At 43.4% G+C, this 72089-nt stretch overlaps 1 protein-coding gene across 1 annotated transcript; it reads left to right on the forward strand.

Annotated features, from left to right (window-relative positions):
• The first annotated feature begins 7030 nt into the window (after positions 1 to 7030).
• On the forward strand, positions 7031 to 20794 carry LOC141128321 (cbp/p300-interacting transactivator 3-like). The gene is made up of 2 exons (XM_073615538.1): positions 7031 to 7185; positions 19460 to 20794. The coding sequence occupies exon 2, from the start codon at positions 19470 to 19472 to the stop codon at positions 20010 to 20012; it is 543 nt and encodes a 180-aa protein (XP_073471639.1). The 5' UTR covers positions 7031 to 7185; positions 19460 to 19469; the 3' UTR covers positions 20013 to 20794.
• Positions 20795 to 72089: the final 51295 nt, after the last annotated feature.

The raw sequence follows: 72089 nt of genomic DNA on the forward strand, positions 1-72089 counted from the left end.
TGGCTTCAGGTATACTTACAGTAGTATTAAATCCTCAGCTCTTTTAGCTTAAAATGTTGACCACAATAAAAAAAAAAATTAATCCCCAGTTAACAGTTTGGTAAAAATCATACCCCAGCACTTGCAGTTTGCCACATTTAATGCTGCTGGCTCCTGTTCTGTTAGTGCTGCTTCCCTGGACTTCTGGTCTTCATAGAAAAGAATTAACTGTGGACAGTACAGACTCCATTCAATCAGTTAGTTTAGAGAAGGGTGGGTTGAGGAGGAGGGAGGAGCATGGGAGTGCCTTGTCATCCTAGGATATGGGGCTGTGTATTTCTATTGATGCACAGTGTAGGGAGACAGGGCTTTAGTCCCTGCATACACAGTTGGCTCCATAGGATGCTGCAAGAGAAAGGAGTCAATGAAACAGGAAACCTGGGGCAGCAGTCATGGCACCAACTTAGACAGATTTAAAGAGGTAGATAAAAGAGGTAGAAGTTAATGTAAATATGAGTAAAAAGCTTGCTGATTAATAATGGATGATGATAACTCACGTAACTCGCGTTTAGCCGCATTTCGTTTACAGGCGTTTTTCATTTTTAGCTATTTTGAAAAGAAATATATTTTTTTCAAATGCTTCTAAAATGCAAACGCAGCAAAACGCAGCTAAACGCGGCATGTAAATGCGGCATGTAAAAGCGGCATGTAAATGCGCTACGTTTTGAATGTGGGTTACTATCTGTCAAGTTAAATTGTTCAGGAGAGGTTGTAAAAATGTCCTGTGTACATTAAAGTGACACTAAAGGTACAGTTTTTTTACAAAAAAAATAACAAACGTGACATACTTACCTCCACTGTGCAGTTAATTTTGCACAGAGAGGCCCCGATCCACCTGTTCTGGGGTCCCCCGGCGGCTCTCACGGCTCCTCCCCGCAATAGGTAACCTACACTTGGCGTATGTATGACTCAGCCCTGCCCCCCCGGCGCCCGCGTCATTGGATTTGATTGACAGCAGCAGGAGCCAATGGCTGCGCTGCTATCAATCTATCCAATGAAGAGCTGAGAAGCCATGGAAAGAGCGACGCGGGATCGCGCACACGGACATTCGGGGCTCAGGTAAGTAAAACGAGGGGCTAGGGGACCGGACACTGCAAGGTGTTTTTTCCCCTTAATGCATAGGATAAATTAAGGGGAAAAAAACACGAACCTTTACAACCCCTTTAAGCCTAAGGGAGCTGTCTCCATGTGCTAATCATACAAGATCTCGGATCATTTATGGACATTATGTTTTAACAAATGTTTTAACATTATGTGTGCTTACTCACACACACATTTTATGTATACCTATATTCCAGTTGCTATATAATTTTATGTTATCACCATATCTAGTGCTGCTGTTCACCCCTGTTTTTAAAGGATTAAAAAATGAAGAAGCTTTCATATGGACAGACCGATTGGGTCTGCCTGTCAGTTTTTTAGGACCATCCATTTCTCTCTATGGAGTGGTGGATGTCAATGGACATGTACCTGTTGACACCCGCCGACATCTAATCTGATCCCGTCCTAAAAACAGACAGATGGGGATCCGTTCCCCATCCCTCTGGTGGATTGAATCGGATGGAAATGGACAGGCGGCCATTTTCATCCAACCGCCCCATAGAGGAAAGCTGCTATGTCCGCTCTGCTTGACACGGACCTGTCATCCGCCTGCTCTGCGGGGATCAGCGGACAGATTCCCTGGTGAGTAGGTGGATACACTGCCGGATCTCACTCGCCTGAAAGGGGCCTATGCACGGAGAATTCCAGTGGTACCAATTTTCATATACTCTCTACTGCTGTTCAGATCTTAGATTTTATATCTTGATGCTTTAGCAAACAAGTGAAGAATTTGGAAGCCTTCTGTATTACCTTATCAGATATCTAAATCATGTATAAGAGCCAAAGACATAGCGTTGTTTTCTATGTGCAGTTTTGTTGGTCATGAGCTGCGGTCAAAAAGATTTTCTAGCTCAGACATGGCTGTGGACACATGCAAGGGCTAAATTATTCATGTACAAAAGGTCATTTCTCAGCTGTATATCTAAACAAAATTGGCATTTTACTGGATCTGGATACATTGAATTGAACATTGAATACATTGAAACCTGATCCATTGCTAAGGGTTACAGCACTTTACAAATCATTGTGGCCCTTTGTGTTGCCTTATTTATAAGACCAACAATGCTCTCTATTCATGAGAGCAAAGTAATGGGGAAGGGCTGCTTTATAAATAAAATAACAATTAAACAGCATGCTGTATTTCTACCAGTTGTCCTAGCTTTGCTGTTTGCTTTCTGTAGCTATGAAAACGATTGCTTTGTCTTCACCATGCAGTCTACAATCCCTAGCGCCAAAAATAAACCCGTATAAACATACGAGTGCAGATGAATCAGATAAGAGCTGTAATTAGGGATCAGAACATACAGTACATTCCTGTTTTGGAATGTAAAGGACTTATGATTCGTAAACATGGCACTGAACGTAAAGGAGTTTTTGGAATCAAGCATTTAAACGCTAAATGTACTCATTACAAATAGTTCTTGGCTTAGTGAGGGTAGACAATGGTGTCATAGCTCTAAATGTATACCTAAAGCAGACCTTCAGTCACGTTTTGCCATTAAAAGGTAAGTTCACATAAAAAAAAAGTCAGGTCACCCCCCCCCCCCCCCCCCCCCCCTTTTTGCACATTTGTCAATTTTTTTTTTTTCCTTTGGGTAGCTTTCAAACTCCTGTGCTCCCACTAGGGTTGCCACCTTTTCTTCAAGCCAAACCCGAACACTTTAGCGGTCTGGGAGGACACCTTTGGGTGCCCCAAGGAGAGTAGAAATGCAGTGGGCATAGCGTGCCACAGCAAACAGTGGGTATTGCTAAATTGCTCTTGCTGACATCATCGTCCTGCCCCCAGACAGCTGCCCACAGCTCCTGGACGGCAACAGATTTTGTGTCACATGTCCCAGAAGGCTGCAGGAGTGCTTTCCCTTCGCCATGCATGTGCAGTAGGGAGCTGGTTACAAGTCATCAGGAAGTCACAGCAGGCTCCCAAATCCAATATTTTTGTCAAAATGGGTAAAGGGGCAGTTTGCAACTTATTCATTATAATCCTTTTCCCATTATAAACTCGTGCACAATGACATATGCTGTACATGTACACAAATATAGGAAGAAGAGTTGCATTTTATAGCCCCAATTCACAAAGTTTACCCACCAGAAAAAGAATTCCTATTTTCAAAAAGTTATTTTTAAGATTGGTCCAATAAAAGTTGAAAATGACAGTCACATAAATAAAAAATGAGGATACTAATCCTTGTGTTAGGGCCCTTTCATACTGGGGCGGCGGCGTTGTCGGTGGTAAAGCGCTGTAAGAGGCGCTTTACCGTCGGTATTCGGCCGCTAGCGGAGCCGTTTTTCCCCCCTGCTAGCGGCCAAGAAAGGGTTAAAACCAACGCAAAGCGCCTCCATAGAGGCGCTTTGCCGGCAGTATAGCCGCGCCGTCCCATTGATTTCAATGGGCAGGAGCGGTGAAGGAGCGGAATACACTCCGCTCCTTCACTGCTCCGAAGATGCTGCTAGCAGGACTTTTTTTCCCGTCCTGCTAGCGCACCGCTCCAGTGTGAAAGCCCTCGGGGCTTTCACACTGGAATTAAAGCAGCAGCACTTTCGGGTCGGTTTGCAGGCGCTATTATTAGCGCAATAGCGCCTGCAAACCCCCCCAGTGTGAAAGGACCCTTAAAGCTTTGTGAATTGAGCCTTAGGCCTCATGCACACTGGACGTTAAAATAACATTATAAAAACGTCAGTAGCTTTGCAGTGAGATTTTCAACTTTTTTTCAACGTTTTTGCAATAGCGTTTTTTAGCGGTTTTTTTTTTTTAATGGATCAAAAACGTTAAACGCTGATGAGCGTCGTTTTTGAGCGTTTATCAGCGTTTATCAGCATTAGAGCGTTTTTACAACTGAAAAACGTCTCTCCGAACCCACTAGTTTTAGGGGTTTTTTTTACTGCTAAAAAACGCCACTGCCCAAAACGGCTGATAACAGCCTATGTGTGCATAGACACATAGGATAACATGGAGAGTTTAATGACTGTAGAAAAAACCGTCTACAGCCAAAAACAGCTGCTGTAAGTGAACTTTTTTTTTGGAGGGGGGATTTATGCTAGGAGGGTGGAGAATTTATGCTGGGAGGGGGGATTTGCAGTGGGGGGAAAGGATGTGTACTGGGAGGGAAAATTTTAGGGGTAGAGGAGTGATTTTATTGGTGGGTTGATTTGTGCGGTGGGGGGGTTGGCTGAGATAGAGGATTTGAGCTGGGAGGGGAGAATGAGGAGGCCAAAGATTTGCGCTGGGAGAGTGGATATCAGCAGAGGGTGTATTTGTCCTAGGAGGAGAGGGAATTTATGTTTAGGGAGTAAGCATGCAGGTCCCCAATTTTTTTGGGGGGGGGGTAATTTTTGCTGATATATAATGCTCATACATCTTGGGGGGGGCACAGTTTGACATGTTTGCCCTGGGCTCTAGATGACCTCGTCCCGATACTGGCTCTGGCTAAAATCACACCTCCCCAGGGATTGGTTAGGCCCTACAAAATATTTAGGCCAGGAATCTGAATCCTCCTGCCCCTTGCTCTTCTAGAGGCAGGGGGAGGTAATCAAACTCCCAGCCTGTGAAACCGCAAACAGACTGTACTAAACAATTACTGTTTCAGTAACTGCAGCAGAAGCCAATACTAGATTTTCCTAACAGCTATCAGGGTGTTACATCTGTTATTAGAACTGAGAAAGAATTTAACCAGACAGTTCACTAAACAACGTTAGAACAAGGCTGGTTAGGATTTTAAAAAAGGGAACATTTATCAAGCAAAAGACTGCATAAATGTGTTGAAGATTTGTTGGCTAACAATGACCTTCAGACATGAGCCGTCGCTTAAAGGGAACCTGACATGAGAATAATATTACTGCTGTCATTCCTGACTAAGCAAACAATGCTGTTTTTTTTACGATTTGTAAAGTACATTCAGTCCTACAGAAAAGCTCAATAAAAATACCATTGGGGCCATGTGACACCAGCAATGTTGTAGTAGCTACAAGTCTCTGCCTATTTTCTCTGGTCACTGGTAGATGACTGCAGAGGGGTTGCCCTAACAGGCTACAATCCTCGTTCATATATCTGTAAATTGCTGGTTTACTATGGTCATCAGCAGGTTCATTGGGTTACACAAGCAGCTATTAAAGCAGGTGATTGAGTAGCTAGCTCTAAACACTGCAAAAAGCCCATCACTTAATCAATGAATCACTAGAATCGCTGTGATACAGACTGAAATTCATTTTTTCCCTAGAAACCAATGCTATACCTTGAAGTTAACAAGTGCATGTGCGCCATGAACCTAAATATAGCTTTGAGAGGTAATAAATACCTAAGAGTGTTTCACTTAAAGTGTATGTCTGGGCGAAAAAAAATAAATACAAAATTCAGTACTTCTCCTTTAAGGAGTCTATTTCAAAGTGTCACAGCTCTTACTGTGAAGAACCTTTTCTGAATGTGAAGGTTAAATCTCTGTAAATGTAAAGAGTGCCCCCTTGTCCTCTGAATGACATGAAAGTGAATAACTATACACGAAGTTCGCTATATGGACTACTTATGTATTTATACAGGTTGTTCTGTTACCCCACTTTGTAGAAATTTCCTGTCACTTCTTGGGACCGGAAGTGAAGGGAAATCTCCCCCATTGGACACAGATGGCAAAAAAAAGTGACAGGGGCTATAACCCACCCTTACTATATCTAAAATGAAAAAAAAAGTTTTACCTATAGTTTCACTTTAGGAAGTTATTAAAAATACAGAGGAACAGAGGGGAGAAAGGTTCCCTTTTCACATATGCGTTTATGGGCAGCAGAGGTTGCTGTGCTGAGAATGTGCTCCCTGCAGACAGCTTCCTGTCTTTGTGACAGCCAATCACAGTGGTCACGTGATCAGGCAGACCTTCCTGCCCCCCTGGCTTAAAGTGATTGTAAAGTCTCAGTTTTGTTTTTCTATTAAAATAACAAACATATTATACTTACCTCCTCTGTGCAGTGGTTTTGCACAGGGCAGCCCAGATCCTCCTCTTCTTGGGTTCCCCAGCTGGTGCTCCTTGCCCCTCCATCCTGCTGAGTGCCCCCACAGCAAGCAGATTGCTACGGGGGCACCCGAGCCGAGCTGCAGCTTCGTGTATCCATTCAGACACAGAGCTGCTGTTTCGTCCCCGCCCCCACTCTCTTCTGATTGGCTAACTGAGTTTGATTGACAGCAGTGGGAACCAATGAAGCCACTGCTATGTCTTAGCCAATCAGGAGAGCGAGTCCTGTATGGCTGAGGCAATCGTGGACATCGCTGGATAGAGAGGAGGCTCAGGTAAGTATTAGGGGGGCTGCTGCACACAGAAGGTTTTTAGAATGCATTAAGATGAAAAACTTTCTGCCTTTACAACCCCTTTAAAGAAGTATTTAACTATTAAAAAAAAAAAAAAAAAACCTCTCACAAGGGGTTCTTTAAGACAGAAGAGACTTTATTGGTAAGTCTATCATAAAGTACTGATAAGCTGTGCATACTAGCACATTATGGCATAAACCTCCCAGGGGCACATTAAAAAAAAAAACCTTTAGTGGCGTTTAATACCACTTTAATTGCCCAGGTAAAAGGACGTGGTTAAATATTACTTACAATTCCTCCACTGAAAAAATATATCTCATTAATCTTTGAATACGTTACATAAGGTTCAAGTCTCTCAACAATTAAAAAAAAAACTTTAAATAAGAATTGTTATTTTTAGCCACGTGACCGTCTCTTTTAGCTCAGGTCGCTGAAAACAACGTCTGTTTTCGGAAAATAACAATTGTTATCGCTTAGTAAATTGAGCCCTATGTGTCAGAGTTGCAACCCTTTGAAAAGCAGCAGTTGATCACATCTATACACACGTTTAGGGACATCTGTGTGGCTTCATGCCAACCAATTAGGAGTGACGGGAGGGACTAGGAAGCCACCGCCTCCCTACATTCTCTTTCTATAGATTCCTATTCAGCACACTAGCTGTTGTAAGGACTAGGGTGGATTGTTTTCTGAATTTCTGGATGCTTTGCTGTATGCCTTGACAGTCCAGACACAAGACAAACCGACTGAGCCAATTTCTGGTGAGTATTGGTGTGTGTGTGTGTGTTGTTTTTGGGTATATGTTGTTGTTGTTTTTTTTTTTTAATTTATATACTATAAATGAATGACTGAGCTATAACAATAAAAGCTATAAATATTATTCTGTTTTATTATGCAGCACTAGAGTTTACTATAAGCATGAGTAGCGTCTGTGCGATCGATCGGTTTAGATTTGGCGTTGGTCAGCCATGTAAGGGGTTAAACTTCTGTTTAACGTCTTTGTTTTCATTTAAATCCCATGTGAACCATTATTGCAGCTCAGTAAGGTGTGAAATGCGCACACATTCCAAATGCATGCTGATCCACAAAGCTTTGTGGAGCCTGACCAATGGATATTTGTTTTTTTTTGTTTTTTATATACAGTCCCAGATCTTATTTATTTTTTATTTATTTATTTCAGGTACTTCTATAGCGCCGTCAATTTATGCAGTGCTTTACATATATATTGTTCATTCACATCAGTCCCTGCCCTCAAAGAGCTTACAATCTTTTCTGTGCATGTATGGTGTAGATCTCCCATAAGGCTCGCTACACAAAGCTTTACACAATGATAACCATCTTTATTTTTCTAGCCATGTGACTGTCATTTTCAAATCTCATTGGACTCAGCAGTTTTTTATATAAATACAACTGTCATTTAAATTTTTTTTTCAAAAATCTAAGGATCCTTATCTTGGTGTTTGAGCTTTTGTAAATCGAGCCTATAGGCAGTTAATTGTTCCAGTCTCAGCAGTAAGCTGGGAAGTGCAGCTTTGTTTAACCCTGAGCAGCAAATCCCTTTATTATGTAGGGCGAAAGCTGTGTCACAACACAGGATCAGTAAGTATGTCATTAACTCCTTCAAAGCCAGATGTCACAGCCGGCGCACACAAGCTAATGAACCCGTGGGTTTGGCTAGAAAAAGGGCCACGGGCTTTTTCCATGATCAGCGCAAAGTGCAGTAATCAATTGGTGACCAATCAGAATGCATTTTAGTAAAGTCACACCGGTGTAAGAAAGGCTCTGAAGGCTTCCGATTGAGCGCTTTAGTTTTATTTTTTTCTTCTCCTATTATTATAGTAAACCTTTCCAAATCCAGATTTCATTAATCAAAAGTGATTTCTTTTATTATTATTATTATTATACAGGATTTATGTAGTGCCAACAGTTTGTGCAGCGCTTTACAACATGAGGGCAGACAGTACAGTTTCAATACAAGAGGAATCAGAGGGTCCTGCTCATTAGAGCTTACAATCTAGGAGGGAGGGTCAAGTGGTACAAAAGATTAATAACTGTGGGGGATGATCTGATGGAGAAAATATTGCAATATGTTTATTTTTATTTTTTTATCACAAGTATATAAACCCTTTAAAGTGACGCAAAATAAAACCCTTATTCTCCAAAACATATTCTATGCGTTTCCACTACTTAATGGCCCCATAATCTGTTTTTAATGAATTAATTTCTTACTGTGTTTTTCTGCATCCTTGTAACCTTCACTGTGAATTCTGAAATCTCCCCCCCCCCACTTTCATTTGTTTAGAACAAGCAGTGCACATTAGTTCATGAACACTGCTCTATGCGCACTACAAATCCCAAAGTAATGTTGTAAAGCTCTGCGCAAACTGTTGGCGCTTTATAAATCCTGTATAATAATAGTTCATATAGATTGTAAGCTCGAAGATTCCTACTTTATTAAAATGTATTGTATTTGTACTGTCTGCCCTTAAGTTGTAAAGCGATGCATAAGCTATTGGCGTTGTATAAATCCTGTATAAGAATAATAGTTCATATAGATTGTAAGCTCTAAGGAGCAGGGCCCTCTGATTCCTGCTGTATTAAAGTGTATTGTATTTGTACTGTCTACCCTCAAGTTGTAAAGCGATGCGTAAGCTATTGGCGCTATATAAATCCTGTATAATAAGAATAGTTCCGAAGCAAGCACGAGATGGCAGTTACGTTCCTGCATACAGGGGGACTATGGAGAACGAGCGTAGCCACCCTCTAACAGGAAGTCAGATCACAGAAGCAAAACAAAGGGATTTGGAGGAGGCTGAGAGCTATAGACTTTTTTTTTACTTGGATACATTTGTTTCTTTTAAACCAGAGTATAGTGTTACTTTAAGTAAGGACAGACTCCTCTAAGAACTAAATATACCATAAATAGTAACATTAAAAAAAAAATGTACAATCCTTTCTATAATGAAACTTTTTGCCCAGAAAAAGCTTGAACTTAGTCCGCTTTCACACTGAGGAGTTTTGCATTAAAAAAAAGCCCCTGAAAAGCTCAAGAAAAATTGCTTCCCTTTAAACTTCACACTGGGGCAGTGTGCTCCCATTGTGGTGGAAAAAAAAAATCTATTCTGGAGCATGTTTGGGGAGTTAAATAAAAAACGCCCCAAAAACGCTCTTCCCCAATGAAAAACGCTTTAAAAACACCCCCACTAAATGTTTTTGGTGCAGTTATTGAGTCACATGTTCACAAACCGCACTGCAAATGCACACCAAAAACGCTCCATTAACACACAGGCATTTTACTGGCAGTTTTGAAGCGAATCAGTGTGAAAGTGCTCTTACTAAAACTTCTGCATGCTGGTGTGTGATGTGTAGAAGCAGTGAGGGGTGGTGTGATACATTGTTACAATGCATCAAACTGTTTACTTTTTTCTCCTTTTATTATTATTAATATTATACAGGATTTATGTAGCATCAACGCTTTATAATATACAGGGAGACACTACAGTTACGATACAATAAAATACAAGAGGGTTAAGAGAGCCCTGCTCATAAGAGCTTACAATCTAAACATTTTTTAACTTTTATTGAAGTGTCATAAGATGACACTTTATTCACATCTTAACACTGCAGCATGTTGCGCCGCAGTGCAGTGACGTGTGGTGCAGCGAGTTGCATGTAAAAATAAAGCTTTTTTGTTTTTATCTTTACACAATGCACCGCAACCCACCTCAACGCAATTTTGCGGTATGAACAGGACATATAGAAACAAATGTTTTTTTGTTATCATGTTGAGGCCTGTACAAGTCAACACAGCTCAACGGAACTAATGTCAACAAGCTCATCTATTCTATCTATATTATTATTATTATTATTATTATTATACAGGATTTATATAACGCCAACAGTTTGCGCAGCACTTTACAACATGGGATATCTATAACTATACTCCCCTCCTCCTCCGCATGTCTACTACTGCTCTGCATTAAATGCATTGCTAAAGCTAAGCACTCTATCATCTTTGATGTTTTCCAAATAACCTGATTCCCCCAGCACCTGTGTATTGATTGGACACAAACATTGCAAAGTTTTTTTCATGGTAATTTTGGGGCATTTTCTTTTGATGTCATACACATGCTATATACATATTTTTAATGAATTGAGACTTTGTGGCACTTCCATATATGTTAATTCAATCAATCTTTTTTTTACGATCTGGGGCCCCCTTCAGACCTATACATTGCATTACAAATTTGCATTGTACAGTGCGTTAACGTGTGGTCATTTCTGCTTTGTATTAAGAATATCGAACACTTACATTGAATCAACCAAGTATGCTGTTCATTTTTGGGGTAACATAAGCCTGTTTAAGTTAACTCATTAACATTTGAAATAGCAGCCTGTTTAATAGCCCTGGTATCTCAAACACCATCAAAAATTGGAAGTTATGTTATGTATAACAGAGATAATTATAACGTCATGTTTCAGAAAACCTGGCTTCCCTGGATCTGTTATGCTTCAATAAACTGCTATCAGTCAATAATCCTGACATGTGGATAGGGTGGCAGTTAAGAATTGTAGTGGGGTTGGAAGTCACAGTTACTAATTTGCTAGTTCTCCCAGGGACAGGAAGCTGAAAAATCATCCTGCTACATACAGTAATTATATTTAGATACATTAACCACTATTTCTTTCCAGTCAGTACACAGATTACAGTTCAGACATGAGTTCAGTTCAATGGAAAGTATCTAAAGCCCTTTTTTATATATTTTAGAGTACAAGGGGTCTAGAACCCCTGTCAGACTTTTATTACCAAACCATAAAAATTATCCAGCCAGCAGGCCAACTTGATGTCCTGAGTAACTGTTTACTTAGGTCCCATATCAGGACAAGATGTCTCTGCTTGTCACCTTGTTAAAGAAGATCCACATTCCCTTAAAGGGTTGGTGTTTTATATTAATATGGGGCTTGCGTGTCAGGTTGGCTTGATTTCTTTCAATTAATAGTTACTCTATATGTCAAGTTGGCATGCTAGCTTTCAGTAAATGGTTACTCTGGATGTCAAGTTGGCATGATGGCTTTCACTAAATGGTTACGCTAGACGTCAAGTTGGTATGATGCCTTTCAGTAAACGGTGACACCCAATGTCAAGTTGGTTTAATGGGGTTCAGTAAACGGTTACTCTGGATGTCACGTTGGCATGATGGCTTTCCTTAAATGGTTATTCTGGATTTCACATCGGCATGATGGCTTTCAGTAAATGGTTACTCGAGACGTCAAGTCGACGTGATGCCTTTCATTAAAAGGTTACTCTGAATGTCAAGTTGGCACGATGGCTTTCTGTAAATGGTTATTCTGGATGTCACGTTGAAATGATTGTTTTCACTAAATGGTTACTCTAGATGTCAAGTTCATATGATGGCTTTCAGTAAATGGTTACTCTAGATGTCAAGTTGGCATGTTGGCTTTCAGTAAACAGTTACTCTGGATGTCAAGTTGGCCTGATAACTTTTAGTAAATGGTTACTCTAGATGTCAAGTTGGCATGTTGGCCTTCATGCCCTTCAGTAAACAATGACTCTGGATGTCAAGTTGGTATAATGGCATTCAGTAAACAGTTACTGTTGATGTCAAGTTGGCTTGATTGCTTTCAATTAATAGTTACTTTATATGTCAAGCTGGCATGATTGCTTGGTTAATGTAGATGTCAAGTTGGACTGTTGACTTTCATGCCCTTCAGTAAACATCGACTCTGGATGTCAAGTTGGTATAATGGTGTTCAGTAAATGGTTACTCTGGATGTCAGATTGGCATGATGGCTTTCCGTAAATGGGTATTCTGGATGTCATGTTGGCATGATGCCGTTCAGTAGACAGTTACTCTGGATATTAAGTTGGTATAATGGCGTTCAGTAGATGGTTACTCTGGATGTCGAGTTAGCATGATGGCCTTCCGTAAACGGTTACTGCAGATGTCAAGTTGGCAAGATGGCTTTCAGTAAATGGTTACTCTAGATATCAAGCTGGCTTTTTTTCTGATTTTAGAATTTTATGGTGACTCCGTTTTTCGCTGTCCACTCTCCACTATAGATGGGTCTACATGAGGTTTGGCTGTGTGGTTTTCTGTATTACAGGTTTTTATTACTGTATGTGTGACTGCTGGAGAAATTCAACCTCTATGTTTTTCCTGGTGAACATTGTGACTGGGGCTGAAAGTGATGGAAAATCAAAATCTTGAGTAGTCACTGTAAAAAGAAATAGGGGGAAATCTTCAAATCGGTACACTTGCTCCAGTGACAACAAGACAAAAAAGGAATTCACCCTACATTGGGGCGGCACAGTGGTGTAGTGGATAACACTTTCGCCTAGCAGTAAGGGTCGCTGGTTCGAATCCCAACCATGACACTACCTGCCTGGAGTTTGCATGTTCTCTCTGTGCCTGCGTGGGTTTCCTCCGGGTACTCCGGTTTCCTCCTACACTCCAAGGACATGCTGGTAGGTTAATTGGATCCTGTCTAAAAATGTCACTAGTATGTATGAATGTGTGTTAGGGACCTTAGAGTGTAAGCCCCTTGAGGGTAGGGACTAATGTACAATGTATATGTAAAGCGCTGCGTAAATTGACGGCGCTATATAAGTACCTGAAATAAATAAATAAATACATTGAATTTCCTCTTGCGTCTCAGGACAGGAGGTAATGAAAATGTTGTACCCAGACAGCAAGAAGAGAAATAAAAAAACATGAAAGCTGGTTTAAATATATCTTACTCTATTTAAAAACAAAACAAAAAAAAAGGTTGGCTTTAGATATACTGTAATCCTTACTTTCTTAGTAACATGTATTGCTCCATAATCAGAATTTTATAGTTGGATCAAGTTAACTGATCCAGGATATTGTTGTTAATCTCTGAGGCTGTAGAGATTTTTATGTCAACCAGATAGCTATTCTAGGGGGAATGTGGGAGGTGAGAACAAAGGCAGATATAAACAGTGGTATGTAGGAGGAATGTTCTAAAATAGACATGTTCCTTTTGAAAAAGGTGTCTCTAAAAAGTATATCTTTTGGCAAATAAAGTATGTTAACAAATTTGCATCTAAATGACAAGAAATATTTTTTTTTAAAGCAACATCTTCTTTAATACAAACCTTTGCAAAAGCTCCCGTGCTGACCACCCTTTCTGAAAATACTAGTTTCTTAAAGCTTGAGCTATACTAGTAGAATTTCATTTAAAAAAAACTGTTTTAGGAATCTTTGTTCAGCTTCCTAAATGTTAGTGTAGTCAAATCGACATTGTTTTCGACTGCAGTCACAGAAAGGAGCAGGATAGCAAATTTTCCTCAAATTAACATTTTTTTTTTTCAACAGTGAATGTGGTTTTCGCTTGGGAAATTCCATTCACATTAAAATCAATTGTTAAAAAGTAGGTACTTTGGAATTACATTCATCCATTCATAGAATACACTGATGGGAATTTTCATATGATAAGTTGATACCAAAACCTCCTAGAGTGTGGCCAGCTTAAAGAGGAAGAAAGGCTCTTAAAAAAAAAAAAAAAATACACCCTGCAAGGCAAAGGCATAATAAGCTAGTATGCATAGCATACTACCTCATTATGAATGACTTACCTGAGATCAAAGCCCCGGCATCGACCCTCGTTTGCCTCCTCCGACGCCGCTGTCAATCCCGAGTGACTTCCGGTTATCGCAGCTCTGGCGCTGTGACTGGCTGGAGCCGCGATGACGCCACTCCCGTGCATGCGCGCATGATCGCCGTTAGAAACGGCACGCTCAGTGCGCCTGTGCCCAATTTCTACGGTGCATGCACCGTAGACATCGGTGCCAGTGCCACTATTCCTGCAAATATCTCCTAAACCTTTTAGGTTTGGGAGATATTTCTTGCACCTACAAGTAAGCCTTAATCTAGGCTTACCTGTAGGTTAAAGTGGTTGTAATGGGTTTACAACCACTTTAAGTGCCATGTTAATTCACTAGCTTCTTGATTGGACATGGGGATTGTGACTTCACTGCCCTGCCTCTCCATCTCATCCAATCAGAGAATGCTATATATATATATATATATATATATATATATATATATATATATATATATATATATATATACACACACACACACACAAGTGACGAGCAAGCAACCCCCTGTGGTTACTATTCAGAATTGCAGTAGCTCAGTGCTGGACACGGAAGAGAAGACTATTGCTATCACTGTAGTAGTGGCGACTACTACAGTGATTTGCGGTTTATACAGGGATCAGTCAGATATGAGATATTCATGCTTACATTGATCGAAAATAACTATGCAAAAACTTCAGTTTAAAAATGTGCATACTTGTTTAATACTCCTGAAAGCAGTGAAGCCTTTGGATCAGCATGACAGTCAGGCAGCCAATCTTTTCTAAAAAGATAGGTTCACAATGGCAGCTTTCATATTTATTCACTGCAGCTTTCTTTTAAGGTTTATATTTGCATGTTGCCGTCTATATTTCACAAGGGTAAATGAAAACTAAAGATGATCTTGAAAAAAGGAGTGCTGGGAAAACACCCTTGAGTGCTGGGAGGAACGTAGAGAGCAACATGATAGCTACGTGTTTCGAGTCTTGTCTTTCAGCACTATGTCCTCAGCACAAATCCTACAAAGTACAACAGCTGCATGGAGTTTGTATGCTCATCCTACATCTTTGAAGGTTGCTCAGGTGTCCCAACTTCTGATTGTACACTAATGAGCTTCTATACAAACTAGCCAAGGAATTTGATTGTGTTTGTATAACTTTGTCAGGGACCTTAAAGGCCTGTAAGCTCCTTTTGACCAGATGCTGATTTTTGTTGGTGTAACTTACTTTGTACAGTACTAAATAGTTTGTAATTTCTATATAAATATGTAAATAGCACCCTGGTCATAATTGGATCCCACCCATGAAGTAGTAATGTTAGCTCCTTTAAGGTACATAAATATAAAAGAATTTCACAGAACTGACACATTAGAGGTTATTTATAAAGGCTTCTGTGGCTGAACCTGCAGGGCCGGGACAAGGAGTGGGCAGGAGGGGCGGCTGCCCTGGGCGTAAAGGTTTATCACAGGGATGTGGGCACCCTGACCCTAAGTGAAGGGGGGTGCTGCAGTTTGGCATCTTTGCCCTGGGCTTTGGATGGCCTTGTCCCGACATTGCTTCCATGTTACTATCCATTTATGAGGTTGCCGGCAGAGTCAATAGGATCACTGGGCAGGAAGTAAAAGCACATAGGAAAGTGCTATGGTTATATAGGTGCGGGATGTATTACTAGCAAGATTCTGTAAATATTGGTTATATATACATGAGCACTAGATTTGGATGTATTGCTGCTACTCATTGAAAAAGTTGCGTTCTGTAAAACAATGCAGCAAAACTTTTTTCTAAGGGTTTGTGAGCACTAGGTGCCTGAAAAAAATGCCAGAACTTCAGGCATTTAAAAAAACTCATAATGGCTCATATTGCACATGCATTTATGCACGTGTATGTGTGTTTGGGTTTATAAGTGTTTTTTCCCCAAAACATTTACCTCGGGTCCTTTTTCATTATAACCAAAAACGCCAAACACGCATCCAGCATTTTTCCTGCCCAAAAGCTGCTCTCCAAAATGTGCATATGATCGTTTTTGTTTCAGTCTGTAAACTCTCCTCTTCAAAAATGTGTGTAAATGCCCAAATGTGCACAGACACATAGGCTATCCAAGAGTTGCTTCTACAGACTGAATGAAAAATTTAAAACGCCAAACGCCTGGAATGCAAGAGGCCAAAATACTTGTGCGTATTACATCCACCTCAATACAAATCTTTTGTATTGTGCACCCAGGGATTTTCATTAGAGTGAGCCAGGAATGCAATCTCTTTTTGTGCTTGTTTGTACTTTGCCTTAAAGTGAAAAGCCACTTTTTGTTGAAAGGCAAAAAAAAAAGCATATTACATATGTTTAACCCTTTTGCCGTGGTCTAAGTTTCTGCCTATTATAGTCACTTGATCGGTCTCAGTATTGTAATAGCTCTTCTGGGAAAAACACATATTTGTACGAACTGGATAAATGACATTCCCAGTAATCTGTTGCCACAAAACATTGATAGAATTTTTAGAAGATCTTATAACCAAGGCTCTAACCATTATCCACAACACCCAATGTAATAATAAAAACAGTTTTGGTAGATGAGAAGGGGGTTCAGTGGCGGGACAGAAAAGTAGGGGGGTAGAGCAGTGGGGCAGATGTGAAAGGAGGTGTATTGGTGGGACAGATGAGCAGCGGGTTACATTAATGGGGCAGATGTGCAGGAGATACAGTGGTATCAGTGGTGGGACAGAAAAGCAGGGTGGTACAGTATTGGGGCAGATGAGCAGGGGGTTACAGTGGTAGAACAGATGAGCAGGGGGGGTTCAGTGTTGGGGCAGAGGAGAAAGGAGGTACATTGGTGAGACAGATGAGCAGGGGGTTACAGCGGTGGGGCAGAGGAGCAGGAGGGTACAGAGGTGGGGCAGATGTGCAGAGGGGTGCAGGGGAGAAAGGAGATACATTGGTTGAACACATGAGCAAGGGGTTACAGTGGTGGGGCAGAAGAGCAGGGGGTACAGTGGTGGGACAGATGTGCAGGAGGTATAGTAGTGGAGCAGATGAAAAGGGGGTTACAGTGGTGGGGCAGATGAGCAGATAAGTTCAGTGTTAGGACAGGTGAGAAGGTGGTTCAGCGGTGAGACAGAAGAGCATGGGGGTATGCGGTGGAACAGATATGCAGGGAGGTACAGTGGTGGGGCAGATGAGAAAAGGGGGACATTTGTGGGGCAGATGAGCAGGGGGTTACAGTGGTGGAACAGAAGAGCAGGGTGGTACAATGGTGGGACAGAAGAGCGGGGTGGTACAGTGGTAGGACAGATGAGCAGGGGGAGTACAGTGGTGGGGCAGATCTGCAGGGGGTTACAGTGGTGGGGCAGATGAGAAAGGGGGTACATTGGTGGGACAGATGAGAAGGGGGCTACAGCGGCCAGAGGAGCAGGAGGATACAGAGGTGGGGCAGATGAGCAGGATAGTGCAGTGGTGGGGCAGATAAGTAGGAGGTTACAGTGGTGAAACAGATTTGACAGTGATCTGAGGTGTGGAGTTGCAGGAATGGGGGCTGATCTGAGGCGTGAGAGTGCAGGCTGTTAATTTCTCACTACTAAAGTAGTTTACAGCATTTACTTTATAAAAAAACCTTTTCATGATTGAGAGTGTGAAGTTGACTTTTTTGTTATAAAATCGGCACGCTCAATTTCTTTGAAAACATTTTTCGGCACACTGTGCTCAAAAGGTTGCCTACCCCTGGTTTAGGCATTAACTGCAATAATGGCATCTAAAACACACGACCATAACGTTCATTAACTAATCACATTGTGGACACACACATTATATATATATATATATATATATATATATATATATATATATATATATATATATATATATATATATATATATACACACAAACACACACACACAGTCCGTAGGGTTCCATATTGAGTTGGCCCACCCTTTGCAGCTATAACAGCTTCAAGGCTGTCCACAAGGTTTAGGAGTGTGTCTATGGGAATGTTTCAACATTCTTCCATAAGTGCATTTGTGAGATCAGGCACTGATGTGGACGAGAAGGCCTGGCATGCAGTCTCCACTCTAATTGATCTCAAAGGTGTTCTATCGGGCTGAGGTTAGGGCAGTCAAGTTCCTCCACCCCATACTCGCTCATTCGTGCCTTTATGGACCTTGCTTTGTGCACTGGTCCAAATCATCAGGTCCTGACCTCAACCCAATAGAACACCTTTGGGATGAATTAGAGTGGAGACTTGAGCCAGGTCTTCTCATCCAACATCAGTGCCTGACCTCACAAATGTGCTTCTGGAAGAATGGTCAAACATTCCCATAGACACACTTCTAAACCTTGTGAACAGCCTTCCCAGAAGAGTTGAAGCTGTTCTAGCTGCAAAGGGCAGGCCAACTCAATATTGAACCCTACAGACTAAAACTGGGATGCCATTAAAGGTTATGTGCGTGTAAAGGTAGGTGTCCCAATACTTTTGGTAATATAGTGTATGTTTACAGGTGTTCAGAGGCAGAAAGAAAAAACATCACTTGCATGTTCAGGAGAGGAACGTTTTGGTGGAAAAAATGCTAGATATGTCTAAGCACTAGTAGCTTCCAGCACCTGAGCATTCATTTTAATGGTCAGAATAAATACATTTTCTGGCCAAATGAATGAATGAATGCCCAAACATTTGTTACACCTAAAATGCGGCTTTACAAGCATTTTTTTGTGCTGCTTTTCTTACCCTAGGGCAAAGGCATCCAGGGTTGGAATAAAAAGTCCTGTGTGCATTAGGCCTAATGGTGATGTGCCACTTTATTATTTTTGAACGTTGCATTCATAATACCAAAAACAACACAAGCTGGCTTGCAAAAAGTTTATTTGTATTTGATTATAGTATTAATATTAATTACTGAAAGCTGATTTATTATAAGGAACACTTGTTAACAACTCCCGCCACCAACACTATACAGTTTACCTGTCACGCTTCAACATCAACTGGGGCTGCTTTACTAAAACTGTAGAGTGCAAAATATAGTGCAGCTCTGCAAAGAAAGCAATCAGCTTCCAGGTTTTATTGTCAAAGCTTAATTGAACAAGCTGAAGTCAGAAGCTGATTGCCTATCATGCAAAGCTGCACCAGATTGTGCACGCTCCAGGTCTAATGAATCTCTCCCCCCCATATATCTGAACCCAAAACTATTTTTTAGAACACAAGTTTTCCAATTAAGACACCTACTTGGGTGTCTTAGGTCTTAGGGAGGAATTTCTCCACTTTTTTTGGAAATGTCCTTTTACTTTCTATCATGCTCACACTACTAAAATATGAAAAGGGAAAAAAACCTGCGGGGGGTTTAAACCAAAATGCAAAATAAAATGTTTTGTGTTTCGCTTTAACTGTGTCAAAGTATATATTACTGTCAATTTAAACAACTGTCATATTTTCTCAGATTCATAGGGATGGCAGACCCGATGATGATGGCCGCTATGCACAACGGACATCCCAACTACAGGATGAACATGAACGGTATGCAGACTCCAGTTCCTCCTCATGCAATACGAAACACAATTGCAGCACCAATGATGCAGTATGGAGGTACCAATCCTGATGGAAATTTGAGGACAAGAATGAATATGCACCAGCATACGTCAGCAGCAATGTACCCTGGACAAGCCCAGACCTATATGGGAACACAGCAACTTATGGCCACTATGCAACTTCAGAAACTCAACAATCCGTACCAGGGATATCCAAGTATGGGCAACCCTGGACTTTTACAAAGTCAGCTCACCTACAGAATGGCACCTAGTCACCACCAGCACATGCCCATCCTAAATGTGACAGACGCAGACCTCATTGATGAAGATACATTGACATCATTGGCTCTGGAATTGGGTCTGGACAGAATTGAAGAGCTGCCTGAGCTCTACCTTGGACACAATGAGATGGACTTTATTTTGGACTTTGTTGGCAAGCAGCAGGTCAGCACAGTAACATGCTGATGGGACACTTCTTGAAGAAAGTTCAGATTTATTTGCACTGCATACGGCTTATATAAAATCTGGATTCGATCCCTTCCCCTGTCCTGTTTTGTCGTATTGGAATTACAAAAACAATCTATTATAATCTGTGTTCTGACTCAAAACAGTGGGCTCACTAACCGCCACGGGACAATATTGACTACTTTCAGCGGGAATTTGCACTGCACTTGGTGATAACAAGCATTGGTTAATGTTTCAGAAGGGCGAGTGCTTGTACACATTAGTGTCCCAGTTATCACAGGAAACATTCCCAGAACAGTAAAAGAATACAGCTAGTGTCAGGCCTTTTCTGAATAACATATGTCCTATTGTAAAACTTGGAAATAATGATTGTATGCTATGGATTTGTATTTGCATGTAGTCACAGGTGTATTTTGCAGATCAGAGACTTATTTGGTGTGATGATGTAATCACATTTAAGGCAATGTCACTGTACTTCAAAGGCACCCTTAGAAATTAAAAAAGGTGAGTGGTCGATGGGGACATTCATTTTTTATCAAGCTACAAATGTGGTTTAAAGCTTTGTTTCTTCTTGCACTAAACTTACTATCGAGAGCAGAAACTGTAGATTACTTTATTTTTGCAGGGGATGAATAAAATCCTTTAATATAATTTAAAGATTTTTCTATGATGCTCCTCGCAATCTAGAAGGGCTGGTCCTCTCCATTTTTGGAAACGATGCTTAGGGAATTCTAATTGTTTGTCATTTGCTGCCTGATTCAGTAATAAAAAAATCAACTTGTCTACATGGTTTCTGTTTTTTTTTTTTTTTTTTTTATTCCAATAAAATTCATGCACACAGATCACACTAACTCATCTTGACTAGACATTACCAAAATACACAGTTTGACCAGATTTCAGATTTTATCATGAGAAGTTTTTCTTGCAAATCACAAACTGGCAGGATGTAATTGGAAAAAATCCAAAAATATCAATACAAAATAAATAGGTCATTTTTTGTTTTAGTGGCACAATGCACACTTATCTAAAAGGTAGACAATTCTCACACATTCCAACTGATTATGCTTGAATTGGGATAGGCTATGACCCCATGCAGCCACCGTGGCTGACCAATATGAGGGAAGAATAAAGTTCATGGGTTGTCTTCTGGTCCTGCCTTAAGCTTGACCATTACTGGAAAGAGGTTCGGCAGATTGTCCAAGAATTTGCGGACCATGCGGTGCCAGAAGACCCAGCCTTTTTTCTCTGTCATGTCTCAAATATTCCAGCTATAATTTACAAGAGATCTATAATCCACCAAATCATGCATTCCTCTTACTTGGAAATGTCTGCAGCCACCGACCATAGGCCTCTAGCTTCACAGAGTAGAAGAACTAAACCAGGCGGAGGATCTAGTGCTTACCGCACAGCATAATTGTAAGAGGTATTTCAAAACCTGAAATGTGTGGAACATGTTTGTCTACTCTGCAGAGGGGAAAGACCTCTTTGATGTACATCCTGCTGATTGAAGAGCGCCTACTGGTGCTCCCCATTTGGACATACCAATACATCCCATTTTTTTTTCCCACCCCCTCCCTCCTTTTCCTTCACTTCTCTCCCCTCTTGCCCCCTCCTATATCTTATTCATATATTATTATTTTTTCTGTGACCTAGTCTACACTGTCTGGTGCCTAGGGCCTTACCCCTTTGGTCTACGGAAAGGGAGCCATGGATAGCCTGTTAAGCCTACACAAACTATGAATCTGCTGTTACCTCCTTGTATCACAATTTTACTCATCTTAGGCTAATGGTTGTATTTTGCACAACAGTGTGTGCACTACCAATTACTGTTGTTTCTCTGTCATGGAAACTACCTTTTGTTATGTTTTGTTTTCTTTTTAATTCTTTATTTATGGGTTGGAGTTTCCAGGTTGACCACTTGAGTCCTAGGTGCCATTTTAAAACTGCACTAGGACTGTGTTATTTTATTTACCTGCTTACTGACCATTTAACTTAAATATACAGTGGCAAGGGAGCTCTGCTGCGCAGAATCACGTACCTAGTACGTGACCCTGCACTTCCGGGTTTGGGACGCACATGCGCGCCGCTGTGATTATACACAGTGGGAGCTGATCTGCGGGTACCATGAACTCGATGTCCGCGGCACCCACCGATCATTAGGCAGAGAGCCAGAAAGGCGATCTGCCTATGTAAACAAGGAAGATTACCATTCCGTCAGTAGGGAAGGCATTGATCCTGTGTTCCTGCAAAGCAAGAACATGGATCAATGAAAGAGCATGTGTACGCGCAATAAAATAAAATCCACGGGATCAGTTCTACACAAATAATGTATCAAAAGTCATTCAATGAATAAAAAGAAAGAAATGACAATCCATATGGCAAGCACAGACCAATGGTCTATGTATGACTAAAAAATGGGGTGGAAGGGTAAAAACGTCCAGAAGGAGGAAGCAGGGCTGCCATCATGATGAGAAAGAAACCATATTCTCGAGGCTGAAAGACAACAAGTGGAGAGGCGCCTCTGGGTGCAGTCGTTTTTATGAATAAAATTACTTTTAATGAAACAAAGGTAAACTCACATTTAAGTAGTTAAAACAAGCATGATAGTATATGTCAAGGAAGGCGCTTCCGGTCCTGTGCCTGTAGACAGTCTCTGCCGTGGTGGTGTAGACAGCTCTTCCGGGTATAATAAGCCGGCTTCATACACAGAGGAGCGGCCTCAGAACGAGGCTTGGAGCACACGAGACCTCTGGCTGCAGGGGGATGACGTCATCAGCAGTGGACGCGTTTCCTGGGCATGCGCACTTGGATGGTTAGCAAGCCGTGCCCCTTTTTCAACAGACAACGCGTCTACACCACCACGGCAGAGACTGTCTACAGGCACAGGACCGGAAGCGCCATCCTTGACATATACTATCATGCTTTTTTTAACTACTTAAATGTGAGTTTACCTTCGTTTTATTAAAAATAATTTTATTCATAAAAACGACTGCACCCAGAGGCGCCTCTCCACTTGTTGTAGAACATGGATCAATGCCTTCCCCCAGTCAAAGCACCTCAACCATAGTGAGTAAGAACAGGCTAGGCACACAGTTAACCCTTTGATCGCCCCTGATGTTAACCCTTTCCCAGCCAGTGTCATTAGTACAGTGACAGTGTATATTTTTTAGCGCTGATCACTGTATTAGTGTCACTGGTCCCCAAAAAGTGTCAAAAGTGTCAGTTCGTGTCCAATTTGTCTGCCGCAATATCGCAGTCGCACTATAAGTTGCTGTTTGCTGTCATTACTAGTAAAAATAAATAAATAAAAATTCCATAAATATATCTCATAGTTTGTATATGCTATAACCATGCAATTTACACTTATTGGGATTTTTTTAACCAAAAATATGTAGCAAAATACAGATTGATCCAAATTGATGAAGAAATTAGATTTTTAAAAATTTTTATTGGATATGTTTTATAGCAGAAAGTCAAAACATTTTTTTTTCTAAATTGTTGGTCTTTTTTTGTTTATAGCGCAAAAAATAAAAAACGCTGATGTTATCAAATACCACCAAAAGACAGCTCTATTTGTGGAAAAAAAGGACATTCATTTTATTTGGGTACAGCGTCGCACGACTGTGCAATTGTCAGTTAAAAATAACGCAGTGCCGTATCACAAAAAATGGCTTGGTCGTTAAGCAGGGTAGAACTTCCGGAGGTCAAGTGGTTAAAAAAACATCATCAGGACTCTGGTGGATCCCAAGACTTTTAGTGCTAGAACAGCTGGTGCTCAGTCAGATGTCTGGAGTCCATCACTAAGCTCATGAGATGAAACGATCAGCTCCTGGGCCTCCAATCCTGCTACACAGCACTCCTTGAAGCAAATCACTGCAAATACAATGTTTCTGCAATCCTGTCAGTATGGAGGCTTGGGCACTCTAAAGTAAAATACAAATATTAACTTCAAACCTTACCATTTTTCTTTGATTATTTGAAAATCACGCTTTTTACATTTATAGTTTAAAGTAAATATCTGAGGATGCAAAAATTACATTTACGTAATTACGTTCAAATTAACCTAGTAGATTAAAAAAAACTGTATCCAAATCTGCTACCAAATTAAAGCACTAGCTGACCTGAAAAAAAAAAAAAAAAAAGTGAATACAACATTGCTAAAAGGTACATGGTGCTTTGTGACTTAAAGGGATTGAGCAGGAAAAAGGCTCAGGGACTCAAGTGGTTAAAGTGATTTTAAAGGTTTTTTTTTTTTTAAATAACAAACATGTTATACTTACCTGCTCTGTAATGGTTTTGCACAGAGCAGCCCGATCCTCCTCTTCTTTGGTCCCCTGCTGGTGTTCCTGCCCTCATAAAAAGCCATAAGTATTAGAGGGGGCTGCGGTGGGAGCTGCATACTGAAGGTTTTTTACCTTCATGCATGAAGGTAAAAAAAAAAAAACCTCAGCCTTCAGAACCACTTTAATTTAAATAATTCTTTCAAAGCTAGTTTGACACCAGGGATGCTAAAGCAATGCATATACTATACCTCCACAGTCAGCCAGTGTGAGAATACATAAGCCTCAATCATTCTGATGAATGCTCAACCTTAAGGCTCCATTCACACTAACGCGTTTTTTGATGCATTTTGCAGAAATGCATGGGAATTTTTTAACATGGGTTCCTATGGAACATGTTCACATCAATGCATTTTTGTGCCCCTGCGTTTTTGGAAAGGGTCAGGGACTTTTTTCATGCAAAATGCAGCGTTTTGCATGTAATAGAATTCAATGGACCAGCATCAAAAACGTAAAAAAAAAAAAAAGTACAGCGTTTTTACAGCGTTTTTGCGGCATTTTTGACACGTTTTGCGTTTTTGGCGGGTTTTTTTTACACTGTATACAGTATAAAAAAAAAACTGTAAAAAAAAAAAAAAAAAAAAAACGCAAAATGTAAAAAGCCCCCAAAACACTGTAAAAACGCTGTTCAAAAACGCGGCAAGCACCGCAAAAAACACTGCAGAAACACTCAAAAGCAACATGCATAGATGTGAATCCAGCCTTAAGCGGTAAAACCCAAAACAAAAAAATGTATTATATTGCAGATCATTAGACGTTGTGGCTACATCGTTTTTAATTTCTTCATTTTTTCCCTCTGTTTTCCCCTGGTGATCTGGCCAGTAATACACCTCCTGTATTAGGCTCCATTCACACTAGCGCGTTTTTGATGCATTTTGCATTTTGCAGAAGTGCATGGGAATTTTTTAACAAGGGTTCCTATGGAACATGTTCACATCAATGCATTTTTGTGCCTCTGCGTTTTTGGAAAGGGTCGGGGACTTTTTTCATGCAAAATGCAGCGGTTTGCATGTAATAGAATTCAATGGACCCGCATCCAAAAACGCAAGTACCGCGTTTTTGCCACGTTTTGCATTTTTTTTTCTTTCTTTTTTTTTTTTACACTGTATACAGTATAAAAAAAAACTGTAAAAAAAAAAAAAAAAAAAAAAGCAAAACGCAGCAAAAGCGCATGTTGAAAAACGCCGCAAGCGACGCAAAAAGCACTGCAGAAATGCTCAAAAGCAACATGCATAGATGTGAATCGAGCCTAAGTGAGACACAACTCTGGTGGAATGAGAACAGGAGGCACAGCAGCCAGCAGCATTGTCAGTCTGGGTGGATGGTAGTGTTAAATGTATTAGCAGATTTAGATACACTAACAAACTAAAGCCAAACTCCAGCTCACACTTTATAATTAGTTGCAGCAAACAATTTATTGTCCTTTTGGGATAACGGTTTTGCATGAATAAATAAAAACTTATCATTTTAATCACCTCTGTCAGTGTTAAGTGGTTTGTCCCATACATGTAAACTGATACATTTTGCTGGAGAGTTTGTGCTGTGAAAAACAACAGACTTACTGGATGAATTACCAGATGACAATAGAAGAAAGAAAGCCTTAAAAGGAAATAAATACAGCCATCACATCTAAGAATTGGTAAGCTAACAATAGAATACATGTTTGCTTTTAGGTTTAGACCTGGTTCATATCTATGCATTTTTTTAGAGCATTTTCAGTTTTGCAGAAACACACTACAGTCCATTTAACATGGTTTCCTATGAGTCACGTTCACATCTGTGCTTTTTATGGTAAGGGCCAGGGACTTTTTTCTGGTTTTTGGTTCCATAGACTCAAAAATGTGTATTGAAAAAAGCAAAATGCACCTGGAATATACAAACTGAAACCTGCATAGGTGTGAACCAAGTCTTAATACTGCTTTAATTCTTCATTCTATACTGTTGCCACACCCTTCACTGTCCATTGAACATAGCCAATATTTTAAATCAATTTAGAGTGTTGCTTAGGCTTAGTTGTGGTCTAAGGTGGAAAATTCAGATTGCCCTTGAACTTCTGTTTTCTCTGCTTAGTGAAAGAGCTAACCGAAAAACGACGCTCCCTGAACAAGGGCTCGTTTAGACGTGCAATGAGTTGCATTTTGAAGACACGGGTCTTTGTTCTGAGCTCCCTTTTCATTGTAACTTGTTTCCGGCATGGATGACAAGCTCCATTCATCTCTATGGATAAGTGGAGGTATCAGTCAAAACATAGGTAAGCAGAAGCTTAGACATTGGTGGGGAAAAAATGCATCCCCAGGCAAGAACACTATTGAGTGCTGGGTTTCAACATAGAAAGGGAAAATAGAGGAAGTCTGTCAAATAAGGCTCGATAAATGTCAAATTGAATCATTGTGCATGTAATAAAAAACACAAATAGTGATGTGATAGTAGTTCCAATGAGGTTTGTGCATGTAGTTGTGTTTACGCACATCTTTAACCTTTATAATAATAGAATCACAAATACCCTGGTGACTTCAAGAGTCTAAAGGGAATGATAATAGTTACAAGATAAACAGGCATGACAAAAGTTTGCTTTGTCATATTACATATCAGCATATCGCCTCTTCATCACCTGTCAAACACCGTCTGAAAAGTGATCCACCCCAGGTAACTCTTCAGAGATCAACATTTGTATAAACAAGCCTTACTTCTAATATTCCCCGTCCTTTCTTTTGGCTGGCACAAGCTTTGATTCACGATCAGAAAAGCTTGATAAAGCTTTATAGGCATTGTGTCTCTAGGGATCAGTGGTATGTAGAGCACTATGAGCTTTGAGAAGCAATCCTAAAGTGGAACTATGGGCAAAACCAACACTGGCATATCTGCCGAGTCTGTCACTAGCATTATCACAATAGTTTTTGTTTTTTCAGAATACCCCTGTAACAAAGTTTGACAATTCTAGGAGAGTCAGTTCCCTAGCACAGCCTCTTGAGTCTTTGCACATCACAGGCCTCTCCTTTTCTGGGAGTGTCTAATTACTGACTGTGCTGACCCAGCTCCTTCGCCCCTCCCTTCAACTCCCTACATAACTTTTTTATGTAGAAGCCTGGAGCGGAGTGGAGGGGAATTAATGATCTGGTGACAGTGTTTCTTTAAATATGGGGGCCTTTAGCATGCAAGGCTTGCTATGTAACAAAATGTTATTTCCTTTTATTAGGCACTAGCGTGTTATGAGAAGCCTGTATTTTTTTGAGCACCACTATGACTCAGACTTCAATGGGAAGTATACAAAGTGCCAAGTATACCTCTATACACCAAGTAGTGCTTTTTAGGTATATGGTGGCTGTTGATAATATACTTGAGGAGTTTAGCTACAGAAGATGTCCCAGAGCCAATGTACTAGTCATTAAATTCCAATAAAAGATGTCGGCACTCCAAGTCCTTAGTAGATGGTTTATTAGGTACACATAAAAGAGTATAAGTCATTACTACAAACATACCTCCCAACTTTTTGAGATGGGAATGAGGGACACCTATCAGCAAAAGTATGCAGGCATAGGACACACCCCTTACCACGCCTCCTTAAAGGAGAATTGGACAAAAAAAAAACAAGATTGGTTAAACCCACAAGTGCTTTTTTACCACTACTATTCCTTTATATTGGCTTTTGGAATTTACAAATGCAACAATTTAGAAATCAGATGAAAGGTTTAGCACTGGGAAACACTTTTTGATAGATAAAAAGTGCATTTTATATACAACTATATGGATCAGACCAAAATGAGGGACAAATGAGGAGGAATGAGGGACAGAGGGACATTGCTCCAAATCAGGGACAGTCCCTCAAAATCAGGGACAGTTGGGAGCTATGCTACAAATACTTGTAGCAGAGTTCCCATTTGGTCACATTGCTCAGATGGAGGTGCAGACTCTTTTAACTCCATTTCCAACAACTTCCTGGGTTCCTGGACACGTCCAGGGAAGATAGGTTCCTCAGCTTACCTCCTTCGGCAGTTTTGAGAATCCACATCTGATGAGATAGATATACGCTTGGCAAGTGATTTGCAGCCAGGTGAGAGGCCCTCCACTGTCAAAACAGGCATGGTGGCAGCCAGGCTAGAGCCTAATAACAGTCCAGAAAGCCCAGCTACTGTGGAGGGCACCTCTTCAATTGCTACTATAGCTATGCTATGCAGCCATGCTACCCTGATTGAGTCAAAGAGACATTGCTGTGAAGAGTCCATGTCTGTGCAGCTTTAATAACCAGTTAGTTTATGTCTAATCATTTGGCCAATTTCCCATTCTGTTAAATACTTATCTCAGATACTATACAGCAGTGGTTTTCAGCTTTTAATGCCAAAAGCACCAAAGGGATGCTACAGAACACAGAAATTGCAGACATGCTACAAATGTTGGAAACAAAGTACCAAAGGGTCACATGTGTCCTAAGGGTCGCAGATTGGGCATCAGGGCCCTACTCATTTCATTCTTCTGTATTTTCCTGTGAAGGTAAAATCCTACACTATATAGTTACTGGATATAGCCTCTGTGTCACTTCTACTATGGTGCCCCTATGGTGACAGATCTTTGTGGCTGCACTGTACTGTACACATCAAACATTTTGATTTTACTCATGTATTTTTTTCTGAGAAATAGAAAAAAAACTATAGAACAAAAGTGTAACAAGGGTAATTCCATTCTCTAAAATGTTGCTGCTCTCGGTCCCAGCTTTTACTTGCTTTCCCACAGACCTAACAGCTTCTAAATATATCATAGCATCCTCATCAGTTGAGTTTGCAAGCTTTAACCATGTCATAGCTTAACTGATTTGTCCATTTGTTTGTGTTTTGCTGCCACCTAGAAGCAGAAAGCAGTAATGGATGTCACGGTTTATTCCTGTTTGCACCTCTGGGAGGCAAATGAATCAGAACTTATGGGCATCAGGTGTAAAATGACTTTGACAAAGATTAGTGCACAGAGAAAAAAGTGCCAATTTCTATATGCATTCATATTTCGCATTTTATGCACCAAATAAATAAAAGCGTTGCATGACACTGTTAATTTGATGCATGATAGTGGTGCTCTGTCTGTCTATACACATCCACCACTCTTCTCCTCCCTGCAATGCAGCTCCTCGCTGCTCACTCCTCACTACAATGCTTATGCCACTGTGGTAACAGCATACATTTTAGAACAATTTTTGAACTTAATTTTAACAGCAACAAAAATAACCAATTTAAATCCTAGGCGTAGCCTTTTGGCCAGTTCACACCACAATTTCGGTGTTCTGGATGCATTGCATGCACTTTTTTGATGCGTTTGGTGCATTTTTTCCCCACTTTTTTCTTCATCTCAATTGAGTGCGTTCTGGTGCATTTTTGCTGATCCTATACAGGAAGAGGTGTAGAGACAAGGTTTCCTGATGGGAGGCATTAAACACCACTACACATACTGTTAAAAGTATTAAGATTCCTGCCTTTACACGCACATGAACTTTAATGGCATCCCAGTCTTAGTGCGTAGGGTTTCATTTTGAGTGGGCCCGCCCCAGCACATACATACCCTGTTTCCCCGAAAATAAGAGCTAGCGTGATTGTCAGTGATGGCTGCAATATTAGCCCTACCCCCCAAATAAGCCCTACCCTGTTTCCCTGAAAATAAGCCCTACCCTGAAAATAAGACCTACAAGCACTTTAACTAGGGCTTATTTGGGGGGTAAGGCTTATATTGCAGCCATCACCAACAATAACGCTAGGTCTTATTTTCGGGGGAAACAGGGTAGCTGGAATGACAGGCTCACTCATCTGTCCCAGTGGCTGGGATCTCGGGACAGCCCAGGACAAAACAGTCATGGGACAGCTGGCTAAAAAGTGTGACTATCCCAGCAAATCTGAGACAGTTGACTACTATGCTACTGTCCAAAAAGGACCCTAATTAATTTCCCTAACCTACAGACCCAACCAAAACACAAATTGATATCCAGAGAATAAGTATAAGCCACTTAAATGAAATTCACACAGGTATATAAAAAGGAAAAAAAGTATATTAAAGAAAAAAATTAAAATATTAAAAGTATAATATTAAAAAAGTATATACCAGGCTGGCCTGCTCTCATGTGGTGCTCAGGTGTCGAGGGCTGCACTCTCAGAGGTGCAAGATGCTCTTAGATTATGCCTACACAGGGGATACCTTCTGCTGGTACGCAGCCACTGATTGAAGCAGGCCTTATGGAATAGGATAGAATAGCACGGGAGATGTCTGTGCAAAGAAGGACAGAAACAAAGAAGACCAGCACCAACACAGTGGGTATGTAGCAAAGTCCCAGGGCCCCTGAAGCCCAATGGTGACCTCCAGAGCTAAGGAGAGCTGACATCCTTCAGTGTAGAGTGGGTTAAAAGGCATAAAGGTTGTAATACAAGATGAACAGGTGGGCACTTTTTGAATGCAAAGAGATTTATTGTCTCTTGAACAGAACTGTGGGAGAGAGGATTAGGGCCAGGACCATGTTAGGTAGATGCAATTTTAATTGGCAGACTCCGAGACTTCTATAGGCAGACAGCTATACAGGTGAAGGCCTCCAGCCGGACACCACATCTGTATATGTAGGACTCTGTCTCATATGGCAACATGTCTCCCAGTCTCTCTCACTAGACTTCAGATCCACTAGTCACTGGATGCCCTGAGCTCTTTCACTGTAGCACTCAGTATCTTCCTCAAGCGGCACCCCTGTTTCACTGCTGGGTCCTTGGCTCGGTACTCACAGATACTCTTCAAGCTTCACCCCTGCTGACACGTTTGGTCCCTGGCTTGGCACTCCACAAGTGTCACCTCTGTTGTCCCGCTGGGTCCCTGACTTGGCGCTTGCTGATGCTTTCCCACTTCTTCACCATCCCCGGCTGGTGAGAAGTCTGCTCTGTTACTGGCCTCAGCTTACTCACAATGGTCTCCGGTAATAAGGTGGATGGTCACTTTGTGGCGACGACAGCTTCCCCTCTACCTCCGACCATGAATGGTTCCCCGGCCGACAGAACCGTTACTTCTGGTTAGACTACAAGCCCGCAGTCCCAACCCTCTCCTTCTTCTGAATAGGTTCTCAGATAGCCTAGCAGCCAGAGGTCCCAGGGATAGGCCTTAGGTTTCTGGCCTAGCAGCCTGGGGCAATACAACACACGTCCACCCAGACAGCCGTCCACGTGGCAAAGAATCCCGATCACCTGACTTCACACGAATAAATGGGCTCTCCCAGCAGGCCAAGAGACCCAAGAAAATCCCTGCCCATTGGCTGAGACACCCCATTCATTCCTAATCTGTCCTTGCAATGCCCTTGTCTTATCCAATGCCACTAGATACCCGGCCATCTAGTGACAAAAGAGAGAAGTGCAGCATATCCAGAATTAAGGTGAAATCAATTGACCTCCTATCAATTGGCCAAGGCAACTATCACTTGGCAGATAAATTTAATAGCAACCCTGCCTAAAAATCAGGCTGCTACATCCTCCCCCTGCTTACAAAAACTACGTCTTGGAGTTTGCAAAAATAATTTGAGCTCTCAAGCCTGAGAGCGAATGTTCTGGCAAAAACTGGGATGGGTGGGCAACAGGAAAGTATAATGAAAACAAACAATACACGTGGCGTACCACATGAAGTAGAATATGTATAACATATACACGAGCGAATGGCAGTTCACACAGGGCAGATAAATATTAGACATTATATACAATTTAACGTGTGGTGTACCACCCAAATGGTTAAGGGAAAAATAGTGCAATATATATGTATAAGTGAATCTTAAGAAGTTGTTAATTGCCCTCAGCTGAGAACAGCATAGCAGCGTAAATACACCCTATAATATGTATATCTATAAATGGAAGTGGGCCACATCCTCATCCGAAGATTTCACCCTCTTCCACAACTAGCCTAGAAAACTTTCCATAGCATGTTCTATCAGATATACACATAATATGAATAAAGATTCACTCAGGCTAGCACTTCTCACGCCACCTGGTGACCAGCATAGGAAACAATCCTGGTACATTGAACAGTCCATCATTACATAGGTAAGGTGAGAATTTTCCCCTTTGCCACAGCTCATTATACCTAACTAGCTAAGTACCCCAGTGTCCTTGACATTTTATAGTCCATCAAATTTTTCACTCGGGGTAGAACAATATTTCCCAGCAGTTTCCCTTCTCCTCAGGAATAACTCCGGGGACAGGAATAACTCCGGGGACAGGCAACAAGCAGCCAGGCCATAGAGCATGGGACCACACTTCTGAACACAGGTCCCCTTGCAAAGGCAATCTCAGTCTGTCTGCATAACAACCGGGAACCATGTGTGGTAGAGGCACCTGGGCTTGCAGGGTCCTAGTGCCTGCCATGAATGGTGGAATATAAAACCATATACTACATTATTGGGGCAGCATTTACAATAAGGATTATGGTGGGACAATGACAGAACCTTGTATCTAAACAAGCGATTATAACAAAATGTGGATGGACAACAATTACTACAATTATATCAATCAATAAAAGATAGGGCGGGCAGAAAAGGATCCTGAGATACATGTATAGATAAAATATGCATAAATATAGAGTAAATATAACAAACATAACCTCAAGGGGGTGGGCCCATGCAGGACCCTATAAGAATAAAAATAAAACTAAAAATTAGAATCCCTCCATGCAGAGTGGGTTGCAAGACATTGTGGGTGTTATGCAAGATGAAACGGTGGGCGCCAGATACTTTTAGAATGCAAAGAGATTTATTGTCTCTTAAACAAATGGGGGAGAGAGGGTTAGGGCCAGGACACCCTTAAGTAGATGCAATGTTAATTGGCAGACTCTGAAACTTCTATAAGCAGACAGCTATACAGGTGAAGACCTCCAGCCGGACACCATCTCTGTGTAGGTAGGACGCTGTGTCCTATGGCAACAGTCTTGTAGAAGTTACTAACTGTAATTGTATACAACTGTTTGCAATTCGAACAGTTCTCAGCTTACCCCACACTCACTCACTGTGTGTCTTCGCTCAACAAGCTCCCAGTTTCTCTCACTAGACTTCAGATCCAATAGCCACTGGATCCCCTGAGCTCTTCCACTGTTAGCACTCAGTATCTTCCTCAAGAGTCACCCCCGCTTCCCTGCTGGGTCCCTAGCTTGGCACTCACAGATACTCCTCAAGCGTCACCTCAGGGGACACGCTAGGTCCCTGGCTTGGAACTTCCCAATGCTCCACAAGCCTCTCCTCTGCTGTCCCGGTGGGTCCCTGACTTGGCACTTACTAAGGTTTTCCCACTGTTTCACCATCCCAAGCTGGCGAGAAGTCTGCTTTGGTACTAGCCTCAGCTTACTCACGATGGTCTCCGGTAACAAGGTGGATGGTCCCCTAGTGGCGACAGCTTCCCCTTTACCTCCGACTACAACTGGTTCCCCGGCCAGCAGAACCGTTACTTATGGTTAGACTACAAGCCCACAGTCCCAACCCTCTGCTGCTCTCCTACTTCTGGATAGGCCTTCAGACAGCCTAACAGCCAGATGTCCCCGGGACAGACCTAAGGCTTATGGCCTAGTACCCCGGGGCAACATAACAGACGTCCACCCAGACAGCTGTCCAGGTGGCACAGACACCTGATGTAAGGAGGGGCTCCGCTGGGGACACCTGATGTATGGAGGGGCTCTGCTGGGGACACCTGATGTAAGGAGGGGCTCCGCTGGGGACACCTGATGTATGGAGGGGCTCTGCTGGGGACACCTGATGTAAGGAGGGGCTCCGCTGGTGACACCTGATGTATGGAGGGGCTCCGCTGGGGACACAGATGTAAGGAGGGGCTCCGCTGGGGACACCTCATGTATGGAGGGGCTCCGCTGGGGACACCAGATGTAAGGAGGGGCTCCGCTGGGGACACCAGATGTAAGGAGGGGCTCCACTGGGGACACCAGATGTAAGGAGGGGCTCCCCTGGGGACACCAGATGTAAGGAGGGGCTCCGCTGGGGACACCTGATGTAAGGAGGAGCTCTGCTGCCAGTAACACAGATCTGTAAGGAGGGCCTCTGCTTCTGGGGGCACCTGATGTAAGGACAGACTCCGCTGGGGGCACCTGAAGTAATGACGGACTCTGCTGGGGGCACCTGATGTAAGGACAGACTCTGCTGGGGGCACTTGATGCAAGGACAGACTCCGCTGGGGACACCTGATGGCATCTGGTGGCAGGCGACGTGGCAGATGACATGCTCAGGGGTCCCACTGATTCTGGATTATGGTGAGTTGAATGATTTCATTCTATATTACAATGTAATAATGGTAATAATGCGCTTCAATCATCCTGGCACCACAACAACCACGGTGCTGGGATGATTGAAGCGCTAACACCAGGTGTTTGGAGTATCTATCTGCTGATTTGTTAAACTCTGGAATACACATTTCTATTGTGGTGTAGGATCTGGGCCTGTTGTCCCTCCATCCCCCTTTCCTTCCTTCTCTCTCCTTCTTTCCTTCTTTCCTTCTTTCTCTTTCCCTCCCTCCCTCTTTTCCCCTTTTTTTCTCCATCTCTCATTCATCTCAGAATCTAACCACACCCCCATTGGAACCACGCCCTGATAAGCCACACCCACTATTCACGTAAACCACGACCATTTTTCATGTTATGACATGCCTACAAATGCATGCCCCACCCCCTAATTATAATAAGACTTCGCCTACAGCCAAAAAAGTGTCCCTATACATTTTTTTACAATGTTGGCAACTATGCCATTACATACTGTTCACTTCCCTACCACAACATACTTCTCAATGACTGCCCTGCCAGTATATACAGCCCTAGCCTGCCTCTATATACTGCTCACTGATCACCCTGCCACTACATACTGATTACTGGCTACTCTGCCACTAAATACTGCTCACTGACTGTCCTATCATTACATGCTGCTCACTGACCACCGTGTCACTTAATAATCCTCCAGATTCCTGTCACTACATATTGCTCACTGACTGCCCTATCATTATATACAGCTCACTGACCACCCTGTCACTAAATAATCCTCAAGATTCCTGTCACTACATATTGCTCACTGACTGCCCTGTCACTACATAGTTAGCTCACTGACCATCCTGTCACTACGTACTGCTCACTGACCGTTCTGCCACTGCATACTGCTTACTGACTGCCCTGCCACTATGTACTGCTCACTGACCACCCTGCCACTTCATACTGCTTACTAACCGCCCTGCCACTACATACCGTTCACTTCCCTACCACTACATACTTTTCAATGACTGCCCTGGCACTAAATACTGCTCACTGACCACTCTGCCACTACATACTGCTTACGAACTGTCCTGCCGCTACATTGCGTTCACTTTCCTACCACTACATACTTCTCAATGACTGCCCTGCCAGTACATACTGCCCTAGGCTGCCACTATACACCGCTCACTGACTGCCCTGCCACTACATACTGCTTACTGGCTACCCTGCCACTAAATACTGCTCACTGGCCACCCCGCCACTAAATACTGTAATGTAATGTTTACTTTTTTAGTTCTTTAGCTCCATAACCACAGCTCTCTTATATATGCCTAATTAAAGTATGGCATTAGGTTAACGATATACAGTACCTCTTGTAAAACCACACCCATTTTAAATGAATGCCCCAACCCTAATTAAAGTACATTCTTATACAATGGCTTACTGAACGCATAGCAAAAAAAGGTGTCCCTGGAAATGTTTTTAAAATATTGGCAACTATGCAGTAGCATTATGTTGACCATACATATTACATTTTAACTGCAGTTTCCATTCAGTCTTTTGATTTATAAACGGAAAAACTTTGCTCAAGAGTAAATGAAAAAAGCGTAGTGAAAGAGTAGTGAAAAAAGCTGCCAGCACTTATATGCCTTGATACAAAACAAAAAACAAATAATTGTAGAAAAGTGCAGCGCTCAAAAACACAACGCAGACAAATTTATATACACATATGTAGCGGCATCCCTGACCTCCAAAGGCCTAATGGTGACCTCCAGAGTCAGGGAGAGCTGACATCCTTCCTTGTAGTGTGGGTTATTAGGCATGGTGGGTGTATTGCAAGTTGGAAACATGGGTGCCAGTCACTTTTTGGAATGCAAGAAAAGAGATTTATTGTCTCTTATACAGAACTGGGGGAGAGAGGGTTAGGGCCAGGACACCCTTAGGCAGATGCAATAGTAATTGGCAGACTCTGAGACAAAATAATAGGCAGACAGCTAAACAAGTAGAGGGCATTTAAGCTGGATGCAGCAACTGTATTTGTAGAACTGTTGTCTCCTATGGCAACTGAACTTTGAACAGTCAATAGAGATTCATACATGCAGGGCTTTTTTTCAGCGGGAACGTGGGGGAACGCAGTTCCGGCACCTCCAGCACAGAATTTATGTAATGGCGAGGGGTGCTATAGTATGCTGGAGGGACTACTGATGCTGGCTACTGGGGGATCTATGGTCGCTGGGGGGATCTATTGTTGTGGGGGGTCTAGTGTTGCTGGCGAGGTTTATTGTTGTTGGTGGAGGATCTATTGTTGTGAGAGGGGGGGTACTTGTTGCCGGAAGGGATCTACTGTGTAGGGAGGGATCTATTGCTGCTGGCGGTTGGGAGATCTATTATTGCTAGTGGGGGTCTATTGTTGCTGGTGGTATGTTATTGAATGGGGGTTGTCTATTGTTGTTGACTGCAGGGGATCTATTTTATTGCTTTTCTTGTTATCGGTGTCAAATTCTATACAAATTACTTGGTTCTGTATTCTCTGTAAGGGAGGGTACTGGGAGGTGGGTAGGGGGTGGAACCCAAGGTCGGTGCTTAGAGGTGTGTAGGGGGCGGAGGCAAGGGGTGATTTGAAAAGGAGGGAGTTCCTGCACCTATTCCCTGAGAAAAAAATGCCCTGCATACAGGTAACTCACAGTAACTCGTTATAGATCTTCTCTCACATCTCACAGTATCCTACTGTATATCTTCACTCACTGAGCTCCCAGTCTCTCAATGGACTTCAAGATCTCAGTCGTCCCTGGATCCCCTGAGCTCTTCCACAGCTAACCCGCTGTAAGACTCCTCAAGCTTCACCCACGCTAACCCGCTGGGTCCCTGGCTTGGCAGTCTGCTGAAGCTTTCCCACTTCTTCACCATTCCCGACTGGTGAAAAGGCTGCTCTGGTACTTCTTCAGATTTCCTTACACTGGCCTCTGTTAACAGGAATGGTTGTCCCTTGCTGGTGACTATTCCTCACTTTACCTCTGGTCTTGATCATCACTTGCCCCTGGCAACAGAAGTGGTCGTCCCTTGTGGCAACTGCTTCTCCCTCACCGCTGGCAACGATCCAGTTCCCCCATCTGGCAGAACCTCTGCAAATTGGATGGGCTTTCAGCCTGAAGCCCCAACCCTACGCTGCTTCTCTCAAACCTGGATAGGCTTCAGATAGCCTAGCAGCCACGTGCTCCTCAGGCTTCTGGCCTAGCAACCCGGAGCCTTGTAACACACGTCCACCCAGACAGCCATCCAGGTGGCACAGAACCCCGATCACCTGACTCCTCCTAAATAAATAGGCACTCCCAGCAGGCCAAGGGACCAAAGAGACCCCTGCCAATTGGCTGAGTCAACCTGTTCACTCCTAGTCTGGATTCCCTATGACCTTATCATTCTACTGCCACAGGCAACAATGCCACCTAGTGACAGAAGAGAGAGGTGCATCAAATCCAGAGTTGGGGAAAAAGCCAGTGAATCCCCTATCAATTAGCCAGGCTAGTTACCACCTAGCAAGCTAAATTTGTTAGCCACTCTGGCTACTATCAGGGTGCTACACATAATCATATAAATAAAATTGTGGAAAAAATATAACCATCCAAAAAAAAGAAATTACACCTCCACAAGCGTGAAAAAATGTGAATAATATAAGTTCATACATGTGATTTGAGTCCACACAAATGAAATGCTAATAAGTAATTCCAAACAAAAAAGTAATGAATCTTCTGAGACAAATTCCTTTTTAGCAAACTAAGTCATGGTAGGAAAGCCTCCACCACAAAATGAGCTCTGGTGAAAAAATGCACCTTACTAGAAGGTTTGACCATCTATGACGGATGGTCAACAAACTTTGTGTACACTTCAGATGGCAAGGGAATCATCAGACCTCTGGGAAAAGACTCTCCTTGTAATCACTCAAGGGTATCCATTAAGGTCAGGCCTATGTGACAGTGGGATTGATTTACTAAAACTTGTGAGTGCACAATCTGGTGCAGCTGTGCATGGTAGCCAATCAGCTTCCAACTTCAACTTGTTCAGTTAAGCTTTGACAATAAAACCTGGAAGCTGATTGGTTTATATGCAGAACTGCACTAGATTTTGCACTCTCCAGTTTTAGTAAATCAATCCCAATGTTTGTGCCTGGCAATTTTCATCTCAGTATTGCATCCTGGGAATGATGGGAATAGGTCACATGCTCCCCCATAACAGTAAGTATTTTGCTTGACAGAGGAAATTAGTGGTGGTAGAGAGAAACAAAAGTATTATTCGCAAGGATAAGTGACAGATTATTTTTAAAGCAACACTTTACCCATCAATATAACAGTTTCCCCAAATGATTACATTGAAGGCATGCTGTGAATGATAACTGTCACAGCTGCTTCTGCTCCCAGCCAAACTGTCAAACCATCAAATGGCTGGTGTCATAACTGATCACATCATGGAAATTGCAGATCGACCAGAGGCTAAGATGGCAGCTTTCTTGGCTGCACAGGATAGGAAGGTTTAGTTCTACTTTAACCCATACATGTGCAGGGGTACTGGGCCATGGATCAGGGGACAAGTATCTCTGCACTGTGTATGGGCCAGTCTGCCCTATGCAGAGTGGGACCCAAGGATATGACAGTTGTTCCCTCAGCTCAGTGACTCCGTGCTGTCACCTGTGTTCGCTGCACGGGGCAGAAGTCTTCCACTACTGACTTGCATTTTAAATAAGCACTGAAACATACAAAGGGTCTACTGTGTGCTAGAGGAGCCAAACTTGTCCTGGTCTTCTGATATACAGTATATATACATATGCAGTATATGCATATACATATGCACACACACTCACACACATATACACACAAAAAGCGGAACAGAAACGGTTGGAGACCAGAAAAAAAAGAGATGTATTAGCTGGTAGAATTTGCAGGACAGGAGTGTATGTAAAGAAAAGGAATGCAGGAGGATAAAACTGGAAACTCAGCTATATATAAATCAGAAACACTGTACATGTGGATGTTTTACTGTAAGTTCTAGTTAGTTTCCAGTTGGATTTTATATACTATAAAGGATACCATGTAGAAATGTTTGTGTATTTAGCATTCTTTAAGAGTACACCCAACTTTCATAACACCCACCAACAACTGTGGCGGTGCAACGCAAATGTGTCCCTTCCATGAAAGGGCCAGTTGGTTGTTTAAAGTTATGTTCCTCCTGGGGAAAAAAAAATTAAAAATCAGCAGCAACAAATACTGTAGCTGCTGAATTTTAATATACCTTTCCAGGGAGCCCGCGATGTCGGCACCCCAGCCTATGATCAGATCAGCTGTCGGGTGCTGCAGCCACCATTTGTTGTAAGGGAAACTGGCAGTGAACACAGCCGGTTCCCTACTGCGCATGTGCGCTTTCTAATTGGCCATGTAGCGGGGGAAGGAGGAAGGAGGCAAAGTTCCGAGGGATGGCGCTGTGGCGCCGTCTCCCAGAAGTGGGGAAGGGTACCTTTGAAAAACAGGTACCCGTTCCCCCCCCTGAAAGGTGCCAAATGTGGCACCAGAGGAGGGGGGGAGATCAGCGAAAGTTCCACGGTTGTACAAGTCTATGTCTAGCAGCTACCCACACTCTCTCGTTGGTCCAGGAACCTGCGTGTATGCCTTGGGGCCTCTATATGCAAAATTGCGTAAATCAGCTAGGGAACCCAGACTAACCGCCTCCAAACAAGTGACCGCGTTCGATCTCGTGCCCATGAACCACCACTGGACTGTTACCAGCATTGCTGCCCAATAGTAGAGCTTAAAGTTGGGCAAGGCCAGGCCCCCCAGGTGAGCCAGAAGCCACAGGGTAGATAGTGCCAGTCTGGGAAACCAGGACCCATATCGGACAGTTCCTAAAAAAATTGTTGAATTTGGGCAGGAAAACCATTTTAAGGATATTTATCCGTCCCAAAAAATTGAGTGGCAGGTGGGCCCAGGAGTTACATTTAGCTTTCAGAGTTGTCAACGGGGGGGGGTTCTTATCCATATAGTCAGCAGGGCTTTGTTCCACTATTACCCCCAAATAACGGAATTCCTCTACCCACAGCAAGGGGGAGGAGGCAGCAGTCTTTACTGCATCTATGGGGAATAGGACCAACTTGGACCAATTTATCCTAACACCTGAGAAGGCACCAAACTCGTCAAAAATACGAAGAGCGGCTAATAATGAGGGGCCAGCGTCATTAAGATACAGAACTGTGTCGTCCGCATACAAGGACAGCCACTCTTCCAACTTTCCCAGCCGAAGGCCCATAACGTCCGGAGCAGACCTGATCAAAATGACCAGGGCAAACAGACTGGGGGAGAGTGGGCATCCCTGCGGCGTACCGCAAAATAGGTTAAAAGGGGTAGAAAGCCAGTTGTTAGTACGGATCTCGCTCTAGGGGCATTGTACAGTAGTTTAAATCCGTGGCGATAACTCTAGAGCCCCAATTGTCATGTGGAACAGCCGGGTTTAGATAAAGTTGCCTGATGTTTATGTTGGTTCCCTTCCCTGGCATAAAACCAGTCTGGTCAACATCAACCAGGTCCTCAATAACTTGGGATAACCAACTAGCTAGGACTTTCAAAAAGAATTTGGCATCCACATTTAGTAAGGATATTGGTCTATACTCCTCCAGGGAACCATAGTCTGAGATAAGGGCAGTCAATTTAGGTGCAAGAATTTCCATGAAATTGCTATAAAATTCAGGCGGCAAGCCATCCGTTCCTGGGGCCTTACCACTCTTCAACAGTCCCATGGCCAATTGTACCTCCTCCAGGGTGATATCCGCGTCCAATTTCTCCCTATCCTCTGCCACCAATGTTGGAAAGGAAAAAGAATTAAGGAAAGTGGAAAGATCGGAGGGCGAGAAATCAGCCTGGGAGGAGTATAGGTCCTGGAAAAATTGTAGAAGACGAGCATTAATTTGGTGAGGCGCTGTCAGTATGTGATCGTCCTTGTCTCTAACACAGCCAATAGGGGTGGCCAGAATGTCTCCTTTCGCCAACCAGGCCAGCAGTTTCCCATTCTTCCCCCCAAATTCAAACATCTTTTGGGCCGAGTGTAGGAGGGCCTTATCAGTCTGGGCCACTCTGAGAGTGGATAATTCCCTAAGATCCCGCTGCCATGTCTGCCATGTCTTATACCGGTCCGGATCTGGGGCCTGTACATAGGCTGCCTCTAACCTAGTCACTCTCCCCTCTATCTCCTTCAGGGACAGGGAAGCCTCCCTCAGGAGGCGTGTAATGCTAGAGATGTATTCCCCCTTCGCCCATGATTTAAATGAATCCCACAGCACAGGTGGGGAGGTAGTATCTCGATTGTTAGTCCAGTAGTTACAAATAGAGGCCGTCAACGGCTCTTGTAGTCTTTCATCATTTACCCAAAATCTGGACAGTCTCCACAATCTAGACTCAGGGGGAACAGTCAGAGCAAGGGATCCGAGATGCCCCTTGGAAGCATAGACATGTCCTGGACATACCTTAAAGCAGTTCTGGATGCAAAGACTAGGTCTATCCTAGATAGGGTTTTATGAGTAGCCGAATGACAGGTGAACTCTCTCGTGCTTGGGTGCATATGCCTCCAGACATCCGTAAGGGCATAAGTATCTGCCCACAGTCGGAGGTCAGGAGGGTCACGGGCCGAGGAGTGCAACCTATCAAGGGCCACACACGGGACCATATTGAAATCCCCCATAAAATAAATCAGGTCACTGTCTAATTGAACCACTAGTTGCATAATATGGTGTAAAACCTGGACCGAGGCAAGAGGAGGAATATATACCCCCACCAATACCACTGTCTTGTCATAGATATGGGCGTGAATGATCACATATCTGCCATCTGGATCTGTTTTTACCTCAATGAGTCGAAACGGCAGGGTTTTCCTCACTAGGATGTTGACCCCCGCGGGCATATGCGGAGAATGTAGTGTGGTAGTGGAGGCCCACCCATGCTTTTTTTAGGCAGATAGTTTTAGGGGTTTGCAGATGCATCTCCTGTAAAACGCAGATATGTGGATTGTGTTTTTGAAGGAAGCGAAACACCAGGGATTGCTTAACAGCTGAGTTCAGGCCCCTGACATTCCAGGAGATCACCCTAAACTGAGACATCTGAAAAATGAGGCGGCATCATATGATGAGAGACCCGCCCTCGGGGGCAGCAACCCATCCCTCAAGAAGGTGAAATCAGGTATATAGTACTCAAGCACCCTGCAGATCAACACATTAGTATAACATTTAACCAATCCAATGTCTGAGGACAGAGCATAGAGACAGAACAAAGCACTTTGAAAACTTATGTACATAAACTTACCCATAACCCCAACCCTTACCCCTACCCATCCCCCTCCCCACATCCCCCACCCCAACCAAGGAATGCTTATTCCCACAACCATAGAACACCCAATGATGAGAGGCGTGGACCAGTGGGTGCAGTTTGTAGTGGATTAGTCCGCCAGCTGAAAACAAAGGGGAGAGCAGAGTCTCCTTGTATCAGGATTGTGAGAAAAAAGTATAATTCAGGCTGTCCCTGCAGCAAGAAAAGTAGACAGTTTTGCAGGACAGGATCAGTAAGACACATTAAGTGCAATAGACCCATGCTGGATGAGAGGCCAGTTCCCCCTTACACAGAAAACATTTCTGAGCAACCCCAATAATTGTCCCCAACACAACCTGTAGTGGAGAGAAAAATGAAGTATTCATTGTCCCTGGGGATTGATAACATCAGCAGTTACTCATGTGACCACTAGAGTCCACCAGTGGCCATAGTATTGTGAGTGCAGGGAATGGCAACCTGCAAAATGCAGGAGAAAACCCCCATCCCTCGCTCTCCTTCCCTGAACGCACAAGTCCAGCAACAATGCCCACCAGGTGTATGATGTGAATTCGCTCAGAAGCAGAGCACTTGGGTCTGCAGTATTGAAGCAAATAAGGCAGAGAAGGTGTCAAATAAAATGAAGAAAAAAGTTTAATGTCTATAACACACCTGGGCTAGCCAGAGGCACATATCTTCGGTATGTTACTGAACATAAAAACAGGGCACACACAACAGGTGCATAGTTACAACTTGCTGAAACTCCAATGCAAATAGAGCAACAACTAACATGCTGTAAGCAGCAGCAACCAGTGAAGAATAAAGCAGTGAGGAATCTTATCTCTCAGCGATGTGGAGGCAGCGAATCCAACCAGGTAGATGCATCTCTAGGTGAGGTGAAAAATCTGGTGGTCTCCCCATCTTGGACCCTTAGCCGGGCTGGAAACAGGACACTGTACCGCATTCCACGTGTACGCATAGCCGCCTTGACATGACCGCATTAGCTTTTGGGTCTCCACCGAATAATCAGGAAAAATTAGAAGCTTACTGTTTTGGTAGTTAATGTCTTTCTGCGGCCAAGCAGCACAGAGCACCTCGTCCCTGTCCCTGAAATTAAGGAATTTGAGGATGAAAGTGCGGGGTGGCGTTCCTATGAGCCCATGTTTGGGAGGAATGCGATGCACCCCTTCCACAGCATAGAAGGGTGAAAATTGGGCTCCAGGCAAAAGTGTACGCAGCAACTGTTCCAAAATTCAGTTGGATGGGGACTCTCCACCCCCTCTGCAAGGCCTACAATACGGAGATTGTTTCTCCTGTTGCGATTCTCAGGGTTCTCAGCCCTTTATTCCAAGGCTCGTATTTTTGTTTGCAGGGACCGGAGGCTGCTGGTATGCTCAACCACTGTGTCCTCCATCTGGCTAAGGCGCTGTTCTTCTGAGGACAGCCGGGTCCTCACCTTGTCCATGTCTTGTCTGAACAGCCCCACATCTAGTTGTATGTTGAAGTCAGGGTGGTTATAGAGGTCTGGCAGTTGGCAATTGCAGCCAGGACCTCAGCTAGTCCCAGCTGGGGTGAGGAGGGCTGATCGCTCTGCTCCGTCTGGGACGCCATATTGACTGTGGAGCATGTTCGTGTGTCCACACGGCCGTCAGAGGCCTGAGCAGATTCCTCCAGTATAGGGGGGAAATAAATCTTCTTACCCTGTCCTTTTGCCGCCCCTGATAATTTCCGGTGCATGGAAGTGTCAGCTGTGGTCAGATGGCTGGGATATCGAGTGGATTGCAGGAATTCAGCCTGATGCAGCAACGGAGCTCCAGCTCAGACATCCACTCAGGTCTCCATCTTGGCCATGCCCCATGAACAGCAATCTTTAAGTCTGACCTCAGATTTTCTATTGGATTGAGGTCTGCGTTTTGATTAGGCCATTCCAACACATTTACATGTTTTCCCTTAAACCACTCAAGTATTGCTTTAGCAGTTTGTTTGGGGTCATTGTCCTGCTGGAAGGTGAACCTCCGTCCTAGCCTCAAATCACACACAGAGTGGTACAGGTTTTTCTCAAGAATATCCCTGTATTTAGCACCATCCATCTTTCCCTCCACTCCGACCAGTTTCCCAGTCCTGACTGCAGAAAAACATCCCCACAGCATGATGCTGCCACCATCATGTTTAACTGTGGGGATGGTGTTCTTTGGGTGATGTGATGTGTTGGGTTTCTGCCAGACATAGCGTTTTCTTTGATGGCCAAAAAGTTCAATTTTAGTCTCATCAGACCAGACCACCTTCCTCTATACATTTTGGTAGTCTCCCACATGTCTTTTCACAAACTCAAAACGTGCCATTTTGTTTTTTGCTGAAAGTAATGGCTTTCTTCTGGCCACTCTGAAATAAAGCCCAACTCTATGGAGCATACGGCTTATTGTCATCCTATGTACAGATACTCCAGTCTCTGCTGTGGAACTCTGCAGCTCCTCCAGGGTTACCTTAGGTCTCTGTGCTGCCTCTCTGATTAATGCCCTCCTTGCCCGGTTTGTGAGTTTTGGTGTGCAGCCGTCTCTTGGCAGGTTTGCTGTTGTGCCATGTTCTTTCCATTTGGTTAAGATAGATTTGATGGTGCTCCTAGGGATCATCAAAGATTTGGATATTTTTTTATAACCTAACCCTGACTTGTACTTCTCAACAACATTGTCCCTTACTTGTTTAAAGAGTTCCTTGGTCTTCATGGTGTTTGGTTAATGGTGCCTCTTGCTTAAGTGTTGCAGCCTCTGGGGCCTTTCAAAAAGATGTGTATATGTAATGACAGATCCTGTGACACTTAGATTGCACACAGGTGGACATCATTTCACTAATTATGTGACTTCTGAAGGTAATTGGTTGCACCAAAGCTTTTTGGGGATTCATAACAAAGGGAGTGAATACATACGCACATGCCAATTATCAGTTTTTTATTTCTGAAAAATAGTTTTATGTATATATTTTTCTAATTTTACTTCACCAACTTAGACTATTGTGTTCTGATCCATCACATGTAATTCAGATTAAAAAAAAAACATTGAACTAAAGGCAGTAATGTAACAAAATAGGTAAAAAGCCAAGGGGGGTGAATACTTTTGCAAGGCAATGTATGAAATGATTGGCTTCAATTACTGATGCCCTTTTTAAAATTTTTTTCATGGGGTGTAAAATCATAGACACAGTTGACAAATCGGTAGAAGAGTATGCTGGATTACAAAACATCACCTGAAATCAGACACACTTTAGAACACAATTATAAAAAAAAAATGTCTTTAGTTAACCTACTGGAGCTTGTTATATTTCTTTCCTTATTTGTGTGAGCCGGTAAATATAATCCATTACTTTTATGTTCAATAGATAAGCAAACCGCCTTTTTCATTTATGGCTGCACAACAATATTTCTTTGGTTAGCCCACAAGGTGGCAGCCTCCTACAAGAGCATTCCTTTGAATTATTTAACTCATTTTTTACCGCCTAATGACTGTCTGGCAATGTTCAAAAAAAGTCTCTTGGAACCTTTTTAAGGTGAAGATTAAATTACTATTTCCTAAAAAAGGGAATGATTAAAAGGGGAAAATAACTGGCACAATTCCATTTTCTATTATTTTACCACAGCATGTAACCCCTATAATATGAAAACAACATGAGAATCATTACTTTGTAAATTAAAAAGAGCAACAAATGTAATAAACCATTAATATCCAAATTTTTGAAGGTAGAACTGATCCAAGATGCTTCCTTACTAATCTTTTACATCCACTTTGGGTGCATTATCTGTTCAACAAGACCCTACTCTGGCTCCTCAAGACTCCAGTATATCTTACTCTCTACCTTACCACAGCCATAGACTATGCTCAAAGTCCATAGTTGCCAACTGTCCCGGATTCCCAGGACTTACACTCCATTCCCGAATTTTTGGTGTCCTGGGAAATGTCCTAAGAAATCCGGTTCTCGATTTTCACCGGCCGCCATCTTAAAGAAGGTCAGGAAGATGGCTGGGGGGGGCTAGACGGAGCTCCTCCGTCGCCGGCCACCCTCCGCCCCGCTCCGCCTACCCCCGCCCCGCTGCCAGTCTGTTATGGAAAGGGGCGGGGGTTCTAGCCATGCGGTATTCGACAAGTCACCGGCGGACACACTAGGGCACCTCTGAGGTAGGGGAGGGGGGGCACACCGCACCGCTGTGGGAATTTGTAAGGGGGCTCCACTGGGGACACACCTGATGTAAGGGGGTTCCACTGGGGACACCTGATGTGAGGGTGGCCTCCACTGGGGACACCTGATGTGAGGGAGGGCTCTGCCGGGGACACCTGATGTGAGGGGGGGCTCTGCCGGGGACACCTGAGGTGAGGGGGAGCTCCGCCGGGGGCACCTGATGTGAGGGGGAGTTCCACCGGGGACACCTGATGTGAGGGGGAGCTCCGCCGGGGACACCTGATGTGAGGGGGGGCTCCGCCGGGGACACCTGATGTGAGGGGGGGCTCCGCCGGGGACACCTGATGTGAGGGGGAGCTCCGCCGGGTACACCTGGTGTGAGGGGGGGGGCTCTGCCGGGGACACCTGATGTGAGGGGGAGCTCCGCCGGGGACACCTAATGTGAGTGGGGGCTCTGCCGGGGACACCTGATGTAAGGGGGGGCTCCGCTGGGGGCACCTGATGTGAGGGGGGGTTCCGCTGGGGACACCTGATGTAAGGGGGGGCTCCGCTGGGGGCACCTGATGTGAGGGGGGGCTCCGCTGGGGGCACCTGGTGTGAGGGGGGCTCCACTGGGGACTCCTGGTGTGAGGGGGGGCTCCGCTGGGGACATCTGATGTAAGGGGGGCTCCGCTGGGTACACCTGATGCAAGGACGGACTCTGCTGGGGGCACCTGATGCAAGGACGGACGGCTGGTGGCAGGCGACGTGGCTAGTGACACGCTCAGGGATCCCACTGATTCTGCATTATGGTGAGTTGAATGATTTCATTTTATATTACAATGTAATAATAGAAATAATGCACTTCAATCATCCTGACACCATAACAACCATGGTGCCGGGATGATTGAAGTGCTAACACCAGGTGTTTGGAGTATCTTAATCTGCTGATTGTTAAACTTTCTAGAATACACATATTTTTATTGTGTAGGATCTGGGGCTGCTATCCCCTCTCCCCCTCTCCCCCTTTCCCTCTCCATCCCTCATTCATCTCAGACTCTAACCACACCCTCTTGAGCCATGCCCGTTTAAGCCACGCCCACTATGTCGCCTAAGCCATGCCTACAAACGAATGCCCCCCCTAATTATTGTACGGCTCTGCCTACAGCCACAAAAGTGTCCCACATTTTTTTTTTACAATGTTGGCAACTATGAAAGTCAAGCAGATAGAGTTGTTGAAGCCAATGTCCTAATAATGCCTTCACTTTGTAACATGCTAATGTAGTACATTTATCAAACTCATCATTAACTTAGACAAAAGAGAGACAACATAAATTGGAGGCATGAAGTTGCCATCTTTGCCTATGAATGTATAATAGGTATTCCAGAACAGGCAGAAAGGCCTTTTTCACATGGGCATAATTAGGTCCACACCGTGTAGGGGCCGTGTTTTTCAGGATGCACGGGTGTTCTTTGCAGGGACATGCAGGCAGTCCCATTCGTATAAATTGGGACACAGCGACTGCATGGACACAGCCTCTGCTCCCAATGTAACATCTGTGTGGGCACGGGTGTGTGAAGTAGCGATGGGCTTGGGCATGTTCGGATTGAGCCCGCCAGGAAGCCGACACTCCACACAGCAGCATGTGTATGTGCAGCTTCCTGTCGGGAAATGCCTTACTGCCTATGATTGGCAGTGTGACGGCATCCTGGCGGGCTTGATCCAACAACGCCCGAGCCCATCGCTAGTGTTCAGGTGTGTGTCCCCAAATGCAGACAGTACATGAGCTCAGGGACATGCACCTGCACCAACAAGGTTGCCAGATTAGGAGCTGCTGCTGTGTCCATCTTACTGACACGAATGGGACTGTCTGCACATGGATGCATGGAACAATTGTGCATCCTGTGCAAGGAAACCTCACCCTCACACAGGTGTACTCTTAAGTACACCCATATGAACAAAGTCAAAGACCTACATTCACATCTAGGGCCTTGTTTACACTTGTGGTTTGGAAGTGGTAAAATATGCTGTTTAGTCACATTATTATCACTCCCCCCAACAGCCAAGATGCTTTGATATGACACATTTACACCACCAACATGATGTCTCAGAAATACCCACAGCAACACTAGGACCCACCCACATCAACTCCCAGAACTGATACACGTGACTCCCATAGCCTGTGTTTCGTCAGATTGGGCGACCCATTAGAATTTGTAACAGAAGTGACGTTCCATCGCCCCCATCTTGCTACACCCCACACTCTTCCACAGTAAAGATACAGTGAGAAGGCGGGAAACGGACATCTTGTTACACCCTCCGACCCAGTCTTGCATTACACACTTATTTTTAACAGTAAACAGAGCTTTTACTGTACAGTATTTAGAAATCTGTCAGACTGTTTACAGGTTGAATTATAAAAACCGCGTCAGTCTGTCAGATTAGCAAACCTGTGAGATCAGCAGGCTTGCCACTGCTTTTAAAATTCAACTTCTAAACAGTCTGCCGGATTTCTAAATACTGTATCACACCATATAAGATTCGTTTACTGTTAAAAATAAACTGTGAAATGCATGAATCCGGTGGGTGTAACAAGATGTCCACTTGCCGCCTTCTCACTGTATCCTTACTGTGGAGGAGTGTGGGGTGTAGCAAGATGGTGGTGACGGAACATCACTTCCGTTACAAATTATGATGAAACAGCCTGCCCTGAGGCTAAAGAGGCTCAAAGGATCATGGGACATATAGTATCAGGACTGAAAAAGGAAGAAAACAGGAAGTCAGAGAAATATGAAATTCAGCCAGGAGGAGGTGTGACATCACAGACACAGAAACCTGCACTATACAGCTAAAGGAGGTGAGTTACCACAAGCTGACAGTGGGGTTGTGATTTAATATACATGCACCTGTTGTTTTGGGGAGAAAAAGCTGGAGTTCTTCTTTAAAGGTGATCTACTGCAGGAAAAGTGAAGCAAACATAGAAATGTCATATTGTGATTCATATAATAAAAAAATGCAGTGAATTGTACTGTGCTTCACATAATCTGGAGACAAATTTGCCTACTGCTCTTGGCCAATTCCTTTTGTCAGGGCCAAGCAAGCATGGCATTGATCCACAGATCAGAGCAAGCATGGACATGATCCACAGATCAGTGCAAGCATGGATATGGTCCACAGATCAGAGCAAGCATGGACATGATCCACAGATCAGAGCAAGCATGGACATGATCCACAGATCAGTGCAAGCATGGATATGGTCCACAGATCAGAGCAAGCATGGACATGATCCACAGATCAGAGCAAGCATGGACATGATCCACAGATCAGTGCAAGCATGGATATGGTACACAGATCAGAGCAAGCATGGACATGATCCACAGATCAGAGCAAGCATGGACATGATCCACAGATCAGTGCAAGCATGGATATGGTCCACAGATCAGAGCAAGCATGGACATGATCCGCAGATCAGAGCAAGCATGGACATGATCCACAGATCAGTGCAAGCATGGATATGGTCCACAGATCAGAGCAAGCATGGACATGATCCACAGATCAGTGCAAGCATGGATATGGTCCACAGATCAGAGTAAGCATGGACATGATCCACAGATCAGAGCAAGCATGGACATGATCCACAGATCAGTGCAAGCATGGACATGGTCCACAGATCAGAGCAAGCATGGACATGATCCACAGATCGGAGCAAGCATGGACATGGTCCACAGATCGGAGCAAGCATGGACATGGTCCACAGATCAGAGCAAGCATGGACATGGTCCACAGATCAGAGCAAGTATGGACATGGTCCACAGATCAGAGCAAGTATGGACATGGTCCACAGATCAGAGTAAACGTGGACATGGTCCCCAGATTGGAGCAAGCAGGAACATGGTCCACAGATCAGAGCAAGCATGGACATGATCCACAGATCAGAGCAAGCATGGACATGATCCACAGATCAGTGCAAGCATGGATATGGTCCACAGATCAGAGCAAGCATGGACATGATCCACAGATCGGAGCAAGCATGGCCATGGTCCACAGATCGGAGCAAGCATGGACATGGTCCACAGATCAGAGCAAGCGTGGACATGGTCCACAGATCAGAGCAAGCATGAACATGGTCCACAGTTTAGAGCAAGAGAGATGAGTATATAGGTCTTGGTTATTCATAGTAACTGTTTGATACCTTCACTATGCTGCCAAGGAGAAGAGTTTACAAATGTATTGCAAACAACCCCAAAGGTAAGTGCAGATTTTCAGCAATTGTAATTGTACAAAATATAAATCATTCACTCCAATCTCCTAAAAAGTAATTTGATAATTAGATATGATGCCATCTACTTCATCCAAGTAAGTTAAAATAGCGTCTAAGGGTCATCTTTCAGCTGAGAGATCTTTCAGCTGATTGAAGCGTTTGCCCCCCCCCCCCCCCCCCCCTTCTTTTTTAAATAACCTACTATACATATTATACATTAATTTTCATAGTAACTTAAAGTAACCTCATTTTCTTTTCACATAAAAAGCTAGCATAACAATTAAATGCATATTTTTGTCCAGTTTTAAAATTTTGGACTAAAAGACTACTGACTGATCTAAATGCTGTTAAAGTTTAACCATTTTCACAGATTTATGATATCATGTGTGGTACCACAGTGCATAATTTACTTCCAAATAAAGTTACTGCCACACACCTTGTAGTGCTTTGTTAAAAGTGCTGTTATTCAAACATTTTTTAGATATTTTGTTTTTACCATGCCACCCTTCCATGAACAATATGCACTATATTGTCAAAGTATTGGGACACCTGCCTTTACACGCACATGAACTGTAATGGCATCCCAGTCTTTGTAGGATTCAATATTGAGTTGGCCCACCCTTTGCAGCTGTAACAGCTTCAACTCTTCTAGGAAGGCTGTACATAAGGCACTGATGTTGGATGAGAAGACCTGGCTTGCAGTCTCTGCTCTAATTCATCTCAAAAGGTGTTCTATCGAGCTGAGGTCAGGACTCTGTGCAGGGCAGTCAAGTTCCTCCTCATCCATGTCTTTATGGACCTTACTTTGTGCACTGGTGCACAGTCATGTTGGAACAGGTAGGGGAGCATGAAATTGTCCAAAAGGTCTTGGTATGCTGACCCGTTAAGAGTTCCTTTCACTGGAACTAAGGGGCCAAGCCTAACCCCTGAAAAACAACCCCATAGCATAATCCTCCCTCCACCAAATGATTTGGACCAGTGCACAAAGCAAGGATAAAACATTTACATTCTCTGGACCAAAGTCACATCAAAAGCTGCACTAATGTAGTGCAGGCACCTTTTCAAAGTTGGTGTGACTTGAACAGGTGCCATTGAAAAGAATAGGCTGCGATTTTTCATACGACTTTGATGTCCAAAGTCACATGCAAGCCGCACAAGTGTGAATGGAGCCTTAATGTAAAATGTGCAGTAATCACTATCAGTCTCAAGTACATCCCCATCCCTCCCTGCTTTATAACCCATCATCCTCATCCTTGTATTCTCTATGTGCTCTTTCCTCTATTTACTCTATCACCACATGATCCATCTTCATCCTTTTGCCTCAAGCAGCCTCTATCCTTCCCTTTCTCCATAATCACCCATCTTCCTCATCCTCACCATCCTTTTCACCATCCTATTCATCCCTGTAGCTCCCCTCTTTCCTTATGATATAGGACACTCTCCTGTTGTCAGGGTATATGACCTGTACTGCGATGTAATCTATGGTGTTAGATGTGTTCTTAGTACAGTCAGAGAAAGTGGCTGCCACAGCACACTTACCTCTCTCTCTGTTTCCCTTTCCTGCACCAGAGAAGGTGGGCTGGGTGTGATCACCTCCGAGTCCCCAATGAGAGAGCACTGATCAGACACGGAGGGGGGAGAAAGCAGGAAGTGGAATTAGTTTCATGGGCATGTATTCCTCTTTGACTGTGGCTGCGGCCATTCTTCTTGTGCGCCTGGGGCTGGCAGCCAGGATATCGTGGAGCACTCGCGGGTGTGTGGGAGCCGCAGCCAAAATGCGGGAGGCTCCTGCATTTCGCGGGAGACTTGGGATGTCTGATGTAATGATGTGGTGCCACACTTTACAGTATACTCCTGAGAGGTCAGGACACACATAATTGCATCTCTAGGGAGCAGGTCCTTGGATTCATTGGAAGTGCGTTAGAAGATGCTGGCCATTATTCAACAAGGTAATGGACTGATGGTAGACAAAAGTAGTGGGGGTCTATGAGGGGCAATGCTTAAGAGGAGTTGAGCATACCAAAAAAAAAGTCACTTTTTTAACCCCTGTAAGGCTGTTATTTAAAAAAAAAATCACTGGCATTTTAGTGATTGGATTTACATATGCATATTTCTAAAAAATTCCACAAACACTTTAATACAAAATAAATGAGACAAAATCAGACAAGATTGGAGACATTACAGCAATAAAGTACTATTACAAAGTAATTATGACATAGTACTTATGACATAATTTTAGTATTTATTTCAGGCTTCTGGAAATTAACTAGAAATATGAGCTATAATGTAAACAGGTGTGGTGTGATTACTACTAAACTCTAATGTTTGCATTTAGTATAACACCTATTATAATTGTCATTCATTTCTCGGTTTCTAGTTTTAGTAGGACATTTAGAAATCATGCTTACTTATATTTATGTTACACTAATCTGATTTATTTTACCTCCATGTAAAGATCCTAAATTATGGCTCAGGATCTGTGCAAAAGATTAGAATGACAAAGGATACTGAGACTCACCAGCAGAAGATTTCATTAAGGTATATGCTCTGGATGTACCTGGTTTAAACTGGTGATGGCTGTACCCACAATGTAATAAACAATACTTGACTTGAGAGGGAAGCAAGTTTCTTCTAAAAAAAAAAAAAAAAAAGGGAAAACTAAGGGCACATGCCTAGACCTGGCACTTCCTAGGTGGAGAGGGAGCCTATTAAAAGAATGTTGTTGCACACAAGAGGAAATCAGTAATGAGGCTGCATACAGAGAGCTACCAGAAGATTGTGCCAACTAAGGCCAACTTGCAGTTGACCACTTGATGCTCAACAGCTTGCCAGATGGCTGACCACTTACATGGATGACCACGTTTCAGGTCAATTCTCAAGCCGCCACAGGGACTTTCACTCCATTCAGATTCTATGTATGCTTCCTTCAGATTCCACTATTTTCTTTTCCATAGTGTCTACATATACCTCCCAACTTACTGAAATGATAAAGAGGGACATCTTTTACACAAGGGTGTAAGCAAAGGATACGTCCATGCCATGGCCACCACAAAATCGAATATGCAGAAAACGATTGGCTAAAGCACACAAGTGCTTTTTTGACCTCTATTTTTCCAACAGGCTTCGTTCACAGCCAGCACAACACTGCCCATGATTCCAAACTGCAGCAAAACGTGCAACATGCATTATCCTGCATAGCACCCCAAACGCAGTGAGATAGTGCCGTGACTCAGTCACGTGACAAAATGCACATCTAAAAATGCACCTGGTTTAGGGCCAAAATTTGGTCCCTGAGCTTCTTAGGCAAGACAAACACGCATAGGGCAACCCTTTCAAGTGAATAGGCTGCCCTATGTGTGACACCTGGAAACAAGTGTGAACTGTGCTTTTAAAATATCGTTCCTGCTACGCAGCATTTGAATAGGGCCTAATATTGTGTTTTCAAAATAACAACGCAGTAATATAGAGGCTGGATAAAAAGTTTAGTGCAGCATAACACTTTTGGTAATAAAACAGTACATTTTGTATAGAGATAAACACATCAGACCAAAAAGAGGGACAACTGAAGTTGCATGAGGGAGAGAGAGATTTGCTCTCAAAAGAGGGCCAGTGGTGGGACGAGCTTATGCAGTGTCCAAGGCGAAGATGGCAAACTGCACTGCAAGGACAGCTGTATAAGGGCCCTTTCACACTGGGGTGGGCGTCGGCGGTAAAGCGCCGCTATTGGTAAAACCGCCCCCGCTAGCGGCCGAGAAATGGTTAAAAACCACCGCAAAGCGCCTCTGCAGAGGCGCTTTGCCGGCAGTATAGCCGCGCCGCCCCATTGATTTCAATGGGCAGGAGCGGTGAAGGAGCGGTATACACTCCGCTCCTTCACCGCTCCGAAGATGCTGCTAGCAGGACTTTTTTTACCGTCCTGCCAGCGCATCTCTCCAGTGTGAAAGGCCTCGGGGCTTTCACACTGGAATGAAAGCAGCAGCACTTTCGGGTCGGTTTGCAGGCGCTATTATTAGCGCAATAGCGCCTGCAAACCGCCCCAGTTTGAAAGGGCCCTAAGGGAATACACATGTGTAGCAAAAATTATGTGCACAAAAGAAGTGCATAACCTTTTTTGACAATCGCACTGCATTAAAATGCATGGTACTTTGTTACCATGCGTTTTGGCACAGGAGAGTGGTGCACAGAGGTGTTATTAGGAATTAATAGTCCCATCATGCACCTGCAAAAAGGCTGTGTGTTGTGCGTAGGAGGAACGCAGGCAATTTTGTGAAAATTACTGAAATGCACAAATGTGAACCTACTCTAAGAAATGGAGAAGGTGTCAGGGCTGGGCTCAGCCCTTCCTTCTCAAAGCTGGCCTCTCAGCTGTCGGCTAATTGCCAGCTCCTATCTCTCCACAGTGACTCACCTGTTGATGATATCCTGCTCGTCAGTCCTGCCTACTTAAGCCGTCCAGTCCAGATAATATCTGCCTTCGCCTTGGTCACATCTCTAGAGACGCTCTCCTGTGTTTCTGTTAAAGACTTGCTTGGCTGACATTCCTTCTGGCTCCAGATCCTGCTTGATGTTCTACTACGCTCATCTCTGGCTCCCTGACGTTTTGGCTTGTCTGACTATCCTTTCCGGTTCCTGAACTCTGGCTATGTTTTGACTACATTTACTCTGTTTACCTTTTTTATTATTATTAAACAAGTGTGATTTAACTGTACTTCTGTCTCAGTCTGATTCATGGTTTCTGACAACACTATGGCAAGCTTTTTTCTTTTATTGGTCACTTTGGCTGCTCTGGTAATTATGCCTACTGGAGTCCATTCCTGGTACACATGAGAATACTGTGATCTTTACCTGACCGAATTCGGTTGGATGGGGTTGTCTGTGAACTGACATCTGACCCACTCTGTGGATAAAGGCCCTGTCCGGGTATTAGCCGCAAGCTTTCCAAAGCTTGCCATCTGGTAAGCACATAATCTATGTTTTGGAGGTGCACGTTATTGTCATGGTGTATGGGATTCATACCCTAATACCACTGAGATTTAAAGGGATCTACTCACATTCACTATTTTGTTTTGGACTGACTATATGGACTCATAATTCATGTTTATTCAATGTTTCATACAATTTATATGTTTCAATTTATTCATTCTCAGCACAGCTCCATATTTTTGTTTATTTCCATTCTGTGTGTATCTCACACTGCCGCTTTATGGTGTACTAATTAGCGCGTTCGTTTTCCCATTGCACTAAGTGAATTTAGTGCAGAGATCATCTGGGCTGGACAGCTTAAGTAGGCAGGACTGACGAGCAGGATTTCATCAACAGGTGAGTCACTGTGAAGAGATAGGAGCTGGCAATTAGCCAACAGCTGAGCGGCAAGATCAGAGAAGGAAGGGCTGAGCCCAGCTATGACAAGTGTAAAATCAAACACACCTTTAATTATTAATTGGTAATACACTTACACAAGGAGTAAAATAAAAAGCATTGGATAAAAAGCCGGCTGGCTTAAATGAACCATCCATCCTTCCGGGATCATAGGAACGCGGTTACGTCAGCACGTCACTCCTTCAGATGCATTTCATCACAAGCTGGCGTCATCCTGGGGCACCAAACACTTAGTGCCTTATCTGAATTAAATTAGCCCCAGAACCTATGTCATTAATATGTGTTTGGTTTTAAAGGGATGAGGTGGCAACCCTATACTGCACATATATGCTAACAGTTTTAACTGCAAAAGAATTTGCAATTCTGGACAGCCATTCTTGTTATTCTCATAAACCACAATGCATAGCCAGGCAGAAGACACATATATTTCTTGTATCGGGTATGCAAGTCCATATACATCACCTCTCTGATTACAGTCTGCAAACCCAACAATGAATCAAAATGATGAGCTCTGTCCAATAAGCAGGGAGTTAGTCCAAAAAAACTGAAGCGGGAAATGCTACTGTAAACTTTCTGGCTATGCAGTGTTACAGGGATCTGTGAATGACAGTGGTGGACATAACTGTAAATCCTTTTGTATGTGAAACATTCAAAATATAGGGATTTCATTTTGTTTTATTTTAAGCAACATGGCAATATATGGAAAATTGTTTAAAAATTGACAACTACTGCTATGTACTGCACCCACTAATAGGTCATATTCACCTTGAAAATTAAAATGAAAGGTGACAGATGAGCAATACGCTACATGTTTACTGTTCAAAAGAGTGTCAGGGCTAAATAAAAAAATAAAAAAGCATATCCATTACATCTTTGCAAAATGTGCACATTTTTACGTGTTTTCTATATTCTTCTTCTTGTACAGATAAATATCTGAATGCCAGAAATCCAAAGTGTTATTAACTTCTTGTTTGGGTGGACAACACAGTGCATATTCAGTGCCGAAATTCCAACCAGTGTTTTACCAGCCCTCCTGACTCTCAAAATTCTAGCCAAACAGTGTGTGTGTGAAAGGGATCTTGAGATAACAAGTTCTATGTCAATAGGAACTGAGCCTCTGCAAGAATTTTACAAGCCTGGTGATGATGTCATAGAGGGCAATAAATGCAGTTTCTGGCTACGATAAACAGATAATTCTAAGGCATGCTGGGGGGGGGGGGTCTGGGAGTAAATTTGGGTCATACCTGGACTTACACGTTAGTTAGTAATAGGATATAAAGGCATAAAGACTGTAATGCCTCACACTTACAGTTTATAATGTTTAGTTGATTTACCTGGTAACCACTTCAGCTCCTGAAGATTTTACCCCCTTCATTACCGGCCATTTTTTGCTATTTGGCACTGCGCTACTTTAACTGGTAATTGCACGGTCAAGTACAAGACGATAAAATAGCCAGCTGCTGACACTGTTCACATTCCCATAGTATGTGCTAAATACAAACAATTATACCAAAATATAATGCTGCGCTGTGCTCTCCTTCTTAATGCAATTAAATATTACATGCAGTGAAATGATATTTCAATAAAAAACCTTTCATAATATATAAAATAAATGTAAAGTAAATATCATAGCTCAAATATACTAGTGTGATTAATGAGTGCATGGATTTTGTTCACTGAAGTCCATACAAGTGCTGTTCATATGTGTCTCAGTATCGTGCGTTCATTGATAAAACATGTCCATTTAAAGACTTTTCAATTAAATAGATCCATGCTATGGAGCTCCAAAAACAATCCCGTGTGTCACCACACTCGTGCCCCCCCCCAGCGGTGTTATCCTCACCTCAGGGCGTGTGACCTAACAGTTACGTTTGGGCAAACAGCGCAGGTTGACCTCTCCTGGGTTCAAACAAATGGGATGAAATCTCCAAGCTGCTGTACTAATCCGTGGATCAGTGTCTCCACCATTGGGGTTCATTGGATATATGCGAATAAAATAAGCTCCAATAGTGCTTATATCAATAAAATATAGCTTTATTACAAAATAAACAGGTACTCACATATTCCATGGCTTTTACATCGCAAAAGAAAACAGAACCCCAAAAAAAGAAAGGTTGCAGATGAAGGAAGATTGTTCAAGGAAAATTATTACAGTATTACTCACATTATTTCTAACAGTGATCGCTAACTTGTGATCTGCCCGACCTTTTCTGTTCATCACCTCTCTTTATTGTTAGTGTATTTTATGTGTGGCCCAAGACAATTCCTCTTCTTCCAATGTGGCCCAGGAAGGTCAAAAGGTTGGACACCCCTGTGTTAAACTGTACACAGAGAGGATGCTTGTGAATCCCTCTTTGCCCACAGTATTCAGTGGTAGGGTCATCTCCTTTAATTCCTATTCCCACAACCCCTGGGTTCCCAGAAGCCTCTGGTCTACCTGGACACACCTAGGGAATATACATTTTCCTGATTTCCCCCCTCTTCAGCCCCAAGAGGCCGCACCTGATGAGACAAAGGTGACTGGGCATGATATCTGTCATGAGGTGTCTGGTCTTCCCCTGTTTTATCTGGCATATAGGCAGCCAGTTTGGGGCACTATAGCATGCAGCTCTGTTCACTGCAGAGGGCTCTTCTTCAACTATCTCTAGGGTGCGGAGTTTCCAGTGGGGTGATCCTGCAAGTACAGCTGCTCACTCGAGTGTCCAGACAAGAGAATTTTATGCCCCTTGTCTGTGGAACAGGTCCAGAGGAACCCTCCAGCTAGCCATCTGGACTTTTAAAGACAGTCCACCTTCTTGTGAGAGAGTTGTTGCCCCAAAGAAACCCCAAATAGTGCTTTACTGCTCTTAGGCTCCATTCACACCTAAGCGTACTGCAGAGACACCTGCTGCACTGCAGTTTTTTTACTCATTTTGTGTTTTTGTGGTACGTTTTTGGAGCGGCACCATTTTATTTGACAATTGTGGCAAAATCGCCCTGCGTTTGGGCTGCCATTAAGAAATAATGCCATCGCAAACTCTTCCCGTGTTTTGCCGCAATTCCAGTGGAATTTTGTTTGAAGGTTGTTGGCTTCAACTTGTCTTGCATACACACGGTCACACAAATGTTGGCCAACAATTACGAACGTATTGAAGTACAAGACGTACGGCGAGCCGATAAAAAGGAAGTTCAATAGTCATGTGATATCTCCATTACGAACACTAGTTTTACAAGACCAAGCGCTTCCGGCTTGTACTTGATTCCGAGCATGCGTGGACTTTTGTGCGACAGACTTGTGTACACATGATCAGAAAATCCGACAACAAAAATTTGTTGGCGGAAAATTTGAGAACCTGCTAGCCAACATTTGTTGGTGGAAAGTCCGACAATAAATGTTTGATGGAGCATACACAAGGTCGGACTTTCCGCCAACAGGCTCACATCCAACATTTGTTGTTGGAAAATCTGATTGTGTGTGCGCGGCATTGGAGTTTGTCTGAATCTTCCATAGGCTGTACAGTCCTGCCACCTAGTGCCCTTGCTGGAAACCGCTCATAGGCAGGCCCTGTTATTGTATCAGTTGCATTGCCTGTTATTTGCTCTGTACTTATTGAATACCCTCATTATCATTTTGTTTGCATTGTCAATTTATCCAGCATTCATTCAAAGAAACTCAAGTCACACATTGCTATTTGTCTCAACGTTTGGCTGATAACTCTACATTGCACAGGTGTTAGGTAGGACATATAGGACAAATAGAGCATGTAACTCAGATCTGAGGTTATGAGTTGGCTTGGAGCTCTGCTTTAATTCGAGGAGTAGTATTTACACCAGGTAACTTCAATGTGCAGTAAATGGAGAAAATCACTGAAAAAAATACCAGCACCAATACCTAACATTAGAGCTGCAAGTGTATCCGGTATTATATTATCATCCACTTCCAGAAAGGAAACATTTCTTGCCCATTTTGTTTTGTAGCGTTAATCTTTCCTATTTTAATAAATGTTTGCATCAATATGATATAAATTTTTAATTAACAAGTAAATGTAAACAGGTTTTAATTCTCACAGAAAGGAGACACCACAATAACTTTTCCATGTGAATGTTCACATTTTCTGATCCCATACTTTCCAACTTTCTGAAATGATAAAGAGAATTACATTTTGGCACACAGTATGTGGGCAGAGGACATGTCCCTGCCACAGCCCCAATTACATGGACCAAAATGATCTAATAGGCGGGAAATGATTGGCTAAACCACGCAAGTGCTTTTTTTTTTACCTTTTTCCTTGAGATTCGTTTTTCATAATAACAAATACAGTAATATAGAGAGCAGCCTTTTTCAACTAGGATACCCAGGCACCCAGGGGTGCCTTGAGGTTCCTTCAGGGGTGCCTTGGCAAAATGCCTAAAAATTTAGCAAAAATGTATACAAGCCAGCAGGTGGATCAAGCATGCCTTTTAGTTACACAAAGCCACCAATTTTTATTGTGCACCATTTCAACCTTCCCACCACCGGAATCCTAACAACCAGAGATGTCATCAGTGGTAAAAAGAATGGTGTTGATCGCCTGCACAGCATCCTTTTTTGACCCTCTCCGTCAGCACTGGGGTCACATTAGCTGAGTGATGGAGAGAAACTGAAGAAGAGGAGAAACTATGGAATTATTCAGTACCAGTTTGCAAATGTGTATTTGCTTTGGAAGAACAGATCCCTCTAAACCAGGGGTCTCCAAACTATGGCCCTCCAGGTGTTCAGGAACTCCAATTCCAATCATGCCTAGTCATGTCTGTGAATGTCAGCGTTTTACAATGCCTCATAGGAAATGTAGTTCCGCAGCAGCTGGAGGGCCATAGTTTGGAGATCCCAGCTCTAAACACTGGGTGTCCTACTTGTGTGGATGTTGCTGCATTATGTAAAACTATTAGAATAGTTTTTACATTTTAGAATAAGGTGCCTTGAGACTGTCCATAATTTTAAAGGGTGCCTTGAGAATTTACATATTTTAAAGGGTTCCCTGAGATGCTGCTTAATTTAAAGGGTGCCTTGGCATTGTCCATCATTTTAAAGGGTGCCTTGACTGAAAAAAGGTTGAGAAACACTGATATAGAGGTTGGATAAAAAGTATAGTGCAGCATAACACTTTTGTTAGTAAAATAGTACCTTTTGTATATAGATTTACACATCAGACCAAAAAGAGGGACAGCTGATGCCGTGTACACACGACCAGACTTTCCGGCAGAAAAGGTCAGACGGAATCATTCCGTTGGACATTCCGATTGTGTGTTGGCTTCATCAGACTTTTTATTTCTAAAATTCTGACGGACCTAGAAATAGAACATGTTTCAAATCTTTCTGATGGACTCAATCCCTATCGGGAAAACCGTTTGTCTATATGATAGTCCGACCGACCAAAAACAACGCAAGGGCAGCTATTGGCTACTGGCTATTGAACTTCCTTTTTCTAGTCTAGTTGTATGTCATCACGTTCTAAATGAACGGACTTTGGTGTGATTGTGTGTAGGCAAGTCAGTTTCAGCGGAACACCATCGGAAAGACCGTCGGAGTTTATTCTGACGGAAAGTCCAGTCGTGTGTATGCGGCATAAGGCTACACCAGGTACAGAAGGATTTAAAGTGGTTGTAAAGTCAGAAGTGTTTTTTATCTTAATGTATTCTATGAAATGTTGGCTTACTGAAAGTATGTCCATGTACAGTATAGTATGCACTCAATTCCTGGTAGGGAGCCGTGATTTGGGGAGCCATGTCATCTGCTGGTGGTGGTCCACTGTTTTTTTATCAAGTCCAAAGTCAGCACAAACCCTCTACCAGGAAATTCTAGAGCACTTCCTGCTTCCCACTGCTGACCAGCTTTATGGAGATGGTGATTTCATTTTCCAGCAGGACTTGGCACCTGTCTACACTGCCAAAAGTACCAATACCTGGTTTAATGATCATGGTATCACTGTGCTTGATTGGCCAGCAAACTCTCCTGACCTAAACCCCATAGAGAATCTGTGGGGTATTGTCAAGAGTAAAATGAGTGACACAGTGGCAGCTGGTGTTTTTTTTTTTTTTTTTGGGGGGGGGCAAACAACCACCCCCCCGGGCCGTCGGCGGTACCCCCCCCCCCCCGCAGGAGGATGGTCGGACGGATGGGGTAAGCCTGGCACTTACCCCATTTAGGTAGCAGGCAGGCAGCGTGTCCTAGGGGTGGTGTGTCCTACAGGCCGTGGCAGCGTGTCCTAGCATAATCCTAGGTGTCCAATAGGATCGCCTGTCCTTTCAGCCAATTGGGTGACGGGTCTCAGACCCGCTTCCAGATTGGCCGGGAGGAGGATCAGTGTGGCGATAGTGAATATTCATCCACTATGTCACACAACTGGGTGGGCTCAGAGTGCAATGCCCGAATCCACACTTTTTTGAAGCCTATTAGAGCCTCTGGCTCTAATCACGTGCTTCAAAAAAATACACCCCCGCCATTGGAATCCATGGGCTTCCATAACACCTCAGCAGTGCCACAGATAGATCGCCTCCATGCCACGCTACATTCATGCAAAAGGAGCCCCGACCAAGTATTGAGTGCATACTATACTGTACATGGACATACTTTTCAGTAAACCAACATTTCTGTATTAAAAATCCTTTTTTTATTGGTCATATGTAATATTAAAATTTTCTGAGATACTGAATATTGGGTTTTCACTAGCTGTAAGCCATAATCATCAAAATTAAAAGAAATAAATGCTTGTGTTTAACACATCTATATACTGTAAATTGAGGGTCAGCAACTAGATCGCGGACAGGTGACTGGTAGATCGCAGTCTGGACTCGCTGACCCCCCCATTCCAAAGCTTCAAACAGAGTGCAATGCAGAGGGACTACTTGTAAAATTGTAGCTGTAGTAAGGACCAAGAGCCGCTTAAGCCGATGCCTCCTCTGTAGTGCTGGCTCCTGTCCCATGAGGAGTGATACCAACTGCACTTCATCTCTTATGCCAGCTAGCAGTCTCCAGAGTGGTGCCAGCAGCAGGAAAGAAGAGATCTTCAGGTCAGTGTGAAGCTATACACTGGGCATAATAGTATAGTGCTGCTTTCACACTGATTCCCTGCTGTTTACCCACACCGAGGTGCATTGCAGTGTACCTGCAGCTTTCCTGCGGGTTTGATGCGCTTAGCCATAAACTTCTATTATATCCTGCAGGTGTGGTGCACTTTCTGAAAGCGCACCACACCTGCAGGATATAATAGAGGTCTATGACAAAGCGCAGCTAACTCGGGAAAGATGCAGATGCACTGCGCTGTGCCCGCAGTGCAGGTAAACCTTAGCACATCAGTGTGAAAAGCAGCCTTATAGGGGACTCAGAACAGTAAAGGTTAATTTGCATTTTGGGGGCTGTGGCTTATTTCCTGCTGTGGCATGTGTACATCTTTGGCTGCTGCCTCAGCAGCTAAAGGGGGTTAGGTAAGGAGGGTAAAACTGTGACTCAACTGCAGGGTTTTAACAAACCCCTCCGCCCCCTCAACTTAGCCCTAAGGGTGCCTCTCCTGAATGCAACTAAGGGCTTATTCATAAGTGCAGCAGGCATGTGGTTGTGACACAGTAGTATGGCAATTAGAGGTTTAAATCAGGTGTGAGGAGGCAAAACTGTGCCCGGTGATCTTTGATTTCTCCCATGTAGTTCAGATAGATCTCCACTTCTTTAAGGTTGCCCAACCCTGCTGTAAAATATTTCACTTTTTGAATTGAATTACTGAAATAAATTTTAATAGTTCCCACATGGCTACATGCAAATAGTGGACGTTATCAGTTGATCACTAAATGCTATGACAGCACAATAGAGCAAAACAAATGACCAATGAGTTGTGTTGTACCGTACGTTACCTTTTTCTTTAAGCTGATGACAAATTAGAGGCTAACCCTGTGCAATCTTTTGGAGTAGGAATGTTGGCAATTGTCTTATATGTGGTAACATAGCAGAAGATCTTCCTCAATTTTGTTAGGAAAAGCTCTTTCATAGACTTTAGACCACCAAAAAGTGCTAGATTCCTGCCTGCAGGATAATCCAAGCCAAATGTGCTCAGCAATTTTATTCAGGAGTCCCCAACTGTCAGTGTACCATTTTTTAAGACACCAAATTTTCAGTGTGTCTGTACTCCAAGATTAGAAAATGACGTGGCTATCCTAGAAAATCCTAGAAAATCGATTGTGGCCTCCATTTGCAGTCCAGACTTGCAGATTACTCAGCTCTTATCTAGGCCATAGCAGAAAACATTTTTTGAATTCCTCATTGGGTGGTTTACAAATGTGAGAAATACAAATGCACCTTCTACTTATACAGTACAAATACAATACATGGCTATCTGACAGTCGCAAGAGTCAGTTACATAGGCCAATGTTTAGCTGTGTTTGTTATGGCAAGTATGATAAGTCTTATGAGAAAGGGTTAAGCTTTAGTCAGTATTCAGCACCATGAGTCAGCTTTATGTATGACACCGGGTGTACATACTGATAACTCTTTCCAAGAGGAGATGGGTGGGGTAAAAGTGAGTTATGTTCCACTGTACAGCTTTTAAAAGTATATGTCCTTTCAGATCTTACTTAAAAGCTAATAAAAATTAATGGGGCTCTGAACAGACGCAACAACCAAACAATCAATGCTCATACTGGCTTCAAGAGACTTGTAAATGCATCCTTTGTATTGTGTCTCCACAGCGTTCTTCACAGCGCAGCTACTTCCTGAAAATGTTGTGACGGGGACAAAACAATTGCTTCTAAAATCTGACTTCATAAAATGTGGTATATGTTTTAATGATTCCTTTATCTCAGGGGTCTTCAGACTTTCTAAACAAAGAGCCAGTTTATCATCCTTTGGACTTTAGGGGGACATGACTGTGGCCTGTGGGAGTAGGAAAGGTCCTGACATCAGTGGGAATAAAAAACGCCCCATCGTTGGTGTCAGTGGGAGGAATTGTGACCCATCGTTGATGTCAGTGGGAGGAATTGTGTCCCATTGTTGTTGTCAGTGGGAGGAATTGTGCCCCATCGTTGGTGTTAGTGGGAGGAATTGTGCCCCATCGTTAGTGTCAGTGGGAGGAATTGTGCCCCATCATTGGTGTCAGTGGGAGGAATTGTGTCCCATAGCTGATGTCAGTGGGAAGAATTGTGTCTCATCATTGATGTCAGTGGGAGGAATTGTGTCCCATTATTGAAGTCAGTGGGAGGAATTGTGTCCCATCGCTGAAGTCAGTGGGAGGAATTGTGTCCCATCATTGATGTCAGTGGGAGGAATTGTGTCCCATCCTTGATGTCAGTGGGAGGAATTGTGTCCCATCGTTGATGTCAGTGGGAGGAATTGTGTCCCATCGTTGATGTCAGTGGGAGGAATTGTGTCCCATCGTTGATGTCAGTGGGAGGAATTGTGTCCCATCCTTGATGTCAGTGGGAGGAATTGTGTCCCATCCTTGATGTCAGTGGGAGAAATTGTGTCCCATCATTGATGTCAGTGGGAGGAATTGTGTCCCATCATTGATGTCAGTGGGAGGAATTGTGTCCCATCCTTGATGTCAGTGGGAGGAATTGTGTCCCATCATTGATGTCAGTGGGAGGAATTGTGTCCCATCATTGATGTCAGTGGGAGGAATTGTGTCCCATCATTGATGTCAGTGGGAGGAATTGTGTCCCATCCTTGATGTCAGTGGGAGGAATTGTGTCCCATCCTTGATGTCAGTGGGAGGAATTGTGTCCCATCCTTGATGTCAGTGGGAGGAATTGTGTCCCATCATTGGTGTCAGTGGGAGGAATTGTGTCCCATCGTTGGTGTCAGTGGGAGGAATTGTGTCCCATCGTCGATGTCAGTGGGAGGAATTGTGTCCCATCATCGATGTCAGTGGGAGGAATTGTGTCCCATCATTGATGTCAGTGGGAGGAATTGTGTCCCATCGCTGAAGTCAGTGGGAGGAATTGTGTCCCATCATTGATGTCAGTGGGAGGAATTGTGTCCCATCCTTGATGTCAGTGGGAGGAATTGTGTCCCATCATTGATGTCAGTGAGACGAATTGTGTCCCATCATCGATGTCAGTGGGAGGAATTGTGTCCCATCATCGATGTCAGTGGGAGGAATTGTGTCCCATCGTTGATGTCAGTGAGAGGAATGGTGTCCCATCGTTGATGTCAGTGGGAGGAATTGTGTCCCATCATTGATGTCAGTGGGAGGAATTGTGTCCCATCGTTGATGTCAGTGGGAGGAATTTTGTCCCATCCTTGATGTCAGTGGGAGGAATTGTGTCCCATCGTTGGTGTCAGTGGGAGGAATTGTGTCCCATCGTTGATGTCAGTAAGAGGAATGGTGTCCCATCGTTGATGTCAGTGAGAGGAATGGTGTCCCATCATCGATGTCAGTGGGAGGAATGGTGTCCCATCGTTGATGTCAATGGGAGGAATTGTGTCCCATCGTTGATGTCAGTGAGAGGAATTGTGTCCCATCGTTGATTTCAGTAAGAGGAATGGTGTCCCATCGTTGATGTCAATGGGAGGAATTGTGTCCCATCGTTGATGTCAGTGAGAGGAATTGTGTCCCATCGTTGATGTCAGTAAGAGGAATGGTGTCCCATCATCGATGTCAGTGGGAGGAATGGTGTCCCATCGTTGATGTCAATGGGAGGAATTGTGTCCCATCGTTGATGTCAGTGAGAGGAATTGTGTCCCATCGTTGATGTCAGTAAGAGGAATGGTGTCCCATCATTGATGTCAGTGAGAGGAATGGTGTCCCATCATTGATGTCAGTGAGAGGAATGGTGTCCCATCATCGATGTCAGTGGGAGGAATTGTGTCCCATCATCGATGTCAGTGGGAGGAATTGTGTCCCATCGTTGATGTCAGTGAGAGGAATGGTGTCCCATCGTTGATGTCAGTGAGAGGAATGGTGTCCCATCGTTGATGTCAGTGGGAGGAATTGTGTCCCATCATTGGTGTCAGTGGGAGGAATTGTGTCCCATCGTTGATGTCAGTGGGAGGAATTTTGTCCCATCCTTGATGTCAGTGGGAGGAATTGTGTCCCATCATCGATGTCAGTGGGAGGAATTGTGTCCCATCATCAATGTCAGTGGGAGGAATTGTGTCCCATCATCAATGTCAGTGGGAGGAATTGTGTCCCATCATCGATGTCAGTGGGAGGAATTGTGTCCCATCGTTGATGTCAGTGAGAGGAATGGTGTCCCATCGTTGATGTCAGTGAGAGGAATGGTGTCCCATCGTTGATGTCAGTGGGAGGAATTGTGTCCCATCGTTGGTGTCAGTGGGAGGAATTGTGTCCCATCATTGATGTCAGTGGGAGGAATTGTGTCCCATCGTTGATGTCATTGGAAGGAATTGTGTCCCATTGTTGATGTCAGTGGGAGGAATTGTGTCCCATCGTTGATGTCAGTGGGAGGAATTGTGTCCCATCGTTGATGTCAGTGAGAGGAATGGTGTCCCATTGTTGGTGTCAGTGGGAGGAATTGTGTCCCATAGTTGATGTCATTGGAAGGAATTGTGTCCCATCGTTGATGTCATTGGAAGGAATTGTGTCCCATCGTTGATGTCAGTGGGAGGAATCGTGTCCCATCGTTGGTGTCATTGGGAGGAATTGTGCACCTTCATTGGTGTCAATTTTGGGAATTGTGCCCTATTGTTGATATTTGTGGACGTACTGTAATAGTGCCCCAAGGGCCAGATAAAGACAAGCAAAGGGCCACAGTTTGGAGACCACTGCTTTAGCTCAACCTTTATTTTTTTTACATAACAAATAACTATTAAAGAGGAACTAAACCTGGAAAAAGTGCTGATAGGTAAGTTTTTATTTTGACAGAAGAGACCCTATTTGTCTACTCTGTCATAAGTGCTTCTCCTGTCAGTGTTAACGTACACTGAGACACATATGCGCAGCTCAGCATACAATTTTTAAATGGCTCTGTGCCCTGATGATGTGACTCCCATGCGCAGGAGTGACTTCATCATGAATTGGCCATTCAAGTGGTTAAAACCAGGAAGGAAGACCGGGAGAAGATTGAAACACCTGTTACAGCAGAAGCATTTACAGCTTAGTGTTGGAGGGGATCATTTGCCAGGTTAGTCTGCCATAATGTACTAAAATGCGGTGCATACTAGCACATTATGGTTAACCGCTATTGGGGGACACATTGTTTCGAAAAATATTTGCGAAGTCTAGATCCGCTTTAAGTGATCAAATGTTTAAGGTACAAAATGTGATCTCGTCATATACACTATACAAGGTACAAGAATATAACTTCAAGGTTGCATAAAATCTTTCAATACACTAAGCACCCTGAAATAACCCAGCTTCCACAAATGGAAATAGTAGGAAGGTATGTCTTTACCCCCATGCCACAATTTGGGGCTCAATGTTCAAGTGACCTACTTGTAGGCAGGTGCAGTTTATTTTCTCCACTGCAGGTAGCGCTCAACCGCAGCAGCTCTGCAGCCAGAGAGGAAGTCAGGAGGAACCTGGTTCCTCTATAGTTTACTGAGCCACTGGGAAGTAATCAGGTTGGATAATGTTGCCCCATGTGACTCTGGCAGCCATCTTTAACCACTTGAGGTCCGGGCCATAGCCGAATGACGGCTACAGCGCGGACCTCAATCTCCGGGAGGACGTCATATGACGTCCTCCCCTATGCACGCGCACCGCGCGCACCCTGCAGGGCGCGCGGTGTGCGCGCTGTGATCACCGAGTCTCGGAGACTCGGATGATCACAGATCCGAGTAAGGGGCCGGTCCCGGCCCCTTACCATGTGATCAGCTGTCAGCCAATGACAGCTGGTCACATGATGTAAACAAAAGCTCGGTGATCGGTTTCGTTTTCTCCTCACGCTGACACCGTGAGGAGGAAAAAAAAGCCGATCACCGGCTCGAGTCAAAGGGACATCGGTCCCGAAGAGGAAGGAGGCACAGATGCCTCATCTGTGCCTCCAAGTGCCATCTGCCAGTGCCCACAGTGCCCACAAGTGCCACCTATTAAAGCCCACAAGTGCCACCTATTAAAGCCCACAAGTGCCACCTATTAAAGCCCACAAGTGCCACCTATCAATGCCCACAAGTGCCACCTATCAATGCCCACAAGTGCCACCTATTAGTGCCACCTAGCAGTGCTGCCATCAGTCAGTGCCCAATCAGTGCCCAACACTGCCACCCATCAGTGCCCATAACCGCCACCCATCAGTGCCCATCACTGCCACCTATCGGTGCCCATCAGTGCCGCCTCATCAGCGTACATCAACGAAGGAGAAAAATTAACTGTTTGCAAAAATTGATAACAAAATATAAAAAAAATATAATTTTTTAAAAAAAATTCTGTATTTTTAAATTTTTTTAACAAAAAATAAAAACCGTAGAGGTGATCAAATACCACCAAAAGAAAGCTCTATTTGTGGTGAAAAAATTATAAAAATTTCATTTGGGTACAGTGTTGTATGACCGCGCAATTGTCATTCAAAGTGCTTCAGCGCTAAAAGCTGAAAATTGGTCTGGACAGGAGGGGGGTTTAAGTGCCCAGTAAGCAAGTGGTTAAAGCCCTGGCTCCCGGGTTGGACATGCTTTATGTAAGTAGGCAATGCAGGTAAACCCATCTTTTAGGGACAGTACTAATGGTAGGGAAAGGTTCCCGACTAGGAGGGAAAGTGTAGGGTCGCATCTTACTTGGACATCTTCTCGACTGTGCAAGAAACAACCAGGCCACATTCTGCCCCTCTCTACAGACACTGTAATTCCGGCTGGAACCTACTCTGTACTGTAACCGTGAGTGCACCTGGTTGGGCAGTCTTCCCAATGGGATTTCTGTGAACTGTTGCTGCATTGCTTCAATACAAGTTTAATTTTGCACCTGACTGTGTGAATTTTTGCCGCCGCACCATGCTGCACCCCACTTACATACTGACACACTTGACCACTGGTATGTCTATGTAAATCATTTTTGGAAAGTCAAAATTTGGATACATTGGCAGATTTAATAACGTGATTTCTAGCAATGCTCCAGGTATGTTGTGTCCACATATGATGCCTACTACACAGCCTTCTATTTAGTCTAAATAATTTAGTAGATGTAATCCCTAACTGAATAATATTTCGTTTGCTGCAAAGATCATTAGCAATTGCTATTTTTAAAAATAAAATTGTGTTTTCAACTTTTTTTCTCTCTTGTTGCATGTCAGGGATATTGATCACCTGCAGCTTCCTTGCAGGCTACATGCAAGCACTCCAGCAATGGCTGCATATAATTTCTCAGGCCCAGTTTCCCTAAGGTGACAATAACAGGCCAAGCCTGTGTGAAGTGTGTTGAAACAGCCACGCTGTAGTCTTCATCAGAAGCCAATGTTAGAGTGATAATAAAGGAGCACAAGTTGGAGACAGGAATAGAGCACTGTAACCCAGTAGCAGCAAGGGCCTGAATAATAACCTTCAAGGCAGGATCACCAGATGTCATATTGAAAATTAGTTTTGAAATAATATTAACATGTTGAAGCTTATATGAGATTTTAGTGATTAAATTTGTATAATTTTTAGTTACAGGGTTTCTTTAAGAGCCACAGTCATATCAGCAGTTTGTACAGTTTTACAAAAATGCACCAGCCAAAAGAAATCTGTTTAAAAAACCAATGAATGACAAATGAATGCATTTTTAGTTTTTTTGAATCGGCATGATATAATTCAGAACAATAGAGAAAACTTCAGTAAAACCATACCTCCCAACTGTCCCTGATTTCAAGGGATTGTCCCTCTGTCCCTCTTTCTTCATTTTGGTCTGATCTATAAAGTTACATATAAAATGCACTATTTATCTTTCAAAAAGTCTTTCCCAGTATTAAACCTTTCATCCAATTTCTAAATTGCTGTAAGTGTCAAAAGCAATTATAAAGGAATAGAGGTAAAAAAAAAGCACCTGGGGGTTTAACCAATTTTTTTTGTTTAATTCTCCTTTAAGGGGGCGTGGCGGGTAGTGTGTCCTATGCCTACATATTTTTGCTAATAGGTGTCCCTCGTTCCCTTCTCAAAAAGTTGTGAGGTATGGTAAAACAATTCAAATTCCCCCATCAGACTCCCTATATCAGAGTCTGCCTTAGGAGTACCTACTTACATCAGAGCCCTCTCTTACCTCAAATCCCCATCAGAGCCCCCTTTATGACAGGGTTCCCAATCCGAGTCCCCCCCCCATACATCTGGGTCCCTATCAGAGCCCCCCTTACATCAAGATCTCCATTAGAGTCCTCCTTACATCACAGGTCCTGGCCCTGCCTTACCTTGCTTACAGAGTGGCTGTAGTCAGTGTAGCAGCAGCAGGGCAAGAGCTGTCGGGGGGGGGGGGGGGGCAGATGTGGACAGGGAAAGTTCTGTACTCCTACTGGGGCAAGCACATGAACAGT

Source organism: Aquarana catesbeiana, linkage group LG02, assembly GCF_042186555.1.
Source record: "Aquarana catesbeiana isolate 2022-GZ linkage group LG02, ASM4218655v1, whole genome shotgun sequence".
Classification (NCBI taxonomy): domain Eukaryota; kingdom Metazoa; phylum Chordata; class Amphibia; order Anura; family Ranidae; genus Aquarana; species Aquarana catesbeiana.

Excerpts from the sequence above, each read along its gene's own strand:
- LOC141128321 (XM_073615538.1), top strand. The coding sequence starts at position 19,470 with ATGGCAGACCCGATGATGATGGCCGCTATGCACAACGGACATCCCAAC.